Source organism: Gorilla gorilla, chromosome 19 (genome assembly GCF_029281585.2).
Source record: "Gorilla gorilla gorilla isolate KB3781 chromosome 19, NHGRI_mGorGor1-v2.1_pri, whole genome shotgun sequence".
In the NCBI taxonomy this organism is placed as follows: domain Eukaryota; kingdom Metazoa; phylum Chordata; class Mammalia; order Primates; family Hominidae; genus Gorilla; species Gorilla gorilla.
The window spans coordinates 91186445-91258533 of record NC_073243.2 but is presented as its reverse complement, the minus strand read 5'-3'; positions in this window follow the sequence as shown (position 1 = coordinate 91258533).

Sequence of the window (72089 nt, the reverse complement as noted above, 5' to 3'; positions counted from 1 at the left end):
TTTTAAAGGTTTCTGTGACTAGATTGGACCCACTCATAAATTTCAAATTAATCTTTTAATTTTAAGATCTTCAACCTTAATTACATCTGCAAAATTCCTCTGTTCAAGAAATATTAAGTATTCACAGGTTCCAGGAATTAGGGAGTAGATATCTTTAAGGGGAAATTCTGCCTTCCATAGGGAGAAACTTGGAATGTCAAGCTTTCCTAGTACCAAAATATTACCAAACACACAAGCACAGCCTTTTCGAATATGACTTAAGTTGGGTCATGATAATAAATGTAATAATATTAAGCAATAATGTCCTTAATACCTCTGAAATTATTTAGGCATGCTTCATTTCCTTTGGCAGTTGTAAATTCCCAAGCAATCTTGTTTCATAATAGTAAAATGTTTTACCCAGACAAGGGTAGTGTAGTTGCTTCTAGAAGTAAATTGTCTCAACATGTGTTGAAATTGCACTTTCTTTAGACAATGGTTCTGATATAATATTTTCTGACTTTTGATAGAGGCTAAAATTAGGTAGTTTTTTCTAAAAGTATTTAATTAGGGCTTTGGATACTAGTAGTTTTATATTGTGAATTGGGAGATTTGTTCACTTTGCAATTAGATAAACAGAAGATGAGTTTGAGCACCAATTGCATTTTTCTCTTCCTCTGTCAATAGTTTGTTAGGTAAAATCCCTCAAATATCAGGTGAACTCAAAAGAATGTCTTTTGTATTTAAACAGGTTGCATAGATTCATGTATATCAAGTGCTTGAAAATTAGCTAATATTTTCTTTAATATGATGAAGATGCCTCATTTTCATTCTTTCTAAATGTACTTCAGTTGCTGAGAGAATTTTAGTATGCTGAGTGATAGTTCTGGCCTTTTGGCAAATCAGGCATATCCTGAATGTAATGATAATCCCCACCCAGCAGGTATTTCTAACTGAATGCAAACAAAATTAACTGTGTGCAAATGTTCATATAATTATGGTTTGACAGGATGTGAGATAAGACACTTGATTTTCCTTATTGTCAATAGGCAGATTGCAGACTAATTTAGTGATTTAAAAGACATAAACAACTAATTTTTTAGGCATAAAAAACCTAAATCAATGTTTGAGGCAACTAAATAACTAAATCAATACTGTGAGGTAAACATTTTAAAATAAAATATTTTTATATTCTTATTTTCTTTTATGTACTATTAACAGGCTTGGAAATATTGTTTCCTCTTCTTAAATATACACAATAATACATATTTTGGTAGTTTATTCATCTTAAAAATAATGAAAGAATCCTGTATATTTTGAAGACATTGCATATGCATATAGTTATATAAATATGTATTCTTTTTCAATATTTTCTGATACTCCAAGCCTCATGACTCATAGATAAAATTGAAAATAAAAGCTGTTGACTAATATGATTTATTTCTGTTTGCAAATTTGTAAATAGGAAAGCCTCTCAAATGCTTATCAGCTCCAAGAATACATAAATACAGAATATCGAGCTCCTATTGCTGCATATTCCAACCCCCCACAAGCTGCCATCTGTTACTCATAGGTACAGCTTTCTAACATCAGGTCTCTATGAACTGGATGCTTATGTTTTACAAAATAAATGGTGGAAAGAAACCAAAAATGGTTAGAGTCTCATCTCTACCACTGTCAAATGGGCTTCATTTTTCCCTTTTCTCACAGCAAATAACAAAATATCCTCCAGAGAGTTGTGCTAAATGCTGCCTCTGGTCATATGTTGCTTGGTGTGTAGGGAGCAGCCGCAATGGAGCAACAACATTATTTGCAGATGTTATTTTGTGTTCTGAAGTGTTCTTTTCTTATTAATTTATGCTAAGTCAAATTTGCACTGAAATACTAAAGTACTAAATACTGAATTTAGTATTTTGAAGAATATTGAGGAGTATAAGCAGGACATGTATCACAATTGTTTTTATTTATTAATAAAATAATAGTGTTTATCTTAGTTCTTATATATAACTTTTTTAAAGTAACATGGAAGCATGAGTAAAGTTAAAACTTTGAGTGACCATTTTCAGAAATAAAACTGTATTTAGGTACATGGAAACCAAAATTTAGACTTAAAGTGAAAGATAGGATTTGGATTATCTAGTTTTGATGTGAAGAAAGCAAGCTGATCCAGGCTGCCATTTACTTGAACTACTCTTTGTAGGCCTCAGCCTCACGTTCAAAAGTGTTCTACACAGCTACTGGGTACAGTTGTCTCTATTTAACCATACATGAAGGAGGGTCATAAAAGCATGGGATTTAGTAAATCGGTATGCTGAGTCATATGTTGCAATAAACTGCATATAATAGATTAGTTGAAATATGCAATGCACAGGTGGGGATGTGTATATTATACATAAAAACTATGTAATATATACCTACATACATACATACGATATTACAGCAAAATTTGGAGCTGTATTCCAATTGTTTTCCCCTTATACATTTGAGGAACTCTTTGGTCAGCATATGGCTCTCTCATAAGGTCTCCCTGCCTTTTTTTAATGTCCAACCCTCCTTTGCATTCCCACCTGGCCCAGAACCTGTGCTCATCCTGTACTTAAGTAATTATTGCATTCATTCAATCTTTATCCCAGAGCTTTTTTTTTTAATTGTGCAGAGTTTTCACACTACCTACAATTTCTAGAATGTTCTATCTACAAAGCATGAAGGATTCGTGTCTATTTATCTTGATCTAGCAGTTTCTTTTTCTATGGCACTGAATAAACTTATAAAAATGCAGGATTTAAAAAATATGATTCAATTTTTCTAAAGATGGTGAAAGTGATATTTTCTTTAGAATTTTTTCCTGATGGATATTATGTATAAATCTCTCTGATTTTACATGGCAAAAATAAGGTTAAGTTAAAAATTACCTGAGAGAATCCTTGAATTTATGACTTCTGGGCTTAAGTTTTATTGTAACATCTCCACATTTCAATATTTAACTATTTCTGGGCCACATAAAGCATGAAGACAGGTACTTCTGATATATTTGCTGTGTTGTGGGAGAAAAACAAATCTCACCATTTCCTTATAATTGCCCCAAAATTTTAGTTTAAGAAATACTTTTAATAAAAGTAGTCTCCTTCCCAGATTAGTAAATGTATTCTAACTAAAGGGTTGTGTGTGTGTGTGTATGTGTATATGTATACACCTATATATATTCATGTATATATATACATCTATATATATACACACACACCTTTAGTTAGTCTATGTATTTATGTGTATGTATATATATATATATATATATATATATATACGTATGTTATAGTCAATTGAACTCAACAAATCAAATGATTGAATGTGCTCTATCTGCCAGGTATTTGATAATATAATTGAGAGTGAATACAAGGCAAAATAAACTATACTTACTATCTCAGGAAGTCCATTTTAATTGGGAAGTAAAAATGTAGCCACATAAACATGTTACATATTGACAGGATACATTTTGGTGGTGTTTGCTAGGTGCTGCAGTTGTGGAATTAGCAGCTATTAATTTTATCCTGGGGTTGAAGATACTGTTAGTGCTAGTTTTTGAAGAACAACTGGGGAATTTCCAGCTGAATTTGATAAGGACAATACAGGGAATAGAAATACTATTGTCAGACAGCTTTACAATGCAAAGTTTCTGTGTTCCAGTAATGTGTCTGTACAAGAACAGAAAAACTATCGTGGATTCAAATTTGAAACTGTTTGTAAGCCTGAACAAAAAATTTTAAGCAGAGGCATTCACAATGTGATTTATTTTATAAAGAATATTTGGGATCTCGAATTGCAGAATGGATAGTTTATATTAGAAAAGTATTTTAACAGTTCAACACAGGAATAATTGCAAATTGAACTAGGGTAGAAATTGTGGGGAGAAGATAGGTATGTATGCACTTATATGTACAGATGTGCATACCTCCTTGTTTGGATGATGGGACACAACACATGGGCACTTGCATAGACGAAAAGCAAATTCTATGTTACTTTCAACCCCAAAGGAGAGAAGACTGCCTGGCAGGGTACACAAGGTGGCCCACCCAGAGACAGGGTAACTTCAGGATGGAGCTGTAAGAGATAGGTAATGTATAGCAAGTGGGGAGAGATGAGTGAGGTTTGGTATCTGGCGCTGGGGAAATTCAGGGAAGTGTTTGTGACTGAGCATGTGAGAGCCTGATAAGGGAGCTGGTTGAGGTGGGCCTCTTCCAGCCAGTTGGAGATCTGAGTATAACAAAAAAGCAGAGTAAGAAGGAATTCTCTGGCTGGACTGCCTTGAACTGCAATATAGGAATTCTCCAGCCTGCTGACTTGAATTGAAACGTTGGCTCTTTTGAGGTGGAGCTTTCTAGTCTTTAGATTAGAGCTTTCTGCATCAGCTCTTCTGGGTCTCCAGCTTGCTGACTGCCCATCTTGGGACTTCTCTGCATCTCTCTTATGTGTATGCATAAGATTTGTCGTTAAATTTTACACACACACACACACACACACACACACACACACACACACACACACACAATTGGAATCTGTTGGTTCTGTTTTTCTGAAGAATCCTATTACAGGTCCACATGGGGAAGTACTAGATTTTGGCAGAAGGAGAAGTAAGGAAAAAGTATAGATTCCTCAGGGATCTAGAACTAGAAATACCATTTGAACCAGCCATCCCATTACTGGGTATATACCCAAAGGACTATAAATCATGCTGCTATAAACACACATGCACACGTATGTTTATTGCGGCACTATTCACAATAGCAGACTTGGAACCAAGCCAAATGTCCAACAATGATAGACTGGATTAAGAAAATGTGGCACATATACACCATGGAATACTATGCAGCCATAAAAAATGATGAGTTCATGTCCTTTGTAGGCACATGGATGAAATTGGAAATCATCATTCTCAGTAAACTATCGCAAGAACAAAAAACCAAACACCGCATGTTCTCACTCATAGGTGGGAATTGAACAATGAGAACACATGGACACAGGAAGGGGAACATCAGACACTGGGGACTGTTGTGGGGTGGGGGGAGGGGGGAGGGATAGCTTTAGGAGATATACCTAATGCTAAATGACGAGTTAATGGGTGCAGCACACCAGCTTGGCACATGTATACATATGTAAATACCCTGCACATTGTGCACATGTACCCTAAAACTTAAAGTATAATAATAATAAAATAAAATAAAAGAAATAATATTTAGGAAGAACCATTACTTAATAAAAGATAAACCATTTATTCAAATATTTTCTTTTATTTCTGAATCCATCACTGTGGGAAATCTGGAATTCTACATTTCACAAGACAATGAACTTTTGTTTGCCCTGGAGAAATATGTAACTTTTCACAGGCTTTTTCTATTTTAACATATATAGAGATAGTTTTTGGAAATTTAAGAACAAGAGTGGACCTAAGTATGAAAAATACATACAACTTTTTCTTTAGTTACTCTTGATACTTTTCATTGTTCAGGTTTTATGTATAATAAAACCTTACTTTCTTTCTTTCTTTTTAGTTTTCTTCCTTAGTTTTGCTATTGCTATAGCACAGGATAAAGAACTTACAGAATATACATTGATTGGTTATGCAATTTAATTAATTTTTCAGGAGTTATGATTATTATAATCATCAAAGCCTTGGGCTCAAAATAAAAATAATGATTTTAATTTTTAAATATACTTTTATTTTAAGGAATCAGTGGCTATGATTAATTTAATAGTACTCCTTCAATTATAATAATGTTTTGTTACAAAGCTTACATGTCATTTCTTTAAGCCAGCTCTTTTTATGTTATTAATGTTAGAACATTTTAAGTCAATAATTTCATTTGCTAATATTGGTTTATTTCTAACAGCATCCATCATTGTTTAACAGTCTGTTGGAGTGTTGCAAATTTATGAATTTTTATTATGAGGGCTCCTTTTGGCAACAGACAATTTTTTGTTAACTATCATCAAAAAAGATAGAGGCTTTCTTCTTTCAAGAACAATTTGCGTTTTGATAAAAACAATGTGTCATAATGGATTACATTTATTTTATATAATGTTATAACTATTAGGGATGAGGTTTTTATAGAGATTATTATAATAACTTTGCTAGTCATTGATTTTTATTCACTAATATATGTTGTCTTGTGTGTTTGTGTGTGTGTATTCATTCCCATGGATACTTGTCCTATGGTTGTAAAAACATTAATGTCAAAATGCATGAGTTGAATTTAAGACATGGAGAGACTGCAATTGTAGTAGCAATTAATTTTGTTCACTATGTATTCAAATATGGTCACCTCACTGAATTCTGAAAATATAATAGAATTATCCTTCCTGATTCTGATGTAGGTGACTGCAGTCATAGGATTAGTTCTGAAAAATTATAAGTGCATAAAATATCTCACTTATAGGAAAGACATTTACTTAATAAGAAGAGCTTCAAGAACATTCTTTACTTACACCACAATATCTGGCAGAATTTGTGATATAGTTAGTAAACAAGCCCAGATACCTAAATGACTACAGTGAGCACAGGAGCCACCTCCCATATACAAAGTTACAACTGACATGTTCCTTGAGCAAGTAATAAACTTTTATTGTATCAAGACATTGTTATTTTATTTGGAGAATATTATAGAATAATCTCTGTTTTCCTGATTTACATAACACAATTCACTTTTTTCATATGCATGTAAGAATACAGATCATTAACATGGTTATTTTCTATGAAAAGTATAGTTCAAGTTTTAATCTGATACTTGAAATAACAGTATGCCTTTGCCTAACTAAATATAACTTGCTTTTTTATTGTCAGTGAGGATAATGATTTTTATCACTATATTTCTCAAAATACAAAGCAAGAAAGAATTCACCGAGTCTGTAATTAGTTCAGGAAATATGTTGAAGAAACATAAGGGGGCCAGGCGCAATGGCTCACACCCATAATCCCAGCACTTTGGGAAACTGTGACGGGTGGATCAATAGAGCTCAGGAGTTTGAGACTAGCCTGGGAAACATGGCCAAACCCCTGCTCTACAAAAAAATACAATAATAACAGTTATAATAATCTGGGCATGGTGGTCTGCACCTGTAAGTCCCAGCTATGTGGAAGGCTGAAGTGGGAGAATCCAGGCCCAGGAGGTTTAGGATGCAGTGAGCCATATTCCTGACACTGCACTCCAGCCTAGGTGTCAGAGTGAGGCCCTGTCTCAAAACATAAAAAATAAAAAAATAAGGATTACATGAAATAGGATACTGTTATTATTAAATGTAACACAAAATAAATCCCGATGAGATTATAATAATATGCTGATATTGATAATAATTATAATACCAGCAAAATTATATTTATTAAATATTTAAAATGTGCCTGTCACTATACTAAGTGATTTACATGTTGTATCCCATTTATTCTCATAGCAATCTTGTCATATAAGTAATATTATCTCGATTTTTTCAGAAAATAAAGCCAAACTAAGGTTTAGTGAGGTGTTTTGGGCTGAATTGTGTCACTCCAAAATTCAGAACCTCAGAATATAATGGTATTTAGAGATAAGGTCTTTCAAGAAATGATTATGTCAAAATGAGTCTGTTACGGTAGGGTCTTAACCTATATGACTGGTGTCCTTATACAAACAGGAGGAGACAACAGGGATGACACACACAGAGGAAAAGCCATGTGTGGACACAGTAAGAAGGCAGCCATCTGAAAACCAACAAGAAAGATCTTATGGGAAACCAGCCCTGCAGGCACCTTGATCTTGGATTTCTAATCTCCATAAATATGAGAAAAATATTTCTATCAAGTCACAGATCTGTGGCATTTTGTTATGGTAGTCATATGGCAGTTATATTATTATCTTTAACTATACTAAGATAGAGGTAAAGATAACTTACGTGAAGTAACAAAAATAGTAAGTGACAGAGACAGCATTTACATCAGGAGTGTTTAACATTAGTTTACACTTGTATCCCAAGCACACATTGCAGTTTGGATATTTCTTTGTGGTTGCAACCTTTTTTGCATAGCCTTTTTGTTGCTTCTGTAACAGTTATTGTTCAACGATAAATTGCCATAAGCCTATTTCACCATATTAGAATTTAGATCACAAATTCATTCCCAAACATCTGTTGAGAACACATTGGATGTCTGAATTAAAATGACTTAAGAAACACAGTTTTATGGTATGTGATCATCTGACTTAGTCTTCCAAACGGTTAAAAATTCCTTTAAAAAATGGGAACTGTGCAGCTTATAAATCAACACAACATAGGTGAGGAATTTCCAAAGGTGATTAAATTTTTATGCACATTTATATAATTTAGCATATTAGTATTCCTATGTCTGGGTAAAACTCTCCTGTGGGCTTTAAACTGCTTAGTTGGCATCATCAAATTAAAGATGACCAAATTAGTACATATTAGCAGTTAGATTCTTATATTTAAGGTCAATGTCTTATTTCCTGTATAATGTTAACAAACTTACAATAATTTGTAAGTCTTTGCTTGCATAAAATGCCACTCATAGTAAAGAATATTCTATAGCTTAAATGATAATGAGAAATATTTTGGATTTATATTCCAATTTTATATTACCAAAGGCTAGATGGTATAGATTCCAGTTATGTCATCTATACATGGTGCATCATTATTAACTTAAAGTAGAGCTAAAGCAAAACAACAGTAACGGAGGCACTATTTATAACAGTGAAAACATGGCCAGGCATCGTGGTTTATGCCTGTAATCCCAGCACTTTGGGAGGCTGAGGCAGGCAGATCATGAGGTCAAGAAATCGAGACCATCCTGGGCAACATGGCGAAACGCCGTCTCTACTAAAATTACAAAACTTAGCTGGGCATGGAGGCGTGTGCTTGTAGTCCCAGCTACTCAGGAGGCTGAGGCAGGAGAATTGCTTGAACCCAGGAGGTGGAGGTTGCATTGAGCTGAGATCGCACCACTGTACTCTAGCCTGGTGATAGAGCAAGACTCTGTCTAAAAAAAAAAGAAAAAAGAAAAAAAAAACAGTGAAAACGTAACCTTTCCTTCATTACTGAAGATCTATCAAAACCAATTGTATATAATGCAAGCATCTATAGCAAAAGTTTACTTTTGTTTAGACATATCTAAACCAATCTAATAAAAGTAGCAATGTTTTGTGATAGAGACAGATCACAAATTTAGATATTAGAAATTGTTGAGACTATTGGATAATTAATTAATTTAGGGACCCTAGCTATCTTATACATAAATTTTAATATGTATTATGATTTATCAGTCATTTAAAAATGTCTACTTTTTGAACTCAAGATAATTTGTGAGCAGCATCAGAAAGGAGGAAACTTCTTTGTCCTCTTCCTTTATAATAATTCCTTCCATTTGGTTTTCTACCTGTATTTACAAAACATTTATAAATCATCCATTGCTTCCTAATGGCTTACAGAAGCAATGATGAAACTGTGACAGGATAAAATTAACAAGATTTTCTCATAATATAAAACTAAGCTCCATTGTGTGCTAGATGGTTTTTGTCTCAACGTTGTGATTTAACATAAATTTTAAACACAGAACACTATTTCAAGAATTCTCTCATTCTGTAAACAAATTTGAAGAGGAATGTATTAGTCCGTTCTCATGCTGCTAATAAAGACATACCTGAGACTGAGTAATTTATTAAAAAAAAGATTTAATGGACTTATAGTTCCCCATGGCTGGGAAGGCCTTACAATTACGGCAGAAGGTGAAGGAGGAGCAGAGGCATGTCTTACATGGCTGCGGGCAAGAGAGTGTTGGCGGGGGAAACTGCCCTTTATAAAACCATCAGATCTCATGAGACTTACTCATTTTTATGAGAACAGCATGGGAAAACCTGCTCCCATGATTCAATTACATCCCACCAGGTCCCTTCTATGATACAAGGGGATTATGGCAGCTACAATCAAGATGACATTTGGGTGATGTCACAGCCAAACCATACCATTGTCCTTACATTTCAAAACACAATCATGCCTTCTCAACAGTCCCCCAAAGTCTCAACTCATTCCAGCATTAACTCAAAATTCCCAGTCCAAAGTCTCATCTGAGACAAGGCAAGTCCCTTCTGCCTGTAAAATCAAAAGCAAGTTAGTTACTTCCTAGATACAATGGGGGTACAAGCACTGGGTAAATATACACATTTCAAATTGGAGAAATCAGTCAAAACCAAAGGGGCTATAGGCCCAATGCAAGTCTGAAATCCAATAGGGCAGTCACTAAACCTTAAACTTCCAAAACGATCCCCTTTGACTCCATGTCTCACATTCAGGTCATGCTGATGCAAGAGGTAGTTTCCCATAGTCTTGAGCAGCTCTGCCTTTGTGGCTTTGCATGGTACAGGACCCCTCCTGGTTGCCTTCACGGGCTGGCGTTGTGTCTGCAGCACTTCCTGGCACATGGTGCAAGCTGCTGTTGGATCTACCATTCTGGGGTCTGGAATATGGTGGCCTTCTTCTTGCTGCTCCACCAGGCAGTGCCCCAGGGGGGATCCAACCTCACATTTCCCTTCCACACTGCCCTAGCAGAGGTTCTCCATGAGGGCTCTGCCCCTGTAGCAGACTTATGCCTGGGCATCCAGGTGTTCCCATACATCTGAAATCTAGGCAGAGGTTCTCAAACCTCAATTCTTGACTTCTGTGCATCTACAGGCTCAACACCACGTGGAAGCTGCCAAGGCATGGGGCTTGCACCCTCTGAAGCAATGGCCTAAGCTGTATGTTGCCCACTTTTTGTCGTGGCTGGAGCATGTAGGTCACAGGACACCAAGTCCCAAGACTGCATACATCAGGGAACCCCTGAACCTGGCCCAGGAAACTATTTTTCCCTCTTAGACCTCTGGACCTGTGATGGAAGGGGCTGCCTCAAATGTCTCTGACATGCTCTGGAGACATTTTCTCCATGGTTTTGGTGATTAACATTCGGCTCCTCATTAATTATGCAAATTTCTGCAGCCAGTTTGAATTTCTCCTCAAAAAATGTGGTTTTCTTTTCTCTCATATCATCAGGCCATAGAGTTTTCAAAGTTTTATGCTCTGCTTCTTGTTGAGTGCTTTGCCGATTAGAAATTTCTTCCAACAGATACTAAATCATCTCTCTCAAGTTCAAAGTTCCACAGATCTCTAGGGCAGGGGCAAAATGCCACCAGTCTCTTTGCATAGCAAGAGTGACCTTTACTCCAGTTTCCAACAAGTTCCTCATCTCCATCTGAGACCACTTCAGCCTGGACTTTATTGTCCATATCACTATCAGCCTTTTGGTCAAAGCCATTAAACAAGTCTCTAGGAAGTTCCAAACTTTCCCACATTTTTCTACCTTCTTTGGAGCCCTCCAAATGGTTCCAGCCTCCACCTGTTACCCAGTTCCAAAGTCACTTCCATATTCTTGAGTATCTTTACAGCAGTGCTGCATTCTCTGTGCAACCAATTGACTATATTAGTCTATTCTCATGCTTCTAATAAAGACATACCTGAGACTGGGTGATTTATTGCAAAAAAAAAAAAAAGGTTTAATGGACTCACAGTTCCACATAGCTAGAGAGGCCTCACAATCATGGTGGAAGGTGAAGGAAGAGCAAAGACATGTCTTACGTAGCAGAAGGCAAGAGAGCGTGTGCAGGGAAACTGCCCTTTATAAAACCCATCAGTTCTCATGAGATTTATTCACTATCATGAGAAAAGCATGGAAAAATCCCACCCATGATTCAATTACCTCCCATCAGATCTCTCCCATGACACATGGGGATTATGGATAGCTACAATTCAAGATGAGATTTGGGTAGGGTCACAGTCAAACCTTATCAAGGAATTGAATACAAAGAGATAATATACTAGTTATCATACTTTTGTGTGTTTACATAGGCAATATGAATATTTTCTGTTTATCTTTTGCATTTAGGTGCTTATCTTTGATTTTTTTTTACCAGTTTCTTAAAATTACATAAGTAATACACAAAAATCATCTCCAAATTATAAAAAAGATTCAAATTGGTTGACATAGAAATGTGTGTTTTCAAAGGCCAGTTCATCTTCATTTTTTTGTCTGTAACACTCTCTTATCCCTAAATAAATTATATTGTAAGTTGTTGGTATACCTACATGGATCTCAAATGTGGACAATTTTTACCCCAGAATAATAATTGGCAATGTATAGGGACATTTTTGATTGCCTTATCTAAATAGAAGGAGTGAAGAAAACCTCTAGTGTGTATTAGCCAGAGATAATGCTCAATCATACAGTCCTCAGGACAGCCCCATCACAAAGAATTATTAGTCCATATGCTGGTATATATCATGCCAGTCTTTCTCTGGATCACCTGCATTTACACATATGCACATGGATGTTTTGTTGACTGTAGTATGTCAAAATTTAAAGACATATCAGGCACACAGTAGATAAAACTCTTCAAGCTATATCCATATGAATGAAGGTCAATCATTCATATTGATAGAATTAATAAATTTGTTGACTAATAAAGCTCTTTAAATACATGTTATTTTAGATAAAAATTAAGAACTTCTCAATTTTGTAAAATAGTCATCTTAGTGTTTTAGTTTTTGAATTATTAAAAAAAAACTTGAATTTTTTTTAATAATAAAGCTCAGCTTTGCTACTACTTCTGGACTAGTCTATTTGCCAATTCTGAGATTTCTCAAATTTATGAGTCATATTAGATAATGTCTGCTCTTTCAATTGTTCTAATTTGTTTTATTATCTGATCCAAATGCCTGAATCTCAATGGATTTATCATTAACTCTTTCTAACTCAGAAACTCTTGGGAGAGAGATGACAGACATATCATAAGATTATTGTGCTGCACTGAACAAGGGCATGATACATGGTAAATAAATGAATGAAAAGAGAAGGAGCAGAGAGCTATTTTGGGGTCTCATTTATACTCCACTTATATAATCTTTGATTTCTAATAACAAACTGATGAAACATTTTAAGTAATTTATAAATGTAAAATTCGTTTTTTATTTTATAATTTTAGCTACAGCACAGTAACTGTTATAATAGTTAAAACTTTTTTTCACATTAGAACCTTACTTTTTTAACAGTGAAAAGAATTATGTCTTTTCATTTCTATCAGTATTTCATTGCAATATGTCCTGAATTTGACAGATGAACAATTATCTCTTTTTTTATTAATGGACTTTGCAGGAAGCAAATTAAGGCCATTTGAGTAATTATAATAACTTGATACATTTCTAATTTGCTATACTCATGACTTGTATCTGAAAAAAAAGGAAGATAGAGAGACAAAAGATAGGAAGGGAGGGAAGAAGGAAACAAGGAAGGGAGGGAGGAAGGAAGGGAGGGAGGGAGGAAAGAAGGAAGGAAGGAAAGAGAAAAAGGAAGGAGGGAGGGAGGGAAATAATCTAATGAGAAATGGGAAACAATAGTATCATTAATTTTTTAAAATTATACTTTAAGTTATCTGGTACATGTGTAGAACGTGCGGGCTTGTTACATAGGTAAACACGTACCGTGGTGGTTTGCTGCACCCATCAACCCGTGATCTACATTAGGTATTTCTCCTAATGCTATCACTCCCCCAGTCCCCCACCCCACAACAGGCCCCGGTGTCTGATGCCTGCCTCCCCGTGTCCATGTGTTCTCATTGTTCAGCTCCCATTTATGAGTGAGAACATGCAGTGTTTGGTTTTCTGTTCTTGTGTTAGTTTGCTGAAAATGACTGGTAATGTTTAATAAGATGGGAGAGATGGATGTTACCTATTAAGATGCATATTGTTTTCCTCAAGGAATATTACCTTTTGAGCATTTTGTACTGTGGTCCAAAAATGGCTCAAATTCATCTGTTTCTTGCTGAATCCTAGCTTTGCATGTGTGTCACTAAATCCACAAGGCAGCGATTCAGTGCTAATGAACTCTTCTGGTGGTTACTAACTGCTCTATAAGCATTGTAGGTAGACCATAAATAAAATTTTACCAGTCAGTTATGAAAGGAGAAAAATGAGAACAAAATAGGGAGTTTTCAATGAAGCTAAAGTTAAAAGGAGTGATCTTTATCTGCTCATATACATTTGCAATTTTACAATATTAAAATAGCTGTGTATCATTGATATTTTATTATTTTGCTGTCCTTACTTTTCAAAACAATATATTGTAAACCTATACTAGTTCTTACAAGTCTCTTGAAAAATTACGGTTTGTGATACTGTATTTAATAGTCTATCAGGCCATGGTTTGCATTAATAAAATATGCCGGGGACCCAGGGACACTACACTGCACCTCCTTTTTGTCTCAATTACATACCATGGTTAAGTCTTATTGCATTTTTATAAGTTTATTTAACAATTTAAGTTCTAAAGATATTACACAATTTCATAGTGCTCAATTTTAATACATTTCAAATGAAAGCAAAAAGGAAAAAATGAATCCTATTAGAATTTTATTCTGTTCATATATGCATACTCACAATATAATTAATATTCTGAGCATTATTCATTAACTAGCTGGCCAGTATATTATGGATTCAGATTTCATTTAAACTTTGAGGAGAAAAGAAAGTAACTTTATAAATAATAGCATTAAATAATGTTCATAGGAAATATAACTTTATTGAAGTATTCATAAAATATAAATTGGACCTCTCTAAGACGTTTATTTCCTGTATAACTCTTACTACACTAATTTCTTACTTTCCTGTTGATTTTTTAAGCTATAGTTAAAATACATAGGGAAGGGCTTCAAGATGGCTGACTAAAGGCACCTAGAACTCACCTCCTCTGGAAAAAATGACCAAAACAGTGAGTAGATAATAACAAGTCAAATAGTAGATAATAACAAGTCAAATAGAGAGTATAACACAGAACACTAAAATTCAGCAGGGAAGTGTCAGGGAACCTCTTAGGCAGAGAAGCAAAAGGAAGTGAAGAATCCTCCCGGGCTGGGACCAGCTGTGAACCAGGAGAAACCTTCCAGTGCAGAAAATATGTAACTGACAGATCCCAGTAGTTCACATTCCCACTGCAGACTACTGTGGTACTAGCCACAGAGATAGCCTCGGCCATCATTGTCTCTGGGACCAGGTTAGGGAAGTGCCACACTCCCTAGGGAGAGTCCACACAATAACATGGTTCCAGAGAATGAATTTGTACTGGGTCCCGCACACTTCCCTGAGACACAAACAACTGCAGCCTGGTGCCATTTAGAGAGCCAAGCCCCCACCAGACTACATCCTGCCCTGGGACCCAAAAGGCCCCTGCGTCTCCACATCCCTGGATCCTCATTGACATCTCCGTATGTCTACCCAGAAAACTGTAGCATCACTGCACTGGGTGGACCAGCGGTGCAGATGAATCTCCAGCAGTCTAGCCCATGCAGTTTCGTATAGCCAAGGGAATTTGTGGTGAAACTCAGTAAGAAGACTGTCCCTGGGACAAAGGGAGCTGAAGCACATGCCTCCCAGAGCCTGAGGGCAGTGTGCATAGGAATACTGCCCCTGACAGCAACCCTGCCCCCTCCCAGCAGTAGGGCTGCCACATATCTGTACAAGCTTTCAGGGGGCCTAGGGACCTGAAGCTCAGGTACTTTCTGTGGACCTAAGAGCAGACCTGTCCCACCCACCATTGTTCCCACTGAATCTCACCATCTGGGGGTCTGGAAATCAATACCTCTTGCCAGCCACAGCTGGTGCTTGCCTGCATCATCAGTGAGCCTGAGGACAGGCCCCCTCTGACCACCGCTGTCCCTACCAGTGCCCACAAGTGTCGTCTAGGAGCCAGGAGATTGCCTCACCCCACGTACCACAGACTGTACCAACATATACCATTGGTGGCCTAAGGCCCAGGCCTTTTCACCACTGCGGATGTGAGGCCTAGATATCAGCCTTCCCTGCCTGTCACTGCTGATGCACAAAGGTGCACCATCAGGAGACCTGGAAACAGATCCAGCCTGCCCACTGTCAGCACCTGAGAACACTGGTAAGGGACGAGAGAATTTACATGTCCTGCCTACCACCACCTGCATCCTGATAAACTATCATGGGGATGCAGAAAAAGACCACTCCTTTTGATACCTTTCTTGCCAGTGCCTGTGTGCATTATCTGGGAGCTTGGGGTTGATCTGACTCCCCCGACTTCCATTAAGTTCCCATGCATGCCTTCTGGAGGCCAGTGGACTGCTCCACCCAGTCTGCTCATGCCTACACACATGAGCCACGGGGCTGGGGATTGACAAAAACATCTTCCACAGTCTGTGTGCATGGTAAGGGGCCTGAGGACAGGCCCAGCTCACCTGGTGCCACCCCTGCCAGTACCATCATGTGTCTTCTAGGGTCCTAGAGGTCGACCTGTCCACCACCTCTGTCATCTGTGCACCCCTAACGAGAGCCTGGGGATGGACCCGCCAAGCTTGCTGCCACCACTGCTGCTGGCATGTTTCCCAACAAGCACTACCTGGAAGCCTGAGGATTGGCACACCACTGTTATTTTGATCACAGATGCTGTATAAGCTGCCTAGAGCTTGTCCAGTCTACTGGTGCCTAGAGGATCTCTCCAGCCTACTGGTGCCAATGCAAACGCTTAAGAAAGCCACCTGGAGGCCCTCAAAATGGTCTATCTCTAGCTGCTACCACCAGTACCCATGTATACTGCATACACAAGGGCTGACATGCTCAGCCCACTGCTGCCACCACTGGGGCCTGAGGACTGGCCCAGCTTGTGTCGCCATCCTTAGCAATGTTCCACCACAGTCTCCACTAACAACTGCAGCTGAAGCCACTGAATAACTCACAGGAACCACTGACAGTGATTACAGTTAAAGAAATCATACAGAGACTGCACTACTGCATGCACTGAAAATCAAAGCCAAAGCATCGTATTCAATCAACATAATAGATAGATCTGTAGAAAGTCTTTCCCTATGAAAGCCATTCCATAAACTGGAACAAGCAACTGTTACATCGATGCAGATTTCAATGTAAGGACACAAGAAATAAGAAAAAGCAAGGAGACATGACACCTCCAAAGGAAAAAAAGAGTATCTATCTATTCAGCAACAGATTTCAACAAAAAGGAAGTCTATGAAATCCTTAAATAATAATTCAGAATAACATTAAAATAACTCAGTGAGATGCAAGAGCACACAGATAAAAAATACAAAGAAATCAGAAAAACAATTTATAATCTGAATAGGAAATTAAACAGATATATATCACACAAAACCAAACAGATATTCTGAACTTGAACAATGACATAAATAAACAAAAATACAAAAAGAGCTTCAATAAGACTAAATCAAGCAGAAGAAAAATTGTTGAACTTGAAAACAGATATTTTGAAATAATCTAGTCAGATAAAAAAAAAAGAATAAAAAATAATGAAGAAAGCGTACATGACATATGAGACTCCACAGAGATAACAAGTGTTTGAGTTTGGGTATTCCAGAGAAAGAAGAAACAAAGTCATAGAAACCTACTTAATGAAATAATAGCCAAAAACTTCCCAAGTCTTGCAAGAAATAAAAGCATCCAAATGCAGAAATTTCAAATAATTCCCAAATAGAATAAACCCAAAAATGTCTTCTCCAATACACATTATAGTCAAACCATCAAAAGTCAAAAACAGAATTTTAAAAACAGGAACAGAAAAGCACTAAGTCACATTTAAGTGAACCCCCATCAGACTTACAGGGTTTTTCTAACAGAAACCTTACAAGCTAGCAAATAATGGGATGATACACTCAAAGTCCTGAAAGGAAAAAAAAATCAGCCAAGAAGCAAAGAATACTATATTAGAAAGCTATTCTTTAAAAATGAAGAAAAACTCCTTTCCAGACAAGCACAAACTGAGAGAATTTGTCACAAGACTGATCCTACAAGAAGGGAGTCTTGGTCCTTCCTAAGTGAATTCTACATCTAGATGTGAGGGCCAGTATTTGCCATCATGAAATCACATGAAGTATAATACTCACTTACAGAGCACACACACAGATACACAAATTTAAGAAAAAAATGGGCTTAAATATTACTATTACAGAAAACCATCAAATTGCAATAAAAAACAAAGTGAGAAAGGAACAAAAGATACACAAAATAATCAGAAAATAATTAACAAATTGACAGGAATAACTTTTTACATATCAATAATAAGCTGGAATGTAAATGGATTCAATTACCCCCTAAAAAGATATAGATTGTCTGAATGGATTAAGAAAAACATGACCCAACCATATGCTGTCCAGAAGAAACCCATCTCATCCATGAAGACAAATAAAATGAAAGTGAAAGGATGGAAAAAGATATTCCATGCAAATGAAAACCAAAATTTAGCAGGAGTAGCTATATTTATACCAATAAAAATGACTTTAGGTCAGAAAGAGTTAAAAGAGACAAAAAAGGTCATTATATAATAATAGAGGTATCAATTCAGCAAGACTGTAACAATTGTGAATGTGTAGGCACGCAACACTACAACATCCAGATAGATACAACAAATATTATTAAATCTAAAGGCAGAGATAGACTCCAATACAGTAATAGTTGAGGACTTCAACACTCCACTCACATAATGTGTCAAATGCTGTGGGTGGAGTGTTGGAGTTTGAACTGAATTTTAGACTAAGTGAACCTAACATTTACAGAATATTTTATCCAACAGTCACAGAATACACATTCTTCTCAGGAGCATATGCAGCATTCTAGCAGGCTAACTCTTATGTTAGGCTACAAAACAAGTCTCAACAAATTTTTAAAAATCAAAATTTTTTCAAATATTTTCTCAGAGTACAGTGCAACAAAACTAGAAATCAATAGTAAGAGGAACTTTGAAAGCAATACAAATACATAGAAATTAACCAACAGGATCCTGAATGACCACTGGGTCAATGATGAAATTAAAAAGAAAATAATTCCAGAAACAAATAGAGAAAAAACACAACATATATACCTCTGGGATCCAACAAAAGTAGTGCTAAGAGGGAAGTTTATAATAATGAATGCCTACATAAAAAATACAAATATGTCAAATAGACAACCTAACAATGCACCTCAAGGAATTAAGAAAGCAAGGAATTAGAAAACCAAATCCAACATTAGTGGAATGAAAGTAATAACACATATCAGAGCAAAACTATACAAAATGGAGACTAAACACCAACGAAAATACACTGCAACCTCTGTCTCCTTGGTTCAAGCAGTTCTCCTGCCTCAGCCTCTTGAGTAGCTGGGATTACAGGCGCCACCACCACGCATGGCTAATTTTTATATTTTTAGTAGGGATGGGTTTTCACCATGTTGGCCAGGCTGTTCTCAAAACTCCTGACCTCGGGTGATCCGCCTGCCTCGGCCTCCCAAAGTGCTGGGATTACAGGCATGAGCCACGGTGCCCAGCCCAAAAATGAATAGTGTTTCTGTACATCAATAATAAACTAACTGAAAAATAAAGAAGACAATTCTGTTTACAGTAGCTACAGAAAATAAAATATCTAGAAGTACATTTAACCGAGTTAGTGAAATTTTTATGCAAGGATAGTGATGAAACATGAATGAAAGAAATTAAAGAGGACACAAACTGAAAGATATCTAATACTCATTGGTTGAAAGAATTAGTATTGTTAAAATGACTGTAATACCGAAAGCAATCTACAGATTCAATGCAATCCCTATCAAAATACCAATAATTTTTTTTTTCACAGAAACAGGAAAGCAGTCCCAAAATTTGTATGAAACCACAAAAGACCCTAAATAGCCAAAACAATCCTGAGTTAGAAGAATAAAGCTGGAGGCACCACACCACCTGACTTCAGACTATTCTACAAAGCTGTAATAACCAAATCAGCATAATATTAGTATAAAAACAGACATACAGACCAATGAAACAGAATAGAGAATCCAGAAATAAATTTGTATATTTACAGCCAATTGATTCTCAGAAAAGGCACCAAGAACATGCACTGAGGAAAGGATGCCCTCTTTAATAAATCGTACTGGGAATACGTGATGTCCATATGCAGAACCATGGAACTATTCACCTATCTCTCATTATATACAAAAATCAACTCAAAAGAGATTAAAGACTTACATGTAACATCTGAAACTATAAAACTACTAGAAGTAAACACAGGGAGAATCTTTCAGGGCATAGATCTAGGCAAAGATTTTATGGCTAAGATTTCAAAATCATAGGCAAAAAAAATAGACAAATGTAACTTTATAAAACTAAAAGTCTTCTGCAAAGAAAAGGAAATCAACAGAGTGAAGTGACAACCTGTAGAATGGGAGAAAATATTTGCAAACTATATGACAAGAAATGAATAACCAAAATAAGTAACTCAACTAAACAGCAATATCATGACAATAAATAATATAATAATAAAAATTCCATTAAATAGTGGCGAAAAGGTCTGAGTAGACATGCAAATGGCCAACAGGTATATGAAAAAAACACTGAACATCACTAACCATCAGAAAATGCAATTCAGAACCACAAAAAGTTATCATCTTACCCCAGCTAGAACGGCTATTATCAAAAACAAAAAAAAAAAAAGAAAGAAAGAAAAGAATCCCAGAAAGGATGCAGAGAAAAGGGAACTCTTATACATTGTTATTGGGAATATAAATTAATATAAATTATTACAGCCTTTATGGAAAACAGTATGGATGTTTCTCAAATAACTGAAAATAGAATGACTACACGATCTGGCAATACCACGACTGGGTATTTATTCAAAGGAAAGGAAATCAGCACATAAAAGGGGTACATGCACCCTCATGTGTATTACAGCACTATAGCTGAAGTGTAGAATAAACGTGTCCATCAATGAATGAATGCGTAAAGAAAATGTTATATGTATACATATGTGTGTATGCCTATACCCACAAATATGTACAATGTATTTTATATATACAATGTATTTTTTAATCCAGCAATAAAATATGGTAAAATACTATCATTGGAAGCAATATGTGTGGAACTAGAGGTTATTATGCTAACTGAAATAAACCAGGCACAGAAAGACAAATGTTGCATGTTCTCACTCATAGGTGAAAGCCGAAACATTTGATCTCATGGGAATAGAGTGTAAAATGTTGGTTACCAGAGGCTGGGGAGGGTGAGAATGAAGAGTTGTTTAATGGGTACAGACATGCAGAAGAAATAAGTGCTGGTGTTCAATAGTACAGTAAGATAACTCTAGTTAACATATTATATTGTATATTTTAAAATAGCTGAAAGAGAATATCTGAAATATTCCCAGTGAATTTTCTTTTCTTTTCTTTTCTTTTTTCTTTTTTCTTTTTTTTTTAATGGAGTCTCGCTCTGTCTCCCAGGCTGGAGTGCAGTGGCGCCATCTGGGCTCACTGCAAGATCCACCTCCTGGGTTCAAGCCATTCTCCCTCCTCAGCCTCCTGAGTAGCTGGGACTATAGGCGCCCGCCACCACGCCCAGCTGATTTTGTTTTTGTATTAGTAGAGACAGGGTTTCACCGTGTTAGCCAGGATGGTGGGCTGCACCTGATCAGTCTGCATCAAACCTTCCCTAATTAAGAAATCTTGGCCGGGCGCGGTGGCTTGCGCCTGTAATCCCAGCACTTTGGGAGGCCGAGGCAGGCAGATTATTTGAGGTCAGGAGTTCGAGACCAGCCTGGCCAACATGGTGAAACCCCTTCTCTACTAAAATTACAAAAATTAACCGGACGCAGTGGCGCCTGCCTGTGGTCTCAGCTACTTGGGAGGCTGAGGCTGGAGAATCACTTGAACCTGGGAGGCAGAGATTGCAATGAGCCGAGATCGCGCCACTGCACTCCAGTCTTGGCAACAGAGAGAGGCTCTATCTAAAAACAACCCAAAAAACAAAAAACAAACACAAGAAGTTTTGGCTGCACCAAGATGCTAGCTGTGTGTGTTATTATTTTGACTACCATGTAGTTTAGTGAAGATGTTCAGTAAACAGATGACCAAGTTTAATTTTATAATTTTCAGGAGTATTATCCTGATTCTAGTATAGAATTATCCTAATTCTAGTATTAGAATTAGATTTTAGCAATATCTATTACTGTTCTTTGTTTGCCATTTTCCTATTGTACTATTGCTACATTTAGTGATATAAGGCCATCTGGATTCAAATTTCTAATTATTTTCAACATATATATTATTTTCAGTGTTGCTTTTGGTAATACATTTGAAATGATAATATTGAGCTACATGAAAAATAAATATATGATTATTCTATCTTTTATCAATTGCATGGATTAAATGTAGAGAAAGCTCGTGAGTAATCCCATTATAAAAGATGAGAGAAATAAGAAATACATGCTTAGTGTATATAGAAGATAATGGGATATGGTGTTTATTTTAAAATATTTATGTACCTGTATTATTCACTACATATGATTACATTGATACCTCAAACAAAATGTGTGAATATAATTGAATAAAATTATATCTAGAGGGAATTCATTTTCTAAAGTGTGCATAACAAAGGGTGCTATGTCAAAACATGTAAAATCATCACTGTGTACTTCAGAAACTTCCAAGTATTGAATATACAAAATAAAAAACATGAATTTGTGCTGTTTTTCAGCCAAAGGCTCTTATCAACAAAGGTTTTCAGTTATTGTGGGAGAACCCTTTCTTGTTACCGTAGATCATCTTACTACATGATGGTATTTTATCTTTCTCTCGCTCACTTGACCTTATAGGGAAATCACCAGTAAGAATATACTTTTTGTGACAATGTAAATATTATCCAGTCAAGATAGTAAATATTCATTCCTTAGCTATGATTGCCAGAATTTTCTTAAACTAAGATCAATGTGTGGAATGTCATCAGTATATAAAATCTTACTAACTAATAACTTGGAAAGACCATGATTTCTTTGTTTCTATATGTGATTTGTGGATGTTTACCTTCTCATGTGCAATCTTGGTAAATTATAAAGTATGTTTAAATGTCAGTTTTCTCATCCATAAGCTGGGGATACCATTGTCTCCCTTGCAGTATTGCTGTGGGTATGAAGACTGAAATTGAAGTGGCTGACATTTATAAGGCACATATGATAGCTATTACATTTTTTATATTTCCATTTGGGGAAATGTGGTTGATAGGGAGAATTCTTCTTTTCTTTCTTCTTCTTCTTTTTTTTTTTTTTTTGGAAGGAATCTCGCTCTGTCATCCAGGCTGGAGTGCAGTGGTGTGATCTTGGTTCGCTGCAACCTCTGCCTCCTGAGTTCAAGCAATTCTCCTGCCCCAGCCTCAAGAGTAGCTTGGACTACAGGTGTGTGCCACCACACCCAGCTAATTTTTGAATTTTTAGTAGTGACAGGGTTTTACCGTATTGGTCAGGCTGGTGAACTCCTGACCTCATGATCTGCCCACCTTGGCCTCCCAAAGTGCTGGGATTACAGGTGTGAGCCACTGCGCCTGGCAGACAGGGAGAATTCTTCTGTTAAGACTTCCCTGAAATTCAAGGTAGGCTAATTGTCCCTTATGTGCTCACTTACCACTGGTGGAAATATCCCTCTTTAAGACCTAATATAATATACTTTATGTCTTTCTACTGGTAATCAGTAAGTGCTTGGAGGATAGCAAATGCATTTTATTAAAACTTTTACTCCCAGTACATAGCAGATTGCTGAAATCACAATTGTTAAATAAATGTTTGTTGCCCTGCACTAAAATGTGTAAGAAACTTGATGAGAAAATTTATAAAATATTTTAAAAGACTTTTTATGTGTCTATAGAATATTTAACTTAAGATCCATGTGTTTGCTTTATGTGTCAGAGTTGTTATGTACTATGCTTTTGTATCTTCATGGCTTTTTTTAAAATCTAGTTTTTAAACATAAATAATTTTCTGATCTTTTTTAAGTGAAATATTTAAAATACATTAAAAATGTTTTGACATTATGATTATTTGTTTACACATGGTTAAATTATATCTATCTGAATTATGTGAATTATTCTTTGACAAGTGATGATTCTTCATCTGAAAAGCCTAATGAAGATAGTATATTGATTGGTTCTCTGGTCTTAAATGATAATCTTTCAATAGTAAATTGCAAAGAAGCTTACTGATACTTCTCTTGCATCAGTTAAATAATAATTTCCAGTAATCAAGCCGTGGCTAATGATGATGGAAGTAACACATTTATGCAACAAAAATTTGCACATATTTCTTCCAGAAGCCAATAAGCAGTTACATGAAGCAACATAAAAGCAATTTTTTCCATCTTTCAAGCAACCAACAAAATTAAATTTCATTGTTATTATTTAATAAAAATAGTAATATTTATGACTTTATATTACAGTTGGTATACTAATCTTTTAGTTAATAAATTTACAAGCTTAGTGGGAAAAACAAAACAAAAGCATAAACAAAATCTGTATGCGGTATGGAACTTATTAGATACATATGACCCGATTCTAATTTAAAAACTGTAATGCGATTGAAATAATACCCAACATAAAGCTTATGACAAAACAAATGCCTACAATTTTCCTTTAGAAAGTAAAGCGCATGCAGTTATTGAAAAAAATAGACTGTTTACACAGAATGTTAACTGTTCCTTTTGCATTGTTGTATCAAAATAGGTGATAAGCCCCAGTGTGTGTTGTTCCCCTCTATGTGTTTATGTGTTCTTATCACTTAGCTCCCACTTACATGTGAGAACATGCCGTATTTGGTTTTCTGTCCCGTGTTAGTTTGCTAAGGATAATGGTCTCCAGCTCCATCCATGTCCCTGCAAAGGACATGAACAACACACACTGGGGCCTAACTGAGGGTGGAAGGTGTGACGAGGGAGAGGATCAGGAAAAATAACTAATGAATACTAGGCTTGATACCTGAGTGATGTAACAATCTGCGCAACAAACCTTCATGACACTGGTTTACCTAGGCAACAAACCTGCACATCCTGCAAATGTACCCCTGAACTTAAAAGCTAAAAAACAGGCCCAGGTGCAGTGGCTCACGCCTGTAATCCCAGCACTTTGGGAGGCCAAGGCGGGTGGACCACCAGGTCAGGAGATTGAGGCCATCCTGGCTAACACGGTGAAACCCCATCTCTACTAAAAATGCAAAAAATTAGCCAGGCGTGGTGGTGGGCACCTGTAGTCCCAGCTACTCAGGAGGCTGAGGCAGGAGAATGGCGTGAACCTGGGAGGTGGAGCTTGCAGTGAGCCGAGATCACACCACTGCACTCCAGCCTGGGCGACAGAGCGAGACTCCGTCTCAAAAAAAAAAAAAAGCTAAAAAACAGAAATAATGACAAGGAAGAAAACATGTACATATTCAATAATAATAATAATAGCCAACAGGATTACTATGAAAAAAGATAGGTGATAACTCTTTAGCTAACATTAATCAGGCTCTGTGTGCAGGACTTGACTTGTTATTTCTTATATATGTACAAACTCATTTAATACTCATAACCCTACATGTACATAGTTTTGATGACCTATTTTACAGATGGGAAACTGAGACCCAGAGAAGTTAAACAACTCCCCCAAGGTTAGAATCTGATAGTTGCTAGAATCTGGAGAATGCAGATGTGTTTCAAATTATATTCGTTATTATAATTATATTTCTTATTTGTTAAATAAAAACACACGGGGGTCCAAGATGGCGGACTAGAAGCCACTAGTACGCCACGGTGCTCATGGAGAGAAATACTACACTTTCAACTAAAGCATATAGGTGCATGGACTGGGATTAATCAAGAAAACAGCTCAAGCCACAGATAAAGCAGAGGAGCAAGGCAAAATGACTGTCCACCCTGGAGTGACATGGAGCTAGGGGAGGCTCTCCTGCCCAGGGAAACAGAGAGTGAATGAGAGACCGCGGGGACCTATGCTTCTTCCACTGATCTTTGCAACCCGGGGGTCAGGAGATCCCCTCACTTGACTTACTCCACCAGGACCTTCAGTCTGACATGCACAGCTACCTGGAGTCTTAGCAGAGACACATCTATGGTACATTTGGAGTCACCACACATCCTAGCAGTAGCAGCTGCCGCTCTGGCAGAGGGGGCGGTTAAAGTCCTATACATGCCCACAGGAAAGAGGCTGAATCCAGGGGGCTGAGCGGTGATGGTCTGCAGGTCTGGCTTCCAGGGCAGCTCACAGGATAAGACCCACTGTCCTGGGACTTCAGCCAGACTCCAGTAGCAGCCCTGAGCTCTCTGAGACAGAGCTCCCAGAGGGAAAGATGGGCTGCTATCTTTGCTGTTTCACAGCCTTGGCTGTTGTAGTCTTCAGTGCAGCTGCCCTATGAAAAAGGAGTCAGCCTGCTTTTTTATGCGAGTCCCTGATCAAATTTCTCCTCACTGGGCAGGACCAGGGTCTCCAGTCACCCTTTGCTGGTGTTTTCAGCAGCCCCATCCCCCCGTGGGTTGGAGCTCCCAGAGGGAGGGGCAGGTCATCATCTTTGCTGTTTTGCAGCCTTAGCTGTTGTTTGCCTTCAGCATTTAGGGAGTACGAGGTGACTAGGGACTGGAGCAGACCCCCAGCACAGCACTGCTGCCCTTTGAAAATGCAGTCAGACTGCAAAAAAAAAAAAAAAAAAAAAAAAAAAAGAAAAAACTGTGGGTCACCTATCTTAGTTCTCCTCACTGGGCAGGACCACTCACCTAGGTCTCAAACCACCCCCTGCTGAGGCTATCAAGCCAGTAGCAGCTCTCTACTTATCTAGGACAGAGCTCCAAGTGGAAGGGACAAGCTGCCATCCTTGCTGTCTAGCAGCCCTTGCCTTTGCCATCTCCAAGCTTGGGAGAGTCTGGGGGGACAAGGGGCTGTTCTGGGCCCTCAGCACAGGGCACCCGCCTCACAGAAAAGTTGATGGACTGTCCTCCACACAGGTCCTGGTCCTCACTTCACCTCACTGAACAGGGTCACCTGACCTGGGACTGGAGCACAAATACCCTGTCCCTGTCTGATTACTTCAGTGAGTGTCAGCTCAGAATTTCTGAGGAGAAAATTCCAAAATCAAGCCACAAACCCTCTGGCAGTACAGCCCTAACAGCCCTTGAGCTGAGGAAAGAACAAAGGGCCTAGTCTCTAAGCTGGCTCTGCCAGCACAAAGCAGGCACCACATGGAGAGGAGTCCAGTCCCTCTACCCTGGGAACCTCCACGCTCACTCTTAAGACAGGACCCCTGGTGCAAAACCACAGAACAGCCACCCCTACCAGTGGCTGAACATGCCCAGCAGAAGTGGCTCTGAGATTTTCTATGGTAAGGCTCCTAGAGCCAACTGACTATCCCTCTGCCACTGCCATAGCAGTGGTCCTGCCCCTGCTGCCCTCAGCCTGGGGAAGAAACAAAAAGCCTGAAGGCTGCACTCAAGCTTGCAGCATGCCACAGACACCATATGAAAAGGAGCTCAGTCTCTCTTCCCTGTGAGCCCTGGAACCCCTGCCACCCAACAAGCAGAGGCTCTAGTTCACACCAGCAGTGCAACTGCCCCAGTCCCCCGACTCAACACCGCCAGTAACAGCAGCTCCATGTTGGAGGTGGAGTCACTCAAGGGGCCACTGAAAACCCCTCTGCCACTGCCTCTGCAGTGGTACTGCCCCTACTATTCTCTTGAAAGAGCAAAGATCCTAAATGCTGTGTCTTAGCCCCAGCAAGCTGCAGTCAACACAAAGAGAGGAGGCCAGTCTGTCTCCCATGGGCTGCAGCCCTGCTCTCCCTTGCTCATCAATAGGCAGGGCCTCCCTGGCTTGGACAGACAACAGAGAATCCCATCCCAGGCTGATTGCACTGAGTGATTGATGCTCTGAAACTATCTGGGGTACAGCCCCAAGAGACAAGTGCAAGACCCTTGGCCACAACCACTGCTAAGGTCTTTTCCTCTGCTGCCTCTAAGTTGAGAAGGGAACATAAACACTGAAATCACCCCAGACCTGTGATGAGCAGCCTGGAAGTGCCAAGCTGTTGTTTACAGCCAGTACTCAAGTAGGAGGGGAGCCCACACCTTCAGAGCATTGAGAGGGAGCATAGCTGCAATTATGAAGAAATATCGGGGAGCCACATGATTGAACAAGAGCCTATTACTAATCATTACACCTAAGTGTCACCTACTGGATCATATCCTAAAACTTCAATACCAAGAATACTTTGCTAACATACCCCTGAGATACAAAAGACAAAAAAGTCAACTACGAATAAAGACCCTGTGCAAAGCTTTGGCTCTGTGAAAACACCCAGAAAAGATACTGCAGCTAAAGGAACACTCACACACAGAGATGAGAAAGAACAAAATCAAGAACTCCAGCAACTCAAATGGCCAGAGTATCTTCATAACCTCCAAATGACTGCATTAGTTCTCCAGCAAGGGTTCTTAACAGAGCTGAGATGGCTGAAGTGACAGAAATAGAATTGAAAATGTGGATAAAAACAAAAATCATTGAGATTCAGGAGAATGGCAAAACCCAATCCAAGTAAACTAAGAATAACAATAAAATGATATAGGAACTGACAGAGAAAATAGCCAATGTAAAAAAAGAACCTAACTGACCTAATACAGTTGTAAAACACACTACAAGAATTTTATAATGGAATCAGAAGTATTAAGAGCAGAATAGACCAAGCTGAGGAAAGAATCTCAAAGCTTGAAGACAAGCTCTCTGACATAAGACAGAACAAAATAAAGAAGAATAAAAATAAACAAACAAAAGTTCCAAGAAATATGGGATTATGTAAAGAGGTCAAATCTATGAATCATTGGTGTTCTGGAAAGGGATGGGAAAAAAAATAAACAAATTGGAAAACGTGTTTTTGGATGTTGTCCATGAAAACTTCCCCAACCTCAACAGAAAGCTAAACATTAAAATTCAGGAAATACAGAGAACCCTGGCAAGATACTACAAAAGAAGATCATCCCCAAGACACATAGTCATCAGATTTCCCAAGATCGAAATGAAAGAAAAAATGTTAAAGGCAGCTAGGGAGAAAGGGCAGGTCACCTACAAAGGGAATCATATCAGTCTAACAATGGACCTGCCAGAAGAGATTGGGGGTCTATATTCAGCATTCTTAAAGAAAAAGTCAGTGATTGCAATCCTAATTTCAGACAAAACAGACTTTAAACCAACAAAGACCAAAAAAGAAAAAGAAAGACATTAAACAATGGTAAAGGTCTCAATTCAATGAGACCCAAATATCCTAAATATATATGCATCCAACACAGAAGCACCCGTATTCATAAAACCAGTTCTTAGAGATCTTCAAAGAGACTTAGACTCCCACACAATAATGTTTGAAGACTACAACACCCCACTGAGAGTATTAGGGAGATTATTGAGGCCGAAAATTAACAAAGGTATTCAGGATCCGGACTTAACACTAGACCAAATGGACCTAATAGACATCTTCGGAACTCTTCACCCAAAACTAACAATATTTACAGTCTTCTCATCGTTACATGGCACATACTCTAAAATCAACAGCACACTTAGACATAAAATAGTCCTCAGCAAATGCAAAAACAACAAAATCATACCAGCCATGCCCTTGGAACACAGTACAATAAAAATAAAATTCAAGACTAAGAAAATCACTCAAATAATACAATTACATAGAAATTGAACAATCTGCTTCTGAATAACTTTTAGGTAAATAATAAAATTAAGGCAGTGTCAAGAAATTCTTTGAAATTAATGCAGACAAAGATAATACACCAGAATATCTGGGACACAGCTAAGGGAGTGTAAAGAGGACAATTTATAGCACTAAATGACCACATCAAGAATTTAGAAGGACCTCAAATTAACAACCTAACATCAAAACTAAAAGAAGTAGAAAAAGAAGAGCAAACCAGACCCAACACTAGCAGAAGACAAGAAATAACCAAAATCAGAGTTGAACTGAAGAAGACTGAGACATGGAAAAACATTCAAAAGATCAACAAATCTAGGAATTCAGTTTTTGAAAAAATTAGTAAGATCCCTAGCTAGACTAATGAAAAAAAGAGAAGATCCAAATAAACACAATTAGAATCAACAAAGTGGATCATATCACTTACCTCACAGAAATACAAATAACCATCAGCAAATACCATGAACATTTCTATGCACACAAACTAGAATATCTAGTAGAAATTGATTAATTCCCGGATACCTACATCCTTCCAACTGAATCATGGAGAAATTGAATCCCTGAACACACCAATAACAAGCTCCAAAAATTAATCAATAAATAGCCTATCCACCCAAAAAGTATAGGACTAGACGGATTCAGAGTTAAATTCTACCAGAGGTACAAAGAAAAGCTGGTATAATGCCTACTGAGACTATTCCAAAATATTGAGAATGAAGTTCTGCTTCCCAACTTGTTCTATGAGGCCAGCATCATCTTGATATCAAAACCTGACAGAGACACAACAACAACAACTTCAGGCCAATACCCTTGATGAACATAGATGCAAAAGTCTTCAACAAGATGCTAGTAAACTGAATCCAGCAGCATATCAAAAAGCTAATCCACTGTGATCAAGTAAGCTTTATCCTAGAGATGCAATGTTGTTGGTTCAACACACGTAAATCAATAAATGATTCATCACACAAACAAAATTAAAGGCAAAAACCACGTGATTATCTCAATAAATGCAGAAAATGCTTTTGATAAAATTAAACATCCTTTCATGTTAAAAATTCTCCATAAACTAGATATTGAATGAGCATACCTCAAAATAATAGGGGGAATGTATGACAGACCCACAGCCAATATCGTACTGAATGGGCAAAAGCTAGAAGCAGTCCTCTTGAAAACCCACACAAATACAAGGATGCCCTCTCTCACCACTCCTACTCAACATAGTATTGGAAGTCCTGACCAGGGCAATCGAGAAAGAGAAAGAAAGAAAGAGCATCCAAATAGGAAGAGAGGAAGTCAAATTATCTCTTTTTGCAGACAACATGATTCTATAGCTCGAAAAACCCATAATCTTGGCCCAAAAGCTCCTAGATCTGATAAACAACTTCAGCAAAGTTTCAGGGTACAAAATTGATGTACAATCAGTAGTATTCCTATACACCAGCAACAGCCAAGTCAAGAGCCAAATCAGGAATGAAATCCCGTTCACAATTGCCACAAAAAGAACAAAATGCTAAAGGAACCAGGGATCTCTACAATGATAATTAGAAAACATTGCTCAAAGAAATGAAAAATGACACAAACAAATGAAAAAAAATTTTGTGCTCATAAGTACCAAGAACACATAGTGTTAAAATGGCCATAGTGACCAAAGCAATTTACAGATTCAATGCTGTTTCTATCAAAATATCAGTGGCATTCTTTATAGAAGTAGAAAAAAAAGTATTTTAACATTCACATGGACCCAAAAAAGAGCTTGAATAGCCAAGGCAATCCTAAGCAAGAAGAACAAAGCTGGAGATATCATGCTACCCAACTTCAAGCTATACTGCAGGGATACAATTACCAAAACAGCATGGTACTGGTACAAAAGCAGACACATAGATCAGTGGAACAGAATGGAGAGCCTGGACATAATGCCACACACCTACAACCATCTGATCTTTGAGAAAGCACACAAAAATGAGCAATGGTGAAAGAACTCCCTATTCAATAAGTGGTACTGAGATAACTTGCATATGCAGAAGATTGAAACTGGACGCCTTCCTTACACAGAAAGGAAACATTTTTGCAAACCATGCATCTGACAAAGGTATAATATCCAGCATCTATAAGGAATTTAAACAAATTTACAAGAAGAAAGCAAACAACCTCATTAAAAAGTAGCCAGAGGGCATAGACAGGCACTTTTCAAAAGAGGTATACATGTGGCCAACAAGCATATGAAAAAAGTTCAGTATCACTAATTATTAGAGAAATGCAAATCAAAACCATACTGAGACATCATCTCACACCATCTAAAATGGCTACCAAAAAAGTAAAAAAAAAAAAACAAAAACAGATGCTGGTGAGGTTGTGTAGAAAAGGGAATAATTATACACTGTTGATGGTAGTGTAAATTAGTTCAGTCATTAGGGAAAGAAGTATGGTGATTCCTCAAAGAGCTAAAAACAGAACTACCATTCAACCAAGCTATCCAGGGTATATACCCAAAGGAATATAATCATTGTACTATAAATCAAATACTGGATGTATACCCAAAGGAATATAAATCATTCTACCATGAATTCTCATGCATGCATATGTTCATTGTAGCACTGTTCATTATAGAAAGACATGAAAACCACCTAAATTCCCATCGATGGATAAAGAAAATGTGGTACATATACAACATGGAATACTGTGCAGCCATAAAAAAATAATGAGATCAAGTTCTTGGCAGGAACATGGATGGAGCTGGAAGCTATTATTCTAAGCAAGCTAATGCAGGAACAGAAAACCAAACACTGCATATTCTCACTTATAAATTGGAGCTAAGTTATGAAAACACGTGGACATAAAGAGGGGAACAACAGACACAGGAGTTTACTTGAGGGTGGACAGTGGGAGGAGAGAGGATAAGAAAAAATAGCTACTGGGGCCAGGCATCAGTGACTCACGCCCTAAATCCCAGCACTTTGGGAGACCAAGGTGGGCAGATCGCTCAAGCTCAGAAGTTGAAGACCAGACTAGACAACATGGCGAAACCCTATCTCTACAAAAAATACAGTAATTAGCTGGGTGTGGTGATGTATGCCTGCAGTCTCAGCTACTCAGGAGGCTGAGGTGGGAGGATCAATCGAACCCAGGAAGTGGAGGTTGCAGTGAGCCAAGATTGTGCCACTGCTCTCCAGCCTGGATGACAGAGTGAGACCCTGTCTCAAAAAAATAAATTAAAAAATAAAATAAAATAAAACAAAATAAAATAAAAAATACAAAAAAAGAAAATAAATATTGCGTACTAAGTTTAGTACCAGGGTGACAAAATAATCTATACACCAAATCCCTGTGACATGAATTTACCTATATAACAAACCTACACATGTACCTCCAAATGTAAAATAAGTTTAAAAAAAGAAATGCATAAAGTTCACTAATCAATTAAAATATGAAATATTAATTATTAAAGTATTTGATTTGTCATACATCACAATATCTAAGTTGAGTTATGTATATCCCATGATAAAAATGACCTTTTCTACACACTATCAAACAATGTTATAACAGCTAAATATTACTTTGATTGATTGCCAAATCATCACCTAAAGAAGAACTATTTCTATAAGGCAAAATCATTCAATCCAACACATTTTCTGTGATTGAAATCTATTAAAATAATATTCAGTAATTATCTGAAAAATGAGAATATTAATATATCATTACTGAAATAAATAATAGATTAGCTAAAAATTTAATTTTTAATAATGTGTTCTGTAAAGGAGTTATTGTGTATAACAAAAGAGCTTAGAATTTAAAGCTGCTTGAATCTGTTTCTAGATAAAGAATTCTGATTACTTTAGCATCTGTGAATGTTTATATCCTTATCTATAAAGTGGATATATTAAGACATACAATATAGGATTGTTGAGAGAATGTAAAGGGCATGAGAAAAACAATGTTAGCAGTTGATGATGCACATCACATGGTCAATAAATGCTACTCTCAATGGAGCCTGAGTTTAGAGCCTAAAGGAGACAACTCTATTCATAAAGCAAGAAGCCCAGATTTTCAGATATTCTCAACTTCTCTCTCACTACTCAGATTAAAATTAATTTTCTATTACACTTTAGGTCAGCATTTTCCTTCGTATCACAAATATCTTTTAAGATATATAAATTGTTCAAAGAAAAACTAGGTTGAAATTAAATCTATCAGGAACTTTATTTGGAATTAGAAATGTTTTGTTCATTGGATTGTCTTTTATTATTAAAACACTAGAGAAATAATATTAAAAAATAAATTCCCACATCTGATCAACCTGACAACCTAATGAAATATCACAAATACCTATATCAAATAGAACTGACTCATTCCTAAGATTGGAGCACTAGTTAATGACAGACAACAGAGCTTAGTGTATGAGATTCCAGTTTCTGAAACATTGGATCGTGTGTCTTGAAACACAGCTTCACCACCTACGGAACGATCCTTGCTGCATTGCTTGAATTTGTTTCTTCTCAGTACTGGGCATAATCAAAATAACTACCTAAATATTTTGAGGATTAGATTAGATAATTTACTCAAATCACACAATAAAGTTGCTGTAACAAAATAAAATCACAATAAATTCATTAATTTGGCATGTGCCATTCCCTAGGCTATCTTATTTATGTTTAATTTCCCTTAAGTCACTTGAACTGTGTGTGAACAATGTTTTTTTGACCAAAGAAGAGATTTATTCCATATACAGATGAAAGGAATCCAGTTTTCTGTTGCACAGCTTCCTTTAGAAGAGAGAGAGACCATTTAATTAATAAGTATTATTCTGTATATACTGCCTGTAAAATACTAGCATCACTATAATGAGACGATCTAAAGGAAATTTTCCTTAAGATCACTGACTTCAAGTTTCAAAGATAATACATATATATAATAATTAAATAGCCTATGAGTATTTGGTAAAAACAATAACAAGACATGATATAAGCTAATAAAAACAATTGTCTTATATTCAACATTGTAAATAAATGTTTTATTTTAATGTAAAGTAAATTCATTATGGTTTGGAAATAATAAACAAGGTTTTATGGACAATTTGGCTCTCAAATAGTCTGCAAGCAATTTATCTTTAGTTATTCATATAACAGGAATCATCTTTGATATGAATTGTCTACATTTATCAAAAGTTTTTTTTACCATTAATAATTGAAGAGATGGGAAAGAAACTATATGTGAAATGTTAATGTAGTGATAATTTCATGAATAAGCCTTACTCTGGGGCAAATCTTAGATAACATTGAACCCATTCAATCACATGGTCCAGTGGATTAAATGATTTTAACCTTTCTACAGTTTTCTTTCCTTTTCCTAATAGAGATTTATTAAGTACTATACTCAAAATCTTAAATAATTGCACAAAGCCTATCTTGTTTTAAGAAATTAAGCCATAATGACTCATCTAAATTTATCATATTTGAGTAATATAACCAGTTGCTCACACACTGGGAGCACAGTGTTTCTGGTGTGATCCTGTTCTAAAATCCTGTTTGTGAAACCCCTCATAGATATACTACTTGCAGTTTGATGGATTACACCTCAACGATACATTTATTAAAAACCTGCTAAGTGCCAGATAAAGCCCAAATAGACCCATTTCTTTTTTTTGTCATACTTAAAAATTGTTTTGCCTCCCTGTATCCTCACTTGTTTTTTTTTCCTGTTTTTCTTTCCATGCCACCCACTTTAGTGAGTTATATGTGAATAATTATTCAAGAAAAAAGGTTTATACCCCTGGAGGGTGAAGAATAGTGTTCTTAACATATTAATTATCAAGTATGGTTTCCAATGCAGAAAAAGGCTTTTAACCATTAACACAGAAAAGAAGCTTTTAGAATTTTTTTTTTGTTAAACAGAATAAAATTTAAATTGTATTTCTTGAATAAATGAAATGAGTAAAAATGAGCAGATTTTAAAAGCTGTCCTGTTGGAGAAGTTCTGTGACCAACTAGAAATGTATTGAAGGTCATGAATTTTTTTATTTGTAATGAATGTTGCATGGAATAATATTCTGTAATTCTTAGAAATAATTCTTATTTTAAAAGTGTTAAATATTTTCCATAATGCACTTGTTATTACATATGTACATGTATAAAAAATATATATTTGTACATTTTCATGTATTTTGTTTCAGATATGGCAATATTTAGTCATTATTTATTTATGAATTTGACATAATCTATGGACAACATTTGTTAGAAACTTTTCTAAATATGTAACACAATGAAAGTGATGCAGAAAAAAAGTCCATATTCATTCATATATAAATTATGGAGCTGCCAATAATACCTAATATGTAGGAGGATAAGTATAATTCTGTGTAGAAAAGATTTATTCAGGATCTCTAGCACATATTGTAAACCAGACATTTTTCTTGTCCTGGATTTACAAATAAAAATGTAGTTTTGATCTTTCATCTCTCTGGTGGCATTTATATAATTAAGGCTTCCTGAGGGCAGAGGTTCAGTGATAGATCTTCAAAACCTAGGACAATGCTTAGCACGTAGTATAACTTAATAAATATTTGCTGAATGAATTAATGAATAAAATATGAGAAGACAGGTAATCTTTCACATTTAAAGTAATGCAAAACTCTCTGTTTATTGTCACAAAATTCTGAAAGGGAGAGGGATGATCACCATTACACTCAAATACTGTGTTATCCTCTCTAGTACATTACACAATTCTGAAATTTATAGTTTTCTTTTGTGCGGGTATAGGAAAAGGTCTGGTTTTAATTATGAGTGGGCTTAAAGGAGTTAAATAGTATGGAGATAAAGAGCTTGCAGTTTTGCAAATTTTATAAGTATAAAACATAAATATTATTTTCCAAAGTGTGTCAGAATTCAAAATAAAATGTTTTTGAAAAATGTAAAAGCTTTAATATCTTTGATTAATATGTTTGATCTACTGACTCTAAGGCCAGATTGAGACAAAACATATGTATTCCTTTTATTATTTAAGTACAATTGATTTCTTACTCTTTGCTGATATTTATAAATGGAAATTAACACAAATAAATGAAGCATAAAATGGAAAGCAACTAACATAGACTGGAAAGAAATAAATGAACAATTAGTTTATATAAATTATCTGTCCTCAATTTTCATTGGATCAACCATAGGATAAACACATAATATGACTATATATCAACTCTATTATTTCGTTATTTGTGAGTGGGTGCTGAAGTATATGGGGGGTATGTAGAGAAAGTATTATAGGCAAAAAGGTCAACGTGTCTCTCTTATACTCAATAGCTGTAGTTGCTATTTTCTTCCACCTATTGCGCCAAGATTACTTCTTCCCTGACTAAATTTTGGCCAGAGAATATTATATAAAAACACTAGCCTTCTTATTGCTCAGATCTGTGTTATCCTGGTCCTGTACTCAGCCTTCGCTGACACCTTGACCCTGAATTACATTATTTCCCTTTCAGTTCAGGCTTGAACTCCTTTATATTCCTGGGCTGTTCTTCCAGATTATAGACAGTCCCCAATTTGCCATGGTTTGACATAAAATTTTTGACTTTACTATGGTGTGAAAGCAATATGCATTCAGTAGAAACCGTACTTCTACTGAATGTAGGAATATGTAGATATAAATGTACATATATAGGAATTATATATCATTCTAAAAGTTTAATGATAGCTAGTAGCCTACAGAAAGAATATATATATATATACACACATACATATACAATCATATGTATATATACACATATATATTCTATGTGTGTACCCAGGCAATCATTCTGTTTTTCACTTTCAGTATAGCTTTCAGTAAATTATATTAAACACTTTTTATTATAAATTATACTTTATATTCAATGATTTTGCCTAACTGTAGGATAATGTAAGTGTTCTGAGCATGTCTGAGTTATGTTAGGCTGAGTTATTATGTTCCATAGGTTAGGTGTATATAATGAAGTTTTTACTTATGATATTTTCAATTTACAGTGGGTTTACCAGTCAAACCTCACTATATGTTGAGAAGCATCTATAGATCCAAACACTCCAGTAAATCAAGCATGTCTCTGAATTTCAGACTATGTGACAAGAGTAGTGAAATTCCAGCAAGTTTGTGTCTCTCCCTTCCCTTAGGTTACTGATTGCTATTTCTTATATTCCCAGCAACTGGCTATTGGGCTTGGAGTGAATTCTCAGAAACATCACTACTGACATAACTCCATAAAGAATTCATAATTTCTACTCACATGTTTTACCCACATCAATAACAGAATCTCGGGAAAACCAAGGTGGAGTTTACAATGTTCATTTTGACACTGTGCATTAGACTTCTTGACTTCAAGCTACAAAAACCAGCACAGAACCTGGAAAAATTTTACCTCCTGGCATTTTTGTTTCTCTACCCTGATGCTTGTTGTTGAGTTTTACCCATGCTTTGACCATCAGCAAATTCAAGATAAGAAAAGGAATAAAGTTTATCAAAACACAAGAAGCCACAATACTTTAATAGAGAATGCATATTTAAGTGTAGTAAGAAATAAGATACGATAGAACAGAGAGAAAATATTAAACACAATTTTAAGTAGCCAAAACATATCCTATGAGTTGATAATTTATTATTTTTGATTATTATTTATTATTTATTTATCTATTTTTTGAGATGGAGTCTTGCTCTGTTACCCAGGCTGGAATGCAGTGGTGCAATCTCGGCTTACTGCAACCTTGGCATCCCAGGTTCAGGCAATTCTCCTGCCTCAGCCTCCTGAGTAGCTGGGATTACAGGCATGTGCCACCACGGCTGGCTAATTTGTTTGTATTTTCAGTAGAGATGGGGTTTCACTGTGTTAGCCAGGATGGTCTCCATCTCCTGACCTCGTGATCCGCCTGCCTTGGCCTCCCAAAGAGCTGGGATTACAGGCGTGAGCCACCGCACCCGGTCATGAGTTGATCGTTTTAAAATGTTTTGTTTTTAAGTAAAAATCTAACATAGTATAATATTTTTCCATATCAAATGGAGTTTTTAAAAATAAATGAGCAGATATTTTGTGATTAGCAGATTGGTTGAAAGAGGAAGTAGCTGAAGGCCATAAAAAAACAGGAAAATATATTCATTCCAGATGTTGAACAATAAGAGTGTAAGTTAGAATGGTTCCTCTCTATTTCACTAGGAATATGTACATATAAATTGTACATATATATGAATTATATATCATTCTAAAAGTTTAATGATAGCTAGTAGCCTAACAGAGATTTTATATATGTATGTATATGCATATGTATACAGTCATATGTATATATACACATATATATTCTGTGTGTGTGTGTGTGCACGTGTGTTTATGTATATATAATTAGAAAATATTGTGCCACTGCTTCTGGGAGAAATACAGGGTTAATTTTCCTGTGAGCTGCTGGTGACGTTTTCATTTACTGATCAACAAATAACTTTGTTTTATGTGTGTTTCTTTTAAAATAGACCTTATTTCATGTCCATTTTTCACAACTAATCAATTATATGCAGTGTTCCTATATAATGGTAAATCACCAGCCTTTTTTTCTAACATTTCCCTGACGCTGGGTCACATGACTTACAACTTCTTTGGCTTTCAGCCTTCCAACAATGCTGTCCACTGAGCTTACTTATTGGTCATTATCTTGTGAACCCACAAATTTAACCTCTTTCTATCTTTCCGATAGCCTCATCACTCACTGCAGATGTTACTTGAAGACATTCTGGAGCAGCGTCATGTGCAGGTCAGTGAGTTTCCTGTTGCTTTTTTTGGGTATATCACTGGTATCGATTCATCAACGTTGAATTCATGGCCAACAGCACCATTAACTAGTGCCTGAATGGAGCTAATCTAACACATGCATTTTCTCCATAAGACACATCAGTCTTGTGCTTCCTATCCTGGGCAGCACTTCACCCTTAATGTTTGGGAGTAATTTTAAACAGCAAAATCACTAACAAAAAGCACAAAAATGGAAAAACATGACATTAAATAGACCGTGAAAAGGACACTTGTTTATCCTATGAGAGCTGAGACGAGAAAGCGCGCTGTTACCTTGTGTGAACTCAGTTGGGAAAGTGTACTTAGAGCACTCACATTTTTTGCCACTCTGCTTATGTCCTCAGATGACTTTTAGTCATTAGTAGTGTGATATTGATCTTGGGGTTAGAAATAAACTTTAGTGAGTAGCAAAGTGACAAATATGGAATCCACAAATAATGAAGCTTGGCCATATATAAAATAAATATGGGCTGAGACATTTAACTTGGTAACATTGCCGAGTTCCTATTATGCCTGAACACCCGCTTAGGGGTTAAGTTTCTACAATTTTTAGAGAAACGTTTTCATTGTCAATATCAAGGCATCATCAGAATTGTCTTCAGTTATTTATTATTTTGTATTTTGTCATTCTTGCTGTTGATTTGTGAATGTCAGTTAAATTAATTGTATCTTTGGAGACCCAATTTGTTGTGAATGATTTGGCAAACCACTTTATTACAGTGATGTGTTAGTAAAGAATGTTTTTACTGTGATTTGCCAGTTATTGGGCTTTAAGACATTTATTTATTATGATTTAAAAATGAATAATCCCTTTTTGTATGTAGTAACAATTTATTAGTTATGTGCTTTCTGGAAGTCTGCTATTTTAAGAACTAGCAAGTTACTTATCAATGCAATTATATAAAATTCATGGGATGCAGAACATTATTTCAAAGTATACAATTAAATTCACATAGTCAACCATTTATTTGTTACAAGCAATTTGCTTATTGCATGCGACTTTGTTTCTTTCTAATTTATGACAGTCCCTAGTTTGCTTCAGCATAATTTGAGAAAAAAGGAATAAATGCATAGTACAGCATGTAAACTGTCTTATAGCTAATGGGATTACCACTAGATTCTTGATATGAATTTAACCAATAAATTATCATTACCTTAAATTTTAAACTAGTCAGTATTCTCAAAAACATTGATCTGTCTTTATTGTCGGCATGAACGTATGTGCTCAATAACACATTAAAAAATCAGAGAAAGCCATTTTATTTACAAATGTAGAAAAATAGAAAAAACGGAGAAGTGTATGTGAGAAAGAATAAGAAAACTTGAAAGAATGATTGCCTTTCATTATATATTGAGCATATGCTTACAGAATAAACACTATGGACTGTGCACCATTCTAAATACTTTAGAAATATTATCCGCTTAACATTCATAGTGGCCATTATGCAGTGGCCAATATTATGGTCGTTTTACAGATCAGTATATTGAGTACTGAAATTGTAGCTAACTGTGCCAACATCACAGATTAGTAAGTGGTAGAGTCAGGTTTCATACTCTGGGCAATGTACCTGCAGGATCTGTTATTAAACTTTATGTTAGGCTTCCAGTTACCATTGTCTCTTCAGGTTTTTATTTATTCTTCATCATTCTCCTATGCGCTTTTGACCTAGGTTTCTCCAGTTTCCAAAAAATATCTATCCAGTTTCTAAGAACTTTTTTAAAGAAAAACAAAACACACACTTTTACTTACCTACAAAGATGCACTACATCTTTCTTGCCAGGAAAAGAGAGGAAAAGTCCATAACTCACTGGCCATGCATTAGAAGGCATGGGGGCACGTAATACCATTTAATCGTATTAGTGATTTCTTGTTTTTTTTTTATTTGTTTGTTTTGTTGTTTTTGTTTTTTGATATGGAGTTTCACTCTTGTTGCCCAGGCTGGAGTGCAATGGCACGATCTCGGCTCCCTGCAACCTCCGCCTCCCATGTTCAAGCAATTCTCCTGTCTCAGCCTCCCGAGTAGCTGGGATCACAGGCACCTGCCACCACACCTGGCTATTTTTTCTATTTTTAGTAGAGATGGGGTTTCACCATCTTGGCCAGGCTGGTCTTGAACTCCTGACCTCAGGTGATCCACCGGCCTCGGCCTCCCAAAGCATTGGTATTACAGGTGTGAGCCACGATGCCTGGCCATATTATTAATTTCTCATTATAGGCACCTCCAAAAGTAAACAGCATGACTCATTTAGAAATATTTATTTTGATTCCATGTCTTTATTATGAACTCCCATGACACAAGCTTATCTATGTAACAAACCTGCAGATGTACCTTTGAACTTAAAATAAAAATTTTAAAAAGAATAAAAACACAACTATTTTGTACCAGTGTATAAGGAAGACACTTTTCATTACTGTTTCCTAAGTAAAAAAAAAAAAATCACTGAAAAAAATCTTACATATATGATTAAGTTGATTATAGCCTGAGTCTAAAATGTTTATTTTTCAAAATCTTGAAATCATTGGCATAATCTTTATCCTATTATTTCAAGGGGAGTTAATTTTAGAATACTTTTTAGGAGAAGGTAGAAAACAGTATGATTCTGAAAAGTAGTAACTAGAAGTTTACATGATTTTCTTCTGAAGAACATATGGGCCATTTTTGTAGAATAAGAAATCTTTTGAACAGCTTGTTTTATTTCTTATTACAATTATATTAGTGTTGGAAAATAGAGTTAACAGTATAGGAAAACAATTGAATTAGTTGCATTATAATACCCTAAGGAAAGGGCCAATTTTAGTTTGTGAAAAACAAAATGTTTTTTCACGTAGCGTTTAATAAGCAGCCAGTGTGTACACTTAATAAAAATAGTGTTTTTGAGTGCTGAAGTCAAATACATGTTAAAGGAATTTAAAATCTACTACCTTTTCTTTATCCATAATGAACGTAAGTAGAAAATGCATTCTATGATACATAAAATTGTCAGCGTATTTGTGCATTAATTCAGTATATCTAATGCTAAAAATTACTTTTATCTAAATGGTTCATGGACACACACCAAAAGGCTCTTACCACCTGAAAGCAGTTCGGAATACAAATTACAAATCAACTTTGTCACTGCCATTCATAGTCCAAATTACTTGTCCAAAGACACAAGGATAAATAACCACTCAGTTCCATTTCTTCCCCTATCTCTTTAATTTCCAGCTTAGAATACAGATTTACTACAGAAAGGAATGGGCAACTTCAAAACTAGCATAAGGTGAATTGAATCCTACAACCCTGGTAAAATAATAACCTCATTTTCACTATTTTCATTATTTTTTACTTTTAACTCCTGAATTAAACAAAAAATTATTTAAATTTATTTACTCAAAGTTCAATTTAGTTATTTCAGACACTCAAAACTCCTGCATTTCTGTTCACTTTCCTCTCCACCTCAACTCCTGTCATCACTTGGTGTGCAGAAATGTTCACACAGCAGGTGCTTTGGCAACAAATATTCTCACTCCCTGACCATCTCATGAAGTGATCAAAGAAATGATTTGCCTTCAAGTAACCAAAACCTATTTGATGTAGTTAAGAGAAAAATGAACTACAGAGATGACAAAAATGATTTGCTTATGATGATCACTCATATCACCTTCACAATGTGATAGACATTAGGGTCTACTGAATAATTTAATTGGAAAATGTTTAGAAAAAGTTTTTATTTTTTTTCCATTCAATTTGTAGTTTCCTTTTTTGGGAACTATTTTTCTTTGAACATGTGTGTTATTTGTTCTGACCTATTAATCATCCCCTCTTAGAATGATGTGCAAGCATTGGAGGTTTTTATTATTTTTTTCCACTATTGCAGTTCAAATGGCCTTAGTTATAGCTTTTGGCATATGCTCCCTTTTCCCAGTGATTTTTAATTTGCTCCATGTTGGAATCAACTGGTAAGACGTTTCAAAATCTCAGTGTCTAGGCTCTACTGGATATGCTTAAACCAGAATCTCCATTGACTGGAATGGAGAGGTGAGGTCCAATAGAAATAAACATCATTTTGTTGTTGTTGTGATTGTATTTTTTGTTTGTTGGTTTTGAACTACCCTGAGTCCTCCACTATGCAGAAAAATTTTAAATTCCATTCTCTGTGTCATCACAGTCCTATAAGCAATTTAGGGCAAATAGTCTCTCTCTCAAAAAACAAGCACCATCAAGAAAGCAGGTTATCACTGCTCCACTGGGCCTGGAGGAAACCTTTGTATATCCCAGTCTTCAGAGCCCAGGAGGAATAAGAACACCCTTTCAGTGCTTCTGCTGTTGTTTGTTGTTTCATTTTGGTATTTTTGAGATATAGGAGATTGGGCATCTTAATACAGGGCGAATATACTCATTTACTTAAGCACACTGATCTCTTCTGGCCAGTATCTTACAAAATCCTGTCCATGTTGCCATTTTCCCAGAATCAATTTCTATTCTGATGTTTAATATCTGAAGTTAATTTTGAACATTTTAAAAACATGAAATAACATATTTTCTTCAAAAGTATACTGCTCAAAAATTCAGTGTAAAAATACAAATAATGTACTTGATAAAAATAGATGTTTTAAAGATAATTAAGCTCAATTTGATAATCTCTAGGCCAATTATATTCTTTAGAGTGGAAGATTCCATGGCTTCCTATAGCATGTAAAGTTTCTTCCAGAAAATGTTAATTCTTGGATCTGTGATGTTTTCTTATTAAGGTTTATGAAACTTAGTTTGTACAAGTAATTAATGTAAAATATCTTGGGTATTTTCTGGTTAACTGATAAAATAGTTTATTATTTTTTAATTTTTAAAACTTTAATTGACAGGTAATAATTGTATACATTTATGGAGTAAAAGGAGATGTTTTGATATAGATATGCATTGTGGAGTGAATAAATGAAGCTAACATATCTATTACTTCATATACTTATTTTTTATGGTGATAACATTTAAATTTTTTAAGCAAATTTGAAATATAAATTACATTATTATTAACTATAGTCTCTATGATATCAATAGATCTTCTAATTCCTCTTGTTTAATTTAAACTCTGTACCCTTTAACCAGTATTTCCTTTTCTCCTCACCCTCTCCCCTACAGTCTCTGGCAACCATTATTCTACTCTGCACTTCTATGAGTTTGAATTCTTTAGATTACACATATAAGTGAGATCATGAAGTATTTGTGCTTCTTTGACTGGAATATTTTACTAAGGATAATGTTCCTCATGTTCATTCATGTTGTCATAAATGTCAGAATTTTCTTCTTTTTAAAGGCTGTATACCATTCTATTGTGTATATATACCACATTTTCTTTATGTTTTTATTTGTTGGTGGACACCTAGGTTGATTCCACATTTAAGCTATTATGAATAATGCTGCAATGAACATTGAAATACACACATGTCTTTGACACACTGATTTCAAATCCTTTGGATAAATACACAGAAGTGGGATTCCTGGAGCCTATATTAATTCTATTTTCAGTTTTTTATGGAACATGAATATTGTTTTCTAATTTGCATTTCCACCAACAAAGTACAAGAGTTTCTTTTTCTTGACATCCTCAAGAACACTTGTTATCTTTTGTCTTTTTTGTAATAGCCATCCTAACAGGCATGAGGTGATACCACATTGTAGTTTTAATTTGCATTTCTCTGATGATTTGTAAGTATACATGTTAATGATCACTTATGATTTTATCTCAATGGAAAATTCTGAAGTTCAAAAGCCTTTGTAAAGCATCAATATGTGCCTAATACATTAATACTATAATGGCTAAAAATAGCTAACTCAATGAAGCAAAAAAATGTATCTAGTTAAGCTTAATGTATAGGAAAAAAGAAGAGTACTTACCAGAGCGATTGAAAGGAAATGATCAGATTTGAACTTGTGTCTAATTAGTGTTGGACAACTCTTAGTGATTACTGTTTAATAACTAGATATTAAACAGTAATGTGAGAATTAGAAAAAAATATTTTTGTTGGTACATTTTCTACTTGAAATGTATAATTTTAATTACATTCTAAATAAATGGAATCCATTGTGAAAACTGAACTCTAATATTGATTGGGTTGCAATTCCCAATGTTTGTTTCAAGACAAAATCTGTTGAATAAGTTTCTTTTCCCTTTAAAGCTATTTGAGTGGCTTATCAAAACTAATTGACAATAATTTAATTAGTAACTAGTGAACAAACTTTATATCTAATTTATTAAAATATTAAACCTAAAAATTAGGTAAACCCCTTCTACGTTAGCTGATGGGATTTTCAAATCTTTGAGTTAAGGTAGAAATAGTTGAAAAACCTTGAATCTATAATTTTGGAACAGGACTCCTACTCTTATAATTGGTCAGTATATTACTTGGAAAAAATATTGTTTTTATTGACTACTTTTCTTAAGATAATTTATGTATTTCAGAGCTAATTTGCAGTAGCGAATTGTTTGAACTTTAAGAGATCATTGATTTTTATTTTATATTATGTTGCTCATTAGACCTAATTGATAAAAACAATGATTTAGTTTCTGTTTGTAAATCAAAGAGATTATTTTCATAATTTTTATTCAAATCAGTATTATTTAGTTTTTATATCTAAATATGTATTGTTTGTAGCAGCAGTCCCCAACCTTTTTGGTACTAGAGACCAGTTTCATGGAAGAAAATTTTTTCATGGACCAGGGGTGGGGGAATTGTTATGGGATGATTCAAATACATTTATTGTGCACTTTATTTCTATTATTACATTGTAATACACAATGAAATGAATATACAACTTACCATAATGTAGAATCAGTAAGAGCTCTGAGATTGTTTTCCTGCAACTAGACAGTCCTATCTGGGGGTGATGGGAGACACTGACATGGCAAGTCCAGTTCACAATAGGGTTCATGCTCCTATGAGAATCTAATGTTGCTGCTGATTTGACAGGACATAGAGCTCAGGTGGTAATGCAAGTGATAAGGATTGGCTGTAAACACAGATGAAGCTTTGTTGGCTTTATGGTCCATGGCCCAAGGGTTGGGGACTCCTGGTTTTTGGAATAATGGACTATCTATGCTGGTATTTCTTAGAAAATATAATAGCTTCATACCTTTGGTAAGCTATTAGCCAATAAATGCAGGAAACATACTAACAACAGCTTATATATTTTGGGATCAGCATTATAGGTATATTACATATTATTTAAACTTTATAATTTTACCAAAGGATATTAGGTGACTATCATAATATACAAATTACTATTGTAGGTGATAGTGAAATTATTTTATTGAAGTTCAATATGTATGCCATGCAACTGGAAGACTAAAGATTTTCATTTTTATCTGTTTGGCTGCTGAACATAGCTCAAGGACCAATAGATGCTAAATTGTAGCAGGTCTTATCTTCAATTTAGTAATATGTCAATATTTACATAAATACATGCAAAGGAAAATGTGTAAATGCCAGAATATATACAGATGATAACTTAGGGCAATGTGCCATTTATAAAATAATTTCATCTTTAGTGATTTTTGACATATTCATATACTTAAAATAAAATAAATTACATTTATATGATTGTTACACATGTGGGGAATTATCAGCAGAGAATATCAGTGTGATTAGATTTGCACCTTAGATGTATTATCTTAGTGGGAGTGTAAGAGAAGGCCTGGAGGCTTGGAAAACTGGAGAAAAGACCATCTATTTAATGACTGCTCTATGTTTCTGGCAAGACAGTAGCAAGACACCATAAAATATGAACAATTGGCCTAGGAAGAAACAGAGAAATTTGCAATTATATTTATACATTTCAACATATATTTGAGTCAACAGTATTTGAGTTGTCAAGTAAAAGAGAGTAAATATGAATTGATTAAGTTACTCTATTGACTGGGAGGGGATTCAGCATTGGATGTAATGAATTCATGGGTGTACCTACTAAAGTATTAAAGTATTTCCCATGATTTCTCAGCTGCTTCAATATTTTGATATTTGTATTCCAATAGAATAATTAAAAATATCTTAGGTAATTTCTCTTGCTCAAGTGGATGGGTCATTTTATTATACACAGATTAATGATTCAATTCTGACGAAGGGCAAATGAAAGATAAAATTTGCATGTACAGTGAAATAATTACTTTGGCTGCCAAATTTTATGATCTTAAGTGGAAATATTCTTATAAAAATTCTCCTGAAGTTTTGCTAATAATTTTTTTCATACCTTGTATTATGCCAAAGATCCTAGTTCAACAAGGTATTTTCAACTTCCTCCTAAGCCTGGTTATTATCTGCTAATCTTTTCCTAAATTAGATATCTGAACCAATTCACTTGCTTGTCTCTTATCATATTATCTGAAAACCAGTTCACACAAATCATTACCTAATAAGCTTGAGAAAGGACTCATTGTAAAACTTTCTCTTAGAGATTTACCTTATACAGTAGCATGTTAGATTGATGAGGGATTTTGTTTCAATTTTCATAAATTATAAAAGTCTTAAGTTGATACATTAATACATGTTTAAATGTGCATATCCTTCTGTAACCAATACTGAACAAAAATATAGAAATGTACTCAACACTAGAAAGTTCCTTATCCCTCCAATTAGTTAGTATTACTGCTCCCTCTCTCGGCATAAGGTTAGCGACCATTCTGTCTTTTGTAATCTTTGATTAATTTTACTTGTTTTGAAATCCATATAAATAAAATCATATGGTTTTCCTTCTTTTGTATCTGATTCTTTTGATTAATATTAATAATAGGAGATTCATCCACACTGTGGCAATGAATTTTCCCATTCTATTGTCTCTTATGGACATTTGATCTGGTTTAAACTTTGGCTATTAAGAAAAATATTTATATGAAAATTTATGCAATTTTGGTGAACATATGCACTAGTTTATTTTGAGCATATGCTCAGGAGTGTGATTGATGGGTCACAAGCTATAGATTTGCCCCGATTTGGTGAGTTCTGCATTCGATCTATAGATTAATTTGGAAAGAATTAAAATTTTACCAGTGTTGAGATTTCCTACACATGTAAATGTACATCACTCTGTTTAGGACTTTTTTTCATTAAAATTTGCAATCTTCAATCGAGAGGTCCTACAAACTTTTGTTATATTTATTCTATGCATTTTACATTTTTATGCTATTGTATGCAACGTTATTTTATAATTTGATTTTCAAGTTGATCTTTCTAGTGTCTAGAAATACAATTGATATTTATATATTGGCCTATATTCTTGTGCCTTGATAAATTTACTTATGTGTACAAAACAAGGCTAACAATTGATGTAGTGAACCACAGAATCAAGCCCAGATGTCTGACAAAACAAAACACGAAATTTGAAAAACCCGAACCACGTTATGGAAAAAGTAGTATCTATGGAAACCAAGTAAGACTAATCTGTGACTAGTGTACGTTTCAGAACGCATTCCAGCAGGAGCTTAATAGAGAACAAAATGGAAGCCAAAATTAAAACAAAATATGTGAAAACTTGAAGAGAAACACTATCCTCAAATTAAATCCACCAAATGGGCTTAGTAGGAATGACAAAATATCTTTCAAAACGATTTCTACTGTTATTTTAGCATTGAATTAAAATTCTGAAAACCTTTAAAAGAATTATAAAATTATACAATGTATACCATAATTAAATTTGCTTCACATTTTATGCAACACTCAATACTAAAACGAGAAATGTCTTCAAATCTCTAGGAGAAAATAGTATCATCTCAGCCTTCTATGAAATCAAGGCAATATGTGAGTATTATTTTAAAATATTTTTCTCAAAATACTATACAGAAAAATGCATGAAAGAATGATGAACTCTTACTATTCTAAGCAATTATATGAAGTAGATTTGGGGAAGAGGGAAGAGAATGTCAAGATATAACTACTACCATAAAGAAAGAAATGGGATGACTAGAAGTACATAAGTGGCATTCGGTTACCTTCCATCCTAAGAACCAAGGTGCTGAATAAAAATAGACTTACCATCAGGAGGCCATTAATAAGGATTCTTAATTACTAATACTCAGTTGATTGCAGCTGGATATCCAGTGACCAAGAGACCCTGCACAGCTAACCTCCCAGTCTCTGATCAATAAACTTCCGACAGAGGAAATAGAAGGAAAGCAGAGCAAGATGGCCATATAAAACTCTTCACAGATTGTCCTTCCCATAAGAACAATACATTTAACAACTATCTATACAAAACCCACCTTCCTAATAACTAAAACTCAGGTGAGCTATCTGAGTGTGTGGTTTTAATATTATATCACAGAAAGAGGCAATGAGGAAGATTAAAAAAGGACAGTCTTTACAAGCCAGTGCCATTCCATCCCCATTCCCCAGCAGCCATGTGGTACAAACAGAGAATCTGTGTGTTTCGTGGAGGGAGAGTGAAGTGACTGTGGGACTCTGTATTGGAACCCAGAGCTGCCCTGACCCCAGTGGAAAGCAACAGCAGGCAAAACTCAACTGATGCCCATGGAGGCAGCATATAGACCAGCCCCAGAAAAAAGAGAATTGTCAATTCCAGTGGTCAGAATAAGAGTTTCAGCAAGGCTTGACACCATGGGCCAAAGTGCTCTGAAGTTCTGAACAAACTTGAAAGGCAGTCTAGGTCACAAGTCTCAGTGCTGTGATAGGCTTAGAGCCAGTAAACTTAGGGGGCTCACAGCCTAAGGAAACACCAGCTATGCCATCCGTAGGGGTGCTTGTGCCACCTCTTCTTCAGCCCCAGGCTGTGCAGCATGCAGTACTGAAAAAGATTGCTTCATTTCACTTGAGGAGAGGAGAGGGAAGAGTGAAGATGACTTTGTCTTGCAACTTGGATACCAGCTGAACCACCATAGAATCGGGAATCAGAAAGTGTCCTTAGGCATCTATTTCAGACACCAACTCCCAGATGACATTTCTAGAAGTGCCCTGGGCTAGAATGGAATCCACTGCCTTGAAAGGAAGGGCCCAGTCCTGGCAGAATTTTTCAGCTTCTGACTAAAGAGGCCTTGGGCCCTGAATAATTAGCACCAGTGGCCAGATAGTACACACCATGGGCCTTGGGTGAGACTCTGAGATGTACTGGTTTCAGGTGTCATCCAGTACATTTGTAGCTGTGGTGGATACAAGGAGTGACTCCTGTTTGCGAAAAGCAGCGGGAAGAGTAAAGTAGGCTTTATATTGCAGCGTACATACCAGCTCAGGCACAGAGGGGTAGAACACTAAGTGAGTTCTTGACATCCCCAATTCCAGGCACTGACACTTGGACAGTGTTTATGGATCTGTCCTGGGCTAGAGGGGAGTCCAATGCCCTGAAGGGTGAGTACCAGGACTGGAAGCATTTATCACAAGCTGACCGAAGAACGCTTGGACCTTGAGTGAAAATCAGCAGTATCTGGCAATACGCTTAATGGGCCTGTGGCGGTGGCCGTGGAGAAAAACTACTGTGCTTGTGTAAAGGGAAGAGAAGAGTTGGAAGGAATTTGGCCTGTGGCTAGGGTGCCTGTTCAGCTACAGTAGAATAAAGTAATAGGTATATTTGTAAGGTTTTCAACTTCAGGCTCTGGCTCCAAGATGGTATCTCTGAACCTGCCTGGGGCCATGGTGAACTCTCCACCCAGAAGGGAAAGGCACAAGCTTGGCTGACTTCACCAGCTGTTGATTGTAGGGCCCTAGACCCTCAAATGAATATAGCCAGGTGATAGCAAGGTAGTAGTTACAGTGGGCCTTGTGTGAGACCCATTGCTATGCAGTCTTCTGGTCTCACCCAGTGCAGTCCCAGTGGTGGCAGCCACAGGGGTGCTTGTGACACCTCCCCCACAGTTCCAGGCAGCTCAGCGCAGAGAGATATACTCCATTTCTTTGAGATAAAATAAGGGAAACAAATAAAATTATTACATACCTTCTCCTGAAGCTAACCCACATTGATTTAAGGCACTCTATCTATAATATTCTCCAAATACAAAGTAGAGCAAAATTTCCTTTGCTTCTACCTCCCTCCTCAAGAAAAGAAACAAGTAGATGTATTTGTTTGTACCCCGACATCTGTGTATCCTCAACCACACTGTTTCTACCCTGGTGAGTAGAAATGTTGGATCTTTGGGAAAGGACTTTTGCCTTGTCCTTGCAGCTTTCTCTTCTCCACCAATTCCACCAAGGAAAGACATTCCATTTTTCCTTCTATCCTGATGGGAAAGAACTCTACATCATACCCTTCATTTCCCCTAGTGATATCTGCCTTTTACTTACCTTGAGAAATAATAGCAAAATGGTTACAAGGACAGAAATTTTTGCAACAACAAATTCATTCAGAATCATTTCAAAAATTAAATTACTATCATTCACAAAAGTAATAACTTAAATGCTTTTCAGAAGCCGATGGGTTTAAAATAAGTAAAATGTCAAAAGGGCAATTGGAAGTAGTTTACACAGCTTTATAGGGTCACCCTTTTTTCATTCTCTTTACACTTTTCTATTTTGATTTCTATTTTATAATGTTAACTTCTTGTTACTTCTGGGTATCCCAGATTAATCATTGAGGTTAAGACTCTGAAGGCTAGTGTAGTAAAATATTGCAGACCAAATAAAGGTGTCATAGTGACACAGTAAAATATAATACAAAAGTGAGTTATATTCAAAATAGTGAAATCGTTTCATGCATATGATAAAATATATGATGATGAATCAAATGACATGAAGTATTTTTTTCCTAAAAATGTTATTAAGACATTAGGTAATGGAGAAAGAAGCAATAAGATAATAATAGTATGACCTCAGTTAAAATATTTGTAGAAAAATCAGTTGAAATTCTCATACTTTACTCACTTTCCAAAATAAGTTTTTAAAATTAAATGATAATGTAAATATTAAAGCAAATTCACATAGTACTTATATACTATCTGCATAGAAAGGGGTTTCTAAGCACAATATAATAAATTAAAAAAGGAAATAAACAATGATTTGAGAACTTACTAATGAAAATATATTTTATATCAAAGGAATCATAACCAAAATCAAAGCAAAATTACAAATTAAGAAAAATGTGTAGGCTACATTCTCATCTATATATCTGAAAGTAAAACATTATATCTCCCAACAGAAAAATCAGCAAATTTTATGAACCCAGAGATCTAAAACAAATGCCGAATTAACATATTTAAAATGTAAAACTTCAGCAGTAATTATAGACAGTATTATTGGAGAGATAGTAAAATAATACTGAAAATATGAGAAAAGAGATAACTTTGAATATTAAACAAAAATATTAAAGATAATATTCCCAGGAGTTATATTGTAAAGAAACAGTTGAACCTCATCTGTATTGAAGGCATTTACATGCAAAAAGAGAAAAATATGTTAAGTCAAAAAAGTGGCTACATAACAATTAGAACAAAGACAGAAATTTATAAAGGCCAATTTTAGCAGTGTCAACACAACTTCTACCAAGAATAGAGTGATGCCCTCTATACTTGGTATATTTATGTCTTTTGCTAAGCTGAAGTTAGAAAAATATCAGAAATATTGCCAATAAAAGAGGAATACGTTAAACCCTGTTAACCTGAATCCCTACTTAATCTTCAATTTGCATTTAATTAGATGACCTGTGTAGTATGTCTACGTAAAAAAATAGTGTCTTGAGCTGGCACTACTCTACAGTATATTTTGGTTCTGGCAAGTGATTAAATTGGAATTCTTGAGAGGAGTGTCCTTGTAAGATGTATTAGCATATTAGAATCCCATGTGTAAGAAAGTCTATGACTCTACCACGATTGATCTTCTGAGTGAGTAGCTGAGGGTTTAACATAGTTTAAGGTTGATTTACCAAGACAAATATACTCTCGGAAGAACTGGTTAGTATGCTCACCCAATCACCTCTCCTTCCTTTGGATACTTTTCTTAAAGTATCCATGGCTGGATGCCATGCTCCTCAAGAAACTACATAATAAGGGAATAATTAAAAAAAAAAACTATTTGCTCAATATATGTATATATACTCTCAACTGTATTCATAACAAGAAGAAAATATTCATGGTAATTACAATCCTCAAGGGTCACGAGGTCATAAATGATATTTATAGCTAACTTATTCTACTACCCATTCTGTATTCCCTTTGCCTTCATCAAGAACTTTAGCTGTTTATTGTTCTTTACCTGGTGGAGTGACCAAAATTTTAATCCTGAAGGATCTATGCCATAAGTAGTTCTCCCCAGATTGAGTTGTAATTTTCTATTGATTTCAATCACAGAATATAATAAAACTAAGAGGTACTCTGAGAGATCACTCATATTCTAGACCTACTCTTCCTTACCTCTCTGATGGAATAGCCCAGTTTCCCCTTGGTAGCCCTCATCAGTTGCCCCAGCCAACCCCATAACTCCTTTCTTCGCCTGTTGATTCAGAATTAGTAGCCCAAAGTGGCCAGGTTGACAGGCTTAACTTTCAGTTCAATGGAATTATTGCTGTGTCTCCTGGTACAAGCATTCCTCTCTATGAACCTGATTACCTACATGCCAGCAAAGCATAAAGTTACAAAACAGGAAGCAACAATTTTGCTACTGAGTCACTATGGGAATGTCAAGTGGTACCACTCTTATTTCCACCCCATGATTCCTGAACCCATAAATCCTGAGTATCAGAGAAACAGTACTATATATTGGATATGATTGAAAGCATATACAACTTTCTGGAGAAGCTAGTCCTGGCCCTGCAAGGCACTGCCACCTAGCTGGTGCTGAAACTGGGTCTTCAAAAACATCTTAGCCAGATGTGGTGGCTCGCACACGTAATCCCAGCACTTCGGGAGGCCGAAGCAGGCAGATAATTTGAGCTCACAAGTTTGAGACCAGCCTGGGCAATGTGGCGAAACTATGTCTCTATAAAAAGTACAAAAAAGTAGCCAGGTGTGGTGGCACGCACATGTAGTCCCACATACTCAGGAAGCTGAGGTGGGAGGAAGGCTTGAGTCCAGGAGGCAGAGGTTTCAGTGAGCTGAGATGGCGCCACTGCACTCCAGCCTGGGCAATAGAGCCAGACCTTGTCCCAAAACAAAACAAACAAAATAGACATCTAACTGTTCTATCAAGCTAATTGCTTAAGGATGATGGGGAATGTGATAAGACCAGTGAATTTCACAAGCATAGGCCCACTGCCATAATTCTCTGGCTATTAAATGAGTTCTTTGGTCAGAATGCTGCATGTAATACCACAGGAGTAGAGCAGGCATTCTGTTCATAAGTCCACAGATGATAGTTTTGGGAGAACCATAGCATGCGTGGAAGATAAATCCAACCAGAGTAAGTATCAATTCCATTATGGACAAAACACTGTCCCTTACATGATGGAAGCATTCCAATGTAATCAATCTGCCGCCAGGTAGATGGCTGATCACCCCCAAGGAATAGTGATATATTGAGCATTCAGTGTTGGACTCTGCTACAGACTGGGCACTCAGCAGTGGCCATAGGCAGGTCAGTCTTGGTGAGTGGAAGTCCATGTTGCTGAGCTGTAACCTTAATCCCTGACACCATGGCTACTTTGTTCATGAGCCCATTGGGGAATGATAGGATTGAGTATGGAAAAAAGCAGAATGGAATCCCCCCAAAGGGTCATGCTATTCACTTGATTATTAAAATCCTCCTTTTCTGAGATCAGTCTTTGGTGAGCATTTACATGAAACACAAATATCTTTATATATTTTGTCCATTTAGAGAGGTCAATCCTCATACCTATTCCACTATTTTTTTATTATTAATTTTTCACTCATGGTTGTTCTAAGTCTTTCACCATCTGCCAAACCATTAGCTACAGTCCACGAATCAGTACCATCATCTCTTGATAACCGTGGAGGATTGGTTCCAGGACCTCCTGCAGATACCAAAATCCATGGATAACCTAGTTCCAGATATAAAATAATGTAGTATTTGCATATAACCTGTGCACGTTGTCCCGTATACTTTAAGTCATCTCTGGATTACTTATAATACTTAATGCAATGTAAATACTATGTAAATAGTTGTTGTACTGTATTGTTTAAAAAAGATAAAAAATCTGTACACATTCATTACAGGTGAAATTCATTTTTTAAAAATAATTTTGATCTATGGCTGGTTGAATCCACAGATGTGGGGAAGGTAGTGTAGCAGGTGTGAACACCACAGGCATTTGGGCCAATTCTTCTTGTAACTTACTTGGGCCTTCAAGGCCTGCTTGAGCCTGATCATATGTATATACCACTTCCATTTCAGAATAGACTGTTGCAGTGCATGTCCAACTTAATAGATTAGTGTGTCAGATAACACCTACTTTATAATGAGCAGCTCAAGTGTCATGATAATTTGGGGGGCCATGGTTGAGTGCACAGTTTCTATTAAGGCCCAGTAGCAGGCCAAGGTCTGTCTCTCACAAGGTGAGTAGTTATCTGCAAAAGATAGCATACTGTTGATAAAAATCCTAAAGAACTGTGTTATGATTCACCTATGGGCACTTGTCACAGGATAAAAACAGTATTCTTATCTACAACTGACGCTTCAGGCTCCATTGGAACTAATGGATCATATGGTCCAAGTGGCAGAGCAGCTTGCTCAGCAGCCTGGATCAGTTTTTACAAGTGTTACAGCAGAACTGATTGTATTGATCATAATAAAGGATGGGAAAGAGAATGTTAAAATTCTTGCACAAAACCAACAGCATTGCTGGGAGGAGGAATATTCCGTGTGCAAACCAATTCTAGTTTTCTTCTCCTGCTAGGGTAAAGCCAAAAAGATGTCAACTGCTGAAACCAGGAGCGCATTTCAAAGCTATATTGTCCATAGAGGCTGAAATGAAGATGTCTAGCACACTTAATTATTAGACAACACGTGCTTCATACTTTTTATTCCGCTCTCATAGTGAAGAAGAATGTTAAAATACATAAATTGCATCTTTTTTAATCATAAAGAGAATTATATGCAAAAATGAATATTTCAACAAATTAAAGTCAGATAATTTTTTAAAGACCCATTTTATTTATTTATTTATTCCTTAAAAATATTTATTTCATTAATCTAAAATAATTTTCTTGGTGATTATCATGTCCAGAGGAATATTCTAGTTTGAGCTGCTTATATTTTTTTCAAAATGTAAAAGGAAATCCTCTCTGAGACCATGTCTCTTTCACACTAAAATTCAAATATAAAATTGCTAATAACTTTAATTTGTTAAAGATCTTAATTTCTGAGTTTAAGAACCATCTATCATTTATAGCAGGAAATAAAAGAAAATAAAATTGACTCTAATAACATGACTCATGATAATTTTAGCCGTATTCTCTATCAGCAATAACTGTAACCTAATAAATTGACAGTGAATATTTCCTCCTTGAACACAATTAGTAATGACCCTTTTCTTTTATTATGATGCCCAATTGTCCTCAGATAAGACTGTGAGATTAACTACTGTGGCAAGCCTGCTGAGATTATACAAGTGTGTAGCCTGCTGTTTCAGTTAGCAATGACTTGAGAAAAAAACAATAATTATATATGTATATATGTATACATATAAATATATAATTTGTGCTGGATATATATAGACACACACACATACATATGTATAACCATAGGTTCCTGTGGTTGACTCCTTACACATTTCACTTCAGTTTCAATTTCATGTAGATCTGTATGAGTTTCAAACCAGGTGAAAAATCATATCATTATGGCCCAGCAGGGGCATAAAATAATTTTGCTGAAGCCCAGCTGGTTTGAAATGCAATGACTGAAAATCAGGTAAGATTTACATATTGGCAGCTTTGGAAATCAAAGCTTTACACACCTCTGATTACATTTAAATTAGAATTCACAGTAAAGGTCACAAATTGTACCCAATTGTAGTGATCTGACTATAACCCTGGAACTATCTCAAACTTATTGCTCTAGGGCTGGCTTGCCAGTGTCAGGTGCCATCAGTCTCACCAGGCAGAGATAAGGGCACAGGGTGGAACTCTGCACACCTCATGCCTAAGTCATGACCACACAGCTCTAAGAGTATAACACATTATCCATCACGTCTCCTAAAAAATTCACCCTCAGTATTCTGTAGGATCCTCTTATCAATGGGTTTCACTTTGCACAATTTCAGTTACTCAGAGGTCAATTGCATTCTGAAAATACTACATGAAAAATTCCAGAAATTAGCAATTCATGTTTTAAATTGTGAGTTGTTCTGAGTTGGGTGATGAAATCTTGCACCACCCTGCTTCATCTTGTCTGAGATGTGACTCATCCCTTTGTCCAGTGTATCCAGGCTGTACACACTCACACTACCTCCTTGTGAGTCACTTAGTAGCAGACTTGGTTATCAAAATGACATAGTATGGTTTGTATAGGGTTTGGTACTATCCACAGTTTCAGGCAGCCACTGGAGTTCTAGAAAGGTAAGCCCTGTGGATAAGTGGGGGATGCAATTTATGTCACAGCGTTTGATGTCTATATCCTAAGCTTAATGAAGTGTAGTAGCGAGGATATTTCAATTATTTTAATTGTTTACAAGATTATGACTTGTGATCATTGAAACAAATGTCCTTTTCTCTTCCTCTCGTTTTTGTCTCCTGCTTTTCAGATCATGGAAAAATTAGGGTTACTCACCCCTGTTATCCCAGTACTTTGGGAGGATGAGGCGGGTGGATCACTTGAGAACAGGAGTTCAAGACCAGCCTGGCCAATGTAGCGAAACCCTGTCTCTACTAAAAATACAAAAAATTACCTGTTCATGGTGGTGGACGCCTCCAATCCCAGCTACTCGGGAGAATGAGGCAGGAGAATCTGTTGAACCTGGGAGGCATAGGTTACAGTAAGCCGAGATCACGCCACTGCACTCTATCCTGGGTGACAGAGTGAGACTCCATCTCAAAAAAAAAAAAAAAAAAATTAGGGTGACGTGATTAAATACATATTTAAGATAAATATACACATAATCAATACTCATTTCTATACACTATTACATTTCCATTATATTTTCAGGATTACTTATAGCTAAAATTGATTTAATTTGACCTATCTCTCCTTTATTTTGGGAATTAGCTGTAAACACATGTTAATTTTATGGATCTTCTAACAGGCATTTTTTGCTAACTAGGTTTAGATTTCCCTAAAGCATTGAAAATTAAGGCAAAGTAAAGAAAGCTAGAGCCATCACTTCTTATTCACCATTGTTATTCTAAATTTATAAATATCCATTAGAAAAAAAACTAAACCAAGTATTTTTCATCCATTTTATAATATATTCTACCACACGAACCATATAAAACAGTTAAGAAAACGTTCTTTTATACCTAAAAAGGTCAAATTATCTAATTAAAATAAAGGTAATATTCAATCTATTTTTCTATCCCTGTTATAACAACAAACAGCTTTAGCCTCTTTCTCAGGTCTTTCTCTGCCTATGTGTCCATCCTTTCATAATCTCCAAATGCTTACATAATTTTTACACACATTCCTTTTCAAAATTTTTTATAGCAACTTTTCAGCTGGTTTCAATTATATGAAGTACGAGTCTTTTTTTAAGAGTCAACGTTTTCTGTAAAAATCTCAATTTCTTTCTCATCTTTACTCTGGATTAAAATCTGCATTCTTAGTATTTTCTTGTCATTTTCTCATTCAACATTAATTCAAGAAATACCTATTCAGGGCCTACCATGTAGCAAGCACAGTTAAAAGTGTTGGGTGGAGATGACCGTGACAAGCTCCTATTCTCAAGAACCTCACAGATGAGAATAATGAGATTGTATGATTAGTAATAAAGATTCAGATCAGACTAATACAGTGAATGCTTATGAATTTATGTTGCCTTAGCATCCATTTCGAATACAGGTTTAACTTTCTCAGACCAAGAGCAGTACAGTTTCAGTTCTACACAGTTTTCAGCTCTACACCCAGCACAAATGGTTCAAGCCTGTGGCCACAGATAAGAAGTTAAAGGAATCTCTCCTGCCTAGAAGCCTGGGCTCCCCACCTTCTCTCTGCTTTCCTTAAAATGACCATTCTGGCATTTGCCTGTGAATTTAAGATGACGCACGCCTTTTTCTCATATACGCTGTTAATTGCCAGAACTTTTTTACCTCCCTTTCTTCCTGCCTGCTGTGTGTTCCCTGACCTGTGTGGCCTCCCAGGCTTGCAGTATATACCCCACGTTCTGTAAGAACTAAAAACTCTTAAACTTTCACAATGTGGCTCTTGCTGAAACCTTGCCAGCAATCCCACCAGTAGGCTGGCTGCCTGAAGGCACCCCTGCAGGTGGATCTCCTACTAGTGTTTTCTCAGGGCCTCTGAAACTGCTAAGAACAGTAGCTATCTGCTAAGTTGATAGAGAAACTCCATGAAGAGTTTCATTCAAAACAAATCAATAGAATACTTGATATTCCCCAGCATGAGAGGAAAGAAGTGTGGAATCAGGCTTCATACTGAAGGTAATTCTAGCCTTGAATTGAAAAAAGACTCTTGCTTTCAAGGGCAACATTCTTATCCGCAAAAATGAACTGTGTTTTACACTGGAATCTCTGTGTGACCAGTTTTTTCCTAATTAACTTATTCAGGTCCTTGCTCTTTTCAAGAAAATGTCAGCATTTTAAAATTTGACATTTTAAAAGACCCAGAGTGTTTTGACATCAAATCAAAAAAAGTTAATTTAAATTAGTTCACAAAATGTCACAAAGATAAGTGAGACAAAAGAATCCACTTTTTTCTCCAAAGTCACAACAAATTGTTTAATAAAGAAGAAGAAATAAATAATTATGTGTAACAGATTGCCAGTCACTGTCTTTCATTTCCTTAAGAAGAATGGAGCAGACTAACTGCTAGAATTTCCTGATGTATTAGATCAGTATATATATTTTTTAAAATTTTTGGAATGTGACATGCAATAACTATTTTTCACTTTTATCTTGAAAAGTCATGTCACATCTCAAAAGAAACACATGAACAACAGTAACAACAAAAAGCTATCTTAAAATTAGCCTCAATCTTGAAAGAAAAAGATTGGAAGGTCATAATGTCACAACAATGAGTGGTTTTATAAATTGAATAAATTTATCTTTATGACAAACTCATTATATTTTTCTTATTTTACTTTAGTCATGTGAAAGTATATTCCAAACCCAGAACCTGAGCACAGATTGGGACTGAGAAACACTTGTCTAGATTGTCAGGCAATCTGTAACATCAGCAGTGGATGGAAAGAAGGAGAAAGATGAGTTTTATGGACGCCAACCCATCTATATGGCTTTGGAAAATAAAGTACTGCTGTTTTTTTTGTAAAGGATTTTTATTTTTTATCTTTACATACATCTCCCATTAAAAGGTTAAGACATTAGGGTTTTCTATTTATAACTTGACTTTTGTATATGCAAACACTGTTTTGGAAGATCTTGATGATAAACTCAGCAGATATGAACCGGTCTGGTACTACATGGTAGTATAAGGTATCTGATTTCCATCAGGGTATGATTACAATGTATACTTTATATCTAGAATTAATCTAATGTTTCTCCATTTTTTTTCACAGACTCACATATATTTCACTTATTTATACTTCACAATATTTCAGCATTCTTTTGGGATTGCCTTTATTTGAGATTGGGTTTCCCACCACTTCTTTGAAAACTTCAGATGTATTATGCCTCTTAATAAGAAATCTGACATGATAAAATGACATAAATAACAGAGATAAAATCAGATGTACCTTAGTCATTGCTGAACTTTCAGTAAGCACAATTGTGATCAAGCTGAAAAGATACAGTAAATTGCATTAATAAAAAATATGGGTCTTTTGTCCTACCATTATTCTCAACATATTCCATAATTTAACACAGCGGCTTAGGTGATGCCTTCATGCAAATTTATCACAGCATGGGTCATGAAGAGTGACTGACAAAGTAGTATTTCACAGACACGTCCATTGCCTGTGATAAATACGACCTCTACATTAGAAATTCATATAACACAGTGAAATTTAGAAAACGATGACGTTGGTAGACAAGCCAAGCCCATGAAATCATAAAACCATGAATAGTCTTTCATAATTAAAGCCGTTATATTCATGTCTACTGGACAAAGCAACACATAAGCTATAAAGATCATCATTATCTCTCAGTTTAAAAAATAAAATAAAAACCAAAGTTAAGATTCAGTATCACTCTCCTTGAGCACAGTTGCTAACTCTCTGACTACAGAACTTACTCTGTGTTCCCTTCTGCTATTGTTCTGTGACTATTTTTTAATCACTTTTCTTTCATAAGCAATTTTTCCTTTTCCCCTTCACTCTTTCTTCTTAATCCACAACTCCACCCAGCAGGCCCTGAATAACTTTGGAAGTAAAAACACCCTGTAAAAGATTGTCCTTTTTTTTTTTTGGTTGCTTACAGTTGCATTACATTTACAGTTATGCACCACATGATGTTTCAGTCAACAATGACACACATTTACTATAGCGGTTTCATAAAATTATAATGGGGCTGCAAAATTTCTATCACCTGGTGACATCGTGGTCATTGTAATGTTATAGTGCAACATATTACTCATGTCTGTGGTGATGCTGGTGTACACAAACCTACCGTGTTTTCAGTTGTATAAAAGTATAGCACACACAATTTCGTATAGTATATAATACTTGATATGATAATAAATGACTATGTTACCTATTTATGTATTTATTGTATGGTACTTTTTATCACTACTTTAGAGTGTAGTCTTTCTACTTAAATATTTTTTTAAAAGTGAACTGTAAAACAGCCTCAGGCAGTCACTCAGAAGGTATTTCACAAAAAGGCATTTTTATCATGGGAGATAACAGCTCCATGAATCTTACTGCCTCTGAAGACTTTTCACTGGGACAAGATGCAAAAGTGAAAGAGGTGATATTGATGATCCTGACCCTGTGTTGGCCTATGATAATGTGTGTGTTTGTGTCTTAGCTTTTAACAAAAAAGTTTAAATAGTACAAACAAATTTAAAAATAGAAAAATGCTTATAGAATAAGGGTATAAAGAAAGAAAACATTTTTGTGCAGTTGTATGTACAATGTGTGTTTTAAGCTGTGTTATTACAAAAGAGACAAAGGGTCAAAAAATTAAAAGTTTATAAAGTACAAAGCTACAATAAGTGAAAGTTAATTTGATACTAAATGAATACTTTTTAAAATAAATGTAATGTAGTCAAAGTGTATAGTGTTTATAAAGCCTACAGTAGTGGACAGTAATATTCTAGGCCTTCACATTCACTCACATCTCACTCACTGATTCACCCAGAACAAGTCCTGCAAGATCTTGGTAGAGCACGTGGTAAGTGCTCTAGACAGGTTTACCATTTTGTAAATCTTTCATAATGTATTTTTACTGTACCTTTCCATTTTTAGATATGTTTAGATACACAAATACTTACTATTGTGTTATAATTTCTGACAGTGTTCAGTATAGTAACATGCTGCACAGGTTTGTAGCCTAGGAGCAAAAGACTATATGATACAGCCTAAGTGTGTAGACTTGATATGGTCTGGATCTGTGTCCTCAGTGAAATCTCATGTCTAATTGTAATCCTCCATGTTGCAGATGGGGCCTGGTGGGACGTAATTGAATCACGGGGGTGGTTTCTCATGGTTTAACACCATCACCCCTTGGTACTGTATAGTGATAGTTTTCTCATGAGATCTGGTGTACAGCACTTCCTTCTGCCCCTCTTGCTCCTGCTCTGGCCATGTAAGATGTCCCTGCTTTTCTTTTGCCTTCTACCATGAATGTAAGTTTCCTGAGGCCTCCCAAGAAGCAGAAACCACCATGCTTCCTCTACAGCCTGCAGAACAATGAGCCAATTAAACCTCTTTTCTTTACAAACTACCCAGTCTCAGGTATTTCTTGATAGCAGTATGAGAACTGAGTAATACAACATTCTATCGTCTTTATTCAATGACAAAATTATCTAACGATGCATTTCTCAAACAATATACCTATCATTAAGGGACACATAGCTGCATTATCATAAAGGCACTGAATATAAAATGATAATGATATTTGAGAATGTAAACAACAGCCTGGAATCTCATCATTATTTGTTTAAAGAAACTTTTCTTTGATTTCCTAGTAATGCATATGAACTTTTCGTCAGAAACAAAACTATGATGCAAAAATGTATTATTATTCAATTAATTGGCCCTGTTCAAGATGAAACAAATTGTCAGGTCTTGGTATCAGATGGTTTATTCAATTCAGAGAACAGGTTTGGGCACACAGAGACATGCACTGTCTGGCAGAGAGGACATATCTATGGAAATGACAGGTTGCAAACCTTTTAGGAACATTAAAAGTTACAATTAAAAATAAATAGAAGGCAAAGAACTGTTAGCATTTTTTCTAGTACGATCCCTAGGTGACTGCCTGGAAATCAACTGAGGTGCTTTTATATAGCAGATTCCTGGGTCCCACTCAACACCTGTAGAATCAGGGAAACCAGAGGAGATGCTTGGGAATCTGCATTTATAATAATCTTTTCAGATGTTTCTTGTACACTCTTTAGTCTGCATATTACTAGGTTACAAGAATACTGTAGCTTCCAGTGTGACTATATCCATCAACTTGCAGCACTCCTGCTAGGTTCTGAAGTCCTAACCACAGTACTATTGTAAGATCTGGCTGGTTAGTGAATCTAAGTCATTTGTGGCCATGAGAAATTCACAGGGCTGAGCTTGCAAATTGACAGTATTAATGGCTATACCATGTTAGTAGGTCTCAGCAGGAGTGGAACAGTTCTTAAAGCCTGTAAGTGAGAACACATGGTATTCAGTGTTTTGTTTCTGTGTTAGTTTGCTGAGGATAATGGTCTCCAGCTTCATCCATATCCCTGCACAGGACATGATCTCATTCTTTTTTTATGGCTGCATAGTATTTCAGGGTGTGTATGTACCACATTTGCTTTATGCAGACTATCACTAATGGGCATTTAGGTTGATTCCTTGGCTTTGCTATTGTGATTAGTGTTGTAATGAAATGACACATGAACACATAGAGGGAAACAACGCATACTGGGCCCTTTCAGAGAGTGAAAGGTGCAAGGAGGGAGAGGATCAGGAAGAAAATCTAATGGGTAATACACTTAATACCTGGGCGATGAAATAATATGTATAACCAACCCCCCTGACAAAACTCTATCTATGCCACAAACTTGCACTTGTACCCCTGAACTTGAAAGTTTAAAAAAGTTCTTAAAGCATTTATCTGATATTTTTAAGTAACAAATATTGTCTATATATTTTTTATATTGTTATATAATATTGACAACCACAAAACTTGGTTTATATGACACAAATATACAAAGTCCTATTTGTTTTTCTTCACATTTTCTTTTTCAAAAGGATTTGTAGATGTTGCTCTCTTTAAGACAGTCATAGCATGATCTCATTAGGCTTAGGAACAAATAATACATTGAATATCTTATTAACACTGGCTGAAAAATTGTATAGATTTAGAAACGATGTTAGAATTTTTTAAACAAAATACATTTTATATAAGTTTCATCCTTTCATTCAACTAAATAAAAAATAAATTTTCAATAATAGAACAATTTCCAGAAAATGCCCACACCTTGGAAAATGCACTAGTAACGTTTATTTTAATTTCAAACAAAAAGATCGATTTATCTAAGTCATTTTGCCCTCAAAAGTGTTAGATTGCCTTTCTTCTTTTAAATTCAAGATTTGTGCATATTTAGTACTTTATTGATTGTGCCAGGCTAGTCTTTTTCCTTTTGTAATTTTCTCCCAGCCTATGTTAAAAGCTGTACCTACTCTGCAGTGGCACCTGTGCAATTTTAAAGCAATTCAGAAAATTACTCCCAGCTTTGACTTCTATCCCAATTTCAATTCTCTATATTCGATTGCATTCCCTGGTTTCTTTCCTGTTTCCTTATACCCTAGTTTTTCTTCCCTCTTTCGGTATTTCTTTTTGTTGACTTCCCATGTAATGGTGTGCCTGGTTTTCAATTTTGTAATGTTTTATTTTCTAAAATGCACTGTATTTCTTATTATTCCTTCATCGTAAGGGTCATGGGTTAATTTCAGCCTCGCACAGCCCAGTATAAGATCAAATCCCAGAGCATTAACGGCCTGTAATCAAGATTTACTTTAAAGATATGACAAAAGACAAGTGGAAAGAGGATATTATAAACTTTGAACTTCCCTCAGCCCTTTGGAAATAAGCTACTTTTCCTTTTGAGACCTGTTAAAACATAAATATTTACGAAAACAAATTTGTTTCTCTAGCAGAAGAACAGTGTTAAACATGTTTTGTTTTGTAATGTAAATTTTGCAGTGCTTTCTACTTTTTGACAAAGCAGTTGGGCTATCAAGAAATTAGCACACCACTTTTCTTACTGCACAGATGAATAGGTTGGCAGTGAAATGAAGCCATTTACTGCATTTTACAGTCCAGTGAGCTCAACAGCAGCTGCTTAAAAACCAAAAACAAGGTTTTGAAAACAAAGTGACTCTCTATTTCTTCAATTGAAATGTAGAATTTATGTAACAGGACTATTCCTATAGTATTGTTACTAGCTGGTGAAGTTAAATTTTTCATTGGAAGATAGTCATATTTAGCTTCTTTGCAAAGGAAGTTAAACTTTTACAAAAAGCTTTATGCTGATATTTTCTCAGTCGGTATGGTTTTACCAGAATTTCTTTCATATATTGCATAGTCTTTAAATATTACTAGTATATTTTTATTAAAATATACCCAAAGAATTATAACTAATATAATACATGCTTATTTTATATAAAATATGTTTTTAATGTGTTATGGACATTTTAATGAAGTTGGTAAGAAATTTATTAGGCAACATTTATGGAATGCCTCCTATGTGTATCGTGGTTTCTCAGATGCTGGTTCATGTGTGATCCTATGAAACTTAAATATTTAAGGAGAGGGAGGAATAAAGGTAAATTAAAAGTCACTGTGCAGCATGATAAATGCTTTGTTAGTGTCATATCCAATTAGACATGTAAGCTTAGAAGACATTTGTCTGTGTCTGCCAGGGGATTGAGATTAAGAAATAACCATCTCTGACTTAGCAAAATTAAGCTATGAATTAATGGGTCAAAATGTTTAGAGAAGGATTTTTCCAGAAAATTCTATGGTTGATAAGCTGTCAAGGAGTCATGGGGATTTTGATACATACAAAATGAAAAGTAGTTTTTTGGGGGCTGGCGTGGTAGTGTTAAGGGATTTCTAGGTGGGAAATAAAAGTGAAAAAGCATTTGGAAGTATTTTTATAATGACCTTTTCTTTGAAACACAAAGAAGTTTGAATTTAAGTTAAGAAACCTAGTAAAACCCATTAAAGTGATAACTGATCAAATTTTTATTTGATCATTTCTGGAACAATGGGGGAACAATTCTGAAAGCAATGGGGAAAATTGTATCATAGGGATGATACTGGAAAAATAAAAAATGTTACATTGCTTGAGTAAGAGCACAAGCAAATGATTTTTCTAAATGAATTAAAAGAATGCCAAAATGGAGAAACACATTTGAAAAATTTAAAACAAAATAATTTACTTACCACTTGATAATTAAATGGTTGGTTATATGAGTGGATAAAGAAAATAATAACACATACATAAACACATATAGACAAACAAAATGAATAAAATACTTCAGTTGGAGATGTTGAGAAATGGTCTGTATACTATACATACTCAGAAAGAAAAATAAAGGTATCTATGACTTTTTGAAAATGTGGGTACCAAAAATTTTTCCCATTACTATTAATGCATGCTAATTTTCTCATCAAGAGGTAGAGTATTTTCACTCACACTGAATAAATATAGACTGACTCTGTAATTTGTATTGACATGGGCAACACAGCAGAAGTGACCTTTTTAGACTTCTGAGCTCAGGCTTTAAGAGGACTGCCAGCTTTAGTTTTCATCCTTAGGAGCCTAGTTACTATACTGTAATGAAGTCCAGGATATTCACTGGCCTTGAGAATATTTGGGGAAGCCCTAGAAGATGAAACAATTTGTGGAAAGTGTACATGGGGGATAGTCAAGAGATCTCGGTGTCAGTCCTGTGAACAAAGCATTTGTGGTCCTTCCTCTTCAGCTCGGCCACCAGTCAAAAACAGTCATAAGAAAAAATCCAGCTGGTAGTACATGTGGCAGAAGAACAGTCAATTGTTCTTCTAAGTCATGAAATTTTGGGTTGGTTTGTTTCACAGAAATAACTACATGAAACAGTAGTTGATACTTATAAATTAAGGTTCTATATAACAAAATCAAAAACATATTAGCTCGGCGTTAGAAAGGGGAGGCTGGAAGGCCAATTATGAGAATGTTAGGGAAGTCTGGAAGATTAGTGAGAAAATTGTTATTAAAGGCTGAAGAAATCCCAAGGCATATACCGTAGTGGCAGAATTTTGACAGCCCTGTCAACAGTGGGAACATGGATATTTTTTTAAAATGTACCTGATGAATTTGTAGATCAGTCCAAGAAGATTTCCAGATAGAATTTTTTATTGCTTATGGCAAAGCAATACAAAAAAGCCAATTGGAACTTTAAAAAGTAATACATGCACTTTGGGAGGCCGAGGCGGGTGGATCACCTGAGGTCAGGAGTTTGAGACCAGATTGGTCAACATGCTGAAACCTCATCTCTACTAAAAATATGAAAATTAGGTAGGCATGATGGCTTATGCCTGTAATCCCAGCTACTAGCAGGGCTGAGGCAGGAGGATAGCTTGAACCTTGGAGGCGGAGATTGCAGTGAGCTGAGATCATGCCACTGCACTCCAGCCTGGGCAACAGAGCGAGACTCCGTCTCAAAAAAAGAAAAGAAAAGAAAAAAAAAGTAATACATGAAAAAGAAGGAGTTAAATAAGAAATCATTTCATTTTTAAGCAAAATTACAGAAAATATTTCTAACCAAAAATTTTATAGGTTGGAAACTATTTCTCATTCCTAGCAGGTTAAGCTGGCAAAAGTTCCTAAAAGTAAGAAATAGCCCCAAAGGAAAGATAACATTCAGGATGCTGATGGAGTCAAAATAAAATCAATAGTGTTGCTATACAACCCTTTGTTAAAACTTCAGAAATATTTAAATTCTTCTCAGAAGAACTTTTTCTAATGGAGAGAATGACAGTCTGTTATATAGCAGTTCCATAAAGATTTTAGGAAACCCTATTGTCAAAAGCACCATCAGCTTCTACTAAAATAAGTGGAGGAGTTCAAAATGCAAAAAGGCTTCTGGGCCCCCAACTATCTGTGGACACAAAGCAAACTGGTTGAGCAAACTGCTCAGTTACAAACATGGTATATTTCTTTTTTAAATGGAGGTTACTTGAGACAATGAAATAAAAATGCCAGAGATTTTAGCAAAAAAAGCCAAGACAAGGATTTGTTTAGGAAACTAGTCTAAGATGGCAGATATATACCCTAATCAAGGAACATTCCTTGTCTTTTGAGTAGGGTTTCCTGGAAATCCAGGCTGGATTTCGGAATTACTACTGGCCACTGATTGCAATGAGCCTGCAGTTTCAGCTTGTGAAAAAGGGTGTCTATCGCAGTTTTCCTGACCCTATGTCACCATTATACATTGCTTGTATATGGAGAAGCTAACAAGGACTTGACTTTACCGGTTTCCAGAAAAAGAATAAACATTCCAAAGAGACTCATCTGTATCCAGATATGGTGTCCATCATTATATTGCAATTGGATGGAGTACTGGGTTCTTGAGAAGGAGGACATGTGTATTTTGCATGTGGGGATATTGTGACTTGTTTAAGACGGAAGCTATAATGTGGTTTCCTACAAATACGGATTCCAGTGTTTCCCTCAATCCTTTTACATTCATGCTCTTCCTTCAAAGGAGCAGAGTCTATTTTCTTCACCTTGAATCTGGACTTACCTTGAGTATCACGTTGATTAAAAGAATGCGATAAGAGGTAATACTGCAAGCCAAGGACTTAAGAGGACCAGTACTTTCCACTTTCCTTTCTAGACACCCAGCTCAGTTCCCATGTTGTATGGAGGCCCAGGCTATCCAACTGAAGTGAAGACCACTAAGAGTATCTAGAGGATAAGACACCAGATGTAGATATTCCATGGAGAGGTAAATCAAGAAACCTACACTAATATGTTGTGTTAAAGCTCCAAATATATTCATTTTTTTTTAGTCCAGAACCCTGTCAACACTATGTAGACCAAAAAAAACCATCTCGACAACTCAATTCAATCAAGCACAAATTCTAGTGCTGCTGTGAAATGGCTGTGCAGATATGATTAAAGTCTATAATCAGTTTACTTGAGTTAAATAAGAGGCAATTGTTTATGGGTTGGCCTGAATTAGTACATCATAAAGCCTTTTAAAGAAGTTTTAGTCATTTCCTGGAAGCAAACATCATAAGAGCTAATAAGTATACAATTGTTCCCTCTCTCCCCTGGATCTTCCTTCTTGATTGCTGCCTGTGAGAAACAGGTTTCGGCTCATGCCTATGGAGTTTTAATCCTGATCTTCCTTTTCTTACTGCCTGCCCTGTGGACATCTGCCTTGCTTAATAAGCTGCCACAATTGTGTAAACCTTGTAATAAGTCCATCTATGTATACATATTATATATATGTACACACACATGAAAATAAACATGTAGATAGATAAATAGATAATATAGAAAACAAAAACCTAATGTTAAGTTAATCTAAAGTAAAAGCATTGAAGTTTCAAGACCAATCTATGATGCACCCAAAATATTAATGCTATAATAAAGCTTCATTCTGTTTCACTGGTTTCTGACTTAAAACAGAATTTACAACATGATTTTAGAAGCATAATGTCTTTGCTATCCATATCTAGAGTCAAAAAGCTGCAAATAATTCTGTTTTTCAAAAAAACCATCACATTAAAATGTGATACCTTCAGGCCTTGTTCTCTTCACGTATAGGATGCAATGACGTTATTCTAATACTTTTTCTTGCTCTTTAATATAAATTGACTATGAAGTGGATTGAATTTTGTTACCAGAATTCATGCAGGAAACACCTCTTATGAAAGTAATTAGTAAATGATGTTAAGATTGTATAGGATTAGCAAAGTCTAGAGATTTAGAATGTCTTTTCTCAAGTAATATCTTCCCCGAATATATCCAGTCTACTCTTCTCCTTGCCAAGAATCAATGAAATGCAGTTACTTGTGATGGAGCAACATTATGCATCTAATTTATCTTCCTATATTTCAGGGATAGTTTATTACATTTTATTTTTAAGGCAAAGTAGAGTTTTTTGTTTTTTGTTTTTTTTTAGTTTATAAACAGCTAGATTTTTCAGTGTTTTGCTGTCTAATTTTCCTTAGGTACAGAAAACCTGGTCCAATGACTAATTGATGGTTCTATCTCAAGTATTGAACTCCTTTAGGAAATCCAATGCAATGATTTAATTTATGTCTAGTAGCTGAGAACTGCTATGCTTAAATTATGAAAGATGCCCATATTTTCTTAAAAAGGTTTTGAGATGACATTAACTATATTTTTAGGATTCAACCTGTACTGTGCTTTAAGAAATTTTGAACTTTACGTCTGTGCAGTTTAACAGCTTTATTTTCAGACATTTCTTTAATGTTACATCTAACAGCTCATAGAAAGGTGAACTGATAGTGCTTTCAAAGATATCTTGCACTGAAAAATAATCCATTGGAAAAATTATATTCGCTCTTAAATGGAATGCCTTCTTAAATCCTGTAGACCCATTCTGTTTTGGCTTGGGGATTTAGTGGAATAAATTTCAGTAGAAGCAAGGACTAGGTGTTCTCATCAGATCAATTTCATCATTTATTCTATCATTAAGAAAATGCCATTGTACACACATAACCAATGAGAAGGAAAAAGCGGTAAGTTTTTTTTTTTTTTAGCACAGAATGTGATTCAAAATAGTTGTGTTAAAAAGTCCGTTTTCATCATAAGAGGATGTCCATAATGTACATTTTCAGACAATTTTAACTTTAGACATACTAAGAGCTGCTGTAGCACTTTTATTTCTAGTCAAGATTCTCTTATGCAGAATGTGTCTGGTGATATTACAAGTGATTTATCTAGGAAAATAGGGCCAATTGAACAAACTAATGGGTTTGACTTAGCTGATTTCCCAAGGGAATTTCTGCTTTACATTCTGTGTTATCCTAAAGCTGTGCTCTGTTCATTTCAAGATGGAAAAACCCAAGTTAAAGTCTCTTCACAGGCTTTGAGTTATCCCTGTCCTTATAATGTTAGCCCTTTAGGTTCATCGTTCCATGGCACCTAAATGCAATTATTATGATTTTGATGCCCTTTGTTAGTAGTAGGAAACATTATTATTAGAGTTCAGTGATCAATAATCAAATTTTCAGATTTAGTATGATGCCATAAAACAAAGTCATAAAGAGTCTTGAATCTCTTTAGCTTTTGTCACTCCATCAATCCAACTACATAGTAGTTTAAACTATCATTTTGACACAAAGAATCTGTGATATGAATAATTATCTTTCTTCACAGCATCAACATCTTGTCTCCACTTCTATCACCATTTGTAATTAACTATGAGTCACTAGAGATTCAAAAGAGTGTCAGTTTGATTTTAAAGACAATGACCTTTACCACTAATTCAAACTGTCTTTAAAGATCTCAGACTCTGACACACCTCTATTATACAACAGAACACTGTTACAAAAAATTCAAT